Here is a 69,453-nt window from a genome sequence, read left to right as displayed (position 1 = left end):
AAACTGTCTTACAGAATACAGTGAAACTTGCACAGTCTTTACAATATAGGTTGTTCTGCAAACTGATAGAAGCTTTTAATGATATCTTTCTTTATTTAATTTTTATGGTTGTTTAAAGTTCATGTCTCTCCACAAAGACTCTTTTTTTCTAAGTGACTTTGAAAAAAATTCATATTTTAAAAAGTTTGTGTTTAATCTAAACATCCTTCTATCAGTTTGTTCTGTAACCATTTCTAAATGTGGCTTTTACTTTATGTATTATTATGTCTTATACGTACTGAGATTTTTAGCATACAAAATTGCATATAAAAATACATATAAACTCAACTTTTTGGGGTTCAACATTTGTTCTCAACATGTTTGAGATATGTTATCTTTAAAACATATCAATATCTTTGTTTTAGCTATGTAGACAATGTTCAATTGCTGATCTTTAATAAAATAAAAATTAAGTACCGGTCCCCCCTTAAACAAACTGTCGGAAAGGTTTATTGTGAATACAGAAGTTTAAACCAGTGAAACCTGATGTCATGTCTGTGTGGATTCTGGAAGACACGGGAGCTACCTATGAGCCGAGTCTTTCTCTACCGCAAGTTATCAGCAACAGAAGACTGAGTGATCGTTGCGATTGGTCTGGTCCTCCTCTACGTCTACCCGTTAGTAGTATATTAGGTCACTTTTGGGTATTATGGCGCAGGGGCAGGGTGAGGGTGAGGCGCAGCCTGGAACAACGAGATATAGTAAAATACTACGCCAACTAGTGGTGGGGGAGCAGGTGGCGCAGGCGCAGGGGCAGTAGGTCAGTAGGTCAGGTGAGGGGGTGACCTTGTGACGTAATTACCATCGGTGACCTAGTTACGTAATCACTATCGGTGACCTAGTTACGTAATTTGTTTTTAATGAGTTTTTAATTTGTTTGTTGTTTTTAATTAGTTTTTTTTATTATAATTTTATTTTGTTCTTAATGATTTTTTAATAAGTTTTAATGAGTTTGTTTTTTAATTTGGTTTAAATTTTTTAAATTTTAATTAGTTTAATTTTTAATTAGTTTGAATTTTTTTTTTTTTTATTTTAATTTTGTAATTTTTATTAACTAGTTACGTAATTTGATTATTTGTTTGATTTTAATTAATTTGATTTTAATTTTTAATTTTAATTTAATTACTTTGTTCATATTTTGTTTGTTTATTTTTAATTAGTTTAATTATTATTTTTTAATTTAAATTTGATTTTTTAATTAGTTTGATTATTTAAACTTTAATTAATTTGATTTTAATTTTTCTAAATTTTTTAATTTTATTTAAAATTTTTAATTTAAATTTTTTATTAACTAGTTACGTAATTTGATTATTTGTTTGGTTTAATTCATTTTGTTTGATTGTATATTGTTTAGAATAAGCGAGTAAAGCTAACGTGTACAAAAATAGAAAGTTTTTGTCTCGACTTCCAACAACGATTAACGACACCTGTTTCAAATTATCCAACGCATCAATACGCCAGCGAAGCTTTCCTTTTGACAGGTGCATCCCGGAGATTTATGGCTTTTCTCTCTAGAGTCTCAAGCCGAGCGTGCTGAGGAGTAGAGGGGGAGTGGTGGTGGTGGTGGTGGCCGCAGGTACAGGGTCACCTGGTGCGTTGGTACGAGAGGTATGCGGGGTAGATGTGTTTTTACAAGTCTGGAAAAGTCATTAAGTTTTTATGACCGTAGATTCTCTTTGTCGGGTAAACTAAGGGCTTTACCATTCCCACAGGGGTTGTCTCCCCAGCAGCGCTAGGGTTATTTATAAACCAACTTCCTTTGTTCTTTTGAGATACACGTACACACATTCACACGCACACTATCAAGCCGAGCGTGCTTTTTATGGGCGACAGGTGAGTTCACTGAGTGCGTTGGTACGTACGCACCATCAGTGGAATGCGGATTAATGGGAATGTAACCATTACCACCCCTCGTGCAGCGTAGTGCTTTTTTTATGACAAGGCGAGCAGGAGACACGCTGGCGCCACACTTAACGGATGCTCTCGGGCTTTTTTCATTACCTTGTTTTTAGTTTTTCCGGTACTACTAGTCTACACCTTTTTGAGATACACACACACACTAAAATTAGAACAAAACTCTTCTTCTATTTTATTTATTTATTAACGTTTTTCCAAGTCATCAAAGGCTTTTAAAATATCATGCTGTAAACTTAACAAGCTTTCAAGACATACTCGCTTATAGTAACATGGGTAAGGTAGGTGAGCAGGTGGGTGAAGGGTGAACATGTGGGTGAAGGGGGATCAGGTGGTTGAAGGGGGAGCACGAGTAGGAGTAAAGGATATATAGTAAAAGACACCACCACCTGGGTGAGGAGGTGGATGTCAATTTTTTTTTTTCATCATCTGTTAACTTTAAGGTACTATAACTCTATATATTTAAATACTTTTTTTTATTTAACCGAGTTTACTTTCCCTAACGTAATTGACTCCCAAGCGGTGAGTCATTCGCTAAATATGCCCGCTCCCCCCAACTCTAATATGCCCTAAACATCACCACCGGCAGTAGATTGAGCCATCTTTGTGGCGTGTTATACTACATATAGCATTGATCCCCCAAAACTGAGCCTCCCTACCATCCCTAACAGTTGGTTATGGTTCATGCTTACTTTCTACCTATGCCTATGCCCATAACCCATGATATACCGTTAGATATGTTTTATTAAAATTAATAACTTTGCTAAATAACAAACATTTGAATGATTATGTGCAAGATTGCATTATCATCATCATCAGCCCTTAAACCTTATGTGGTCGTTGGCGCACCACAATAGACCTTATTCGCAAACCATCTGTGTCCTCTTCCATTCAGATTAGTTTTTTAAACAAAAACAACCCCGTCCATTCCTGATATCATCCAGTGACGTATTTCCCTTCTTTTCCCACCTGAAAGAGTACCTTGCAATATTTTTTAGATAGTTATAAGCAACGGGTTTTTTTTCAATATGGGGAAAAATTATTACTTTTCTTGTGTTTTAACGTTCGTTTATTATTACTTTATTGTTTTATTAATTTGTTAAAATAGATATTTTTTTTAAATTGCTCGCGGTAAGAATTAAGTATAAAATGCCAACTCGTAGTAAAAAGTTAGTACCTGCACCTATTTTTAGCGCAATTTCCATTCTGGAGAATTGCGTTTAACAACCCGTCATTTGTGGATGTATAAATGTATGAATGTATGAACGAATGGATGTGTGTCCGCAGCTTTAAGTCGTATCTCCTCCTCAACGAAGCAATATCGAGGACTAGTTCCAAAAGCAATTATATTAAGCAAGTTACGAGGATGAACATAGGCCAAATAATTCCGGGTTTTTTTCATGGATTTTCCGGAAAAGCCAAAAAACCTCGGAAAAATGCAGTTTTTAGCCTATTTCTCGGCAACCAGACCACTTAGCGACTTGAAACATGTACCAATCGATTCCTGCTATAATTTAAAACAATATTGCCGAAGAAAGTTTTCAAAAATATTCTTTCGTTCGGTCAGAATTTTTTTTGAATTAATTAAAATTTGGACCGAATTAGTAGGCATGTTTATCCAACCACACCACACGCGTCATCACGTTCAATAGCTGCGCCATCACGTTCAATGGCTGCGTCATCACGTTCAGTAGCTAGGCGCGCAATGGTTTTTAGTCATGTAACTCTATTGTAAATAAAACATGTAAAATACTGAAAAAAAAATAATAAAAAACGTTTTAATAACTAACCAATGGTTTTACTAACCCTGCTCTTGATGTACGCTACGACAGAGCTATTTTTAGATAACATAAGGAAAGTGCGCTAAAATTGTCACTAGACTTTTTAATTACCTTGTTTTTTCTTTACAAATAAAGCACTGGTTATAATCTTGCGACATGCCCATACTTACTCAAACTTTCACTTTTAAACTATGCATAGAAGACTCTCAAAAGGACCAATCAAATGACGCGTCCTTTCCCAGAGTTTGTTATTTATGTGATCTCTCAAAGAGTTCCCCTGGAATTTGCGTAGACATCTCATTTCAGGACCTGGATTCCTCTCTAAAGGTCTGCTCGTACGGTCCGTGCTTCGCATCCATACAGAAGAACAGACACCAGTAGTGACAGCATGAGTTTCATTTGTGTGCCAAAATAGAAGTGTTGTAGTCATGCCAAATATTTCTTAGGTTACTGAGTGCTATTGTTGTTTGGGCACAACTAGCAAGTATTTCTTGTTTCTTACTATCATCGTATTGCGTGGTGCCAAGATATATAATTTGAATGAGTATTCTCCAATTCTTGTCAATTTACACGTATGACTGCCAATATACCATTTGAGTTGTTGGTCATGATCATTGACGGCATTTATTGCCATGTCGTTTGTTGTTGATGCTCTGTTCTTTCAATTTACTAAGTATATAAACTCGCTTTCATTGCCCCCACCCCCTTATAGCATATATATCCTCAGCAAATGTTTCAGAATGAGAAATGTCTTTAAGATTTTGTTTTCTAAATCCAACAGTGCATCAAGCTTTATCGTAATCGCAAAAGTGTCAAAATGAAAATGTTTAGATTACAACATTTCTCATTAAAGCCGTAAGCAACACAAACAATCTGAAAAATCATGAGTTAACTACAGCGTGTTGTTTAACATTTTCCTCCCTAGTTATTAGTCCTACACCATAGAAATATTCATATGATATTCCGAAACCATAATTGGAAATTAATACACCCGTGTATATACACACGAAACGATTTATCCCAAATTGAAACGAAAGCCAAAATCTAACCACTAAACATAGGCCTACTTTCCTATAAAAGCTAAAACTTTAATTAAAGCATTATATTTTTGAAACTATTCTAAAGCCTTAGTATTCTTCTTTGTATTCTGACAACAAATAGGCCTACAACAATAGTGGAAATAATAATCATTATAAAAGTTTAAAAAAACCCACGTTTTCTGATTGAACTAAAACGTAGAAAATAAATGCTATATATCACAATAATGCAAGCGATCACTCTACTATAAGCGATGAAAAACGTGGGGCGCCGAAGTAAAAGTTATATTACTATTGATTAGATAATACTATTGACTTTTATTAGGGAGCTTGTAGAGAGTCAACAGTATTAGAAACTGTAAGAAAATCACGGCACCCCACGTTTTTGATCGCTTATAGTAGAGTAATCGCTTGCATTATTGTGATGTATAGCATTTGTTTTCTACTTTTTAGTTCAATCAGAAAACGTGGGTTTTTTAAAACTTTTTTAATGATTATTATTTTCTACTTTTTAGTCTTTGTCTGTTTGTTTGCATTAAAATCTTGCTATCGATTTTATCTTTTCACTTTTTTTTTGGGTAAACGAAGACAACTCGTAAAAAGACAACTCGTAAAAAGACAACTCGTCAAAAAACACGTTGTGTGAATACGTTACTGACTAGAACACATAGACTTCAACCCGTGTCGAGTGGGATAGCAATCGTGTGCCCAACCACTCGACCATATCGTCTCCCCCATACTGGCCACCAGTTGTTACGGTTGTTTGTACACAAATTACAGTTACTGGGTTATGTCCCTTTTTCCCCACGTTTTTACTACAACGAGCCGACCAGCGGCGTATCATACGCCGCTATTTAGTTGATTTATTTTCTACTTTTCAGTAATTCATAATTTGTGAATTCGACAGTACCAATGCTGCCACTGAAAATATTTGCTTTATAACACTAACCCCCCTCCTTTCCCCTAACCCAGACCCTACACCCCCCCCCCCCCCGTGAAAGCAGTCTCCTCTTAGTTACCTCCTGTAAGTTTAAAGTCGGTTCAAACTAAATTATCTGCCCCTAATAGCCGTCACTAAACATGGCTGTACGGTTTGTAAACATTAACGTGACCACAGCTCAGCAGACCATGTGGGGGTGGGGTAGGGTTTTAGTGATAGTGATAGAGAGAAAGAGAGGGGACTGTAAGGAGGCGCTTGCAGCTTGTTTTCTAATGGTTCGCAGAGGAGAATTATATATATAGAAGATTATATAGCGGACTAAAATGCTCAATAAAATGTTTCCATGAATTAATTTAGTAATAATAACAATTGAATATTCTAATGTCATCCAAAACAAAGCTTCCCTGAAAATTTCAGCGCGCTAGCTAACTGGGAAGTGCCCGAAATTTCGATCCCAAGATTTGATTGCAGAACCAAACAAACAGACGCGAAAGCAAGTTAAAGAAAACGTGGGAAAAAATACAATTGTGGAAGAAAATACATCAGTCTTTAGAATTCGTTCTTTGATATTACGACGTTTACTTAATTACTCATACACGTTTATATATATATATATATATATATATATATATATATATATATATATATATATATATATATATATATAAAATAACATTGTTAATTAAAATCTTGAAAAATAAAAATGACTTAAAGATGATGTTGTTTTTGGCGTTTTAATAAAAATTAATGATTTGTGTTTTGAAATTGATACCATGTGTAGGCTACATTATTATTTCGTTCTTATTTTCAGATCTACCGGTGGTACGTATCTTTTATTTTACAAATTTATATAATAAAAACATAACATTTTAAAATAAACCGTCTATTTTGTCTTCACACATTATTTATCCATTTATTGCATTAAAACCTAAATTACTTGAACAAAAGTATGCTTCAATGACATTTATTTGTATCATTTAGTAGTATATGCACTAAAAGATAATTTAAGTTTTTAAAATTGATGCCAATTAATAAAATACATATTAAAAGTTTTCTTTCACAAATGTATAGTAAGATTTATGTTCTTTTTTATAGCATAAACACGGAAACTCATTTCTGCTATAATATCTACACATAATTGTATATGTTTAAAGTTTTTCTTTAAAATTATATGTCCTTACAACAGTAAGCTGTTAGTTTTTTTTTATTGTCACCGCGTTAAAAAAATCACCTACAAAGTTTAGGTAATCAACCTAAATAGTTAACAAAGAAGAGTTAGCAGCTTTAATATGACGTTTTCTGAATTAATAATCCCTTGTTTCTGGCGTTATTTTTTTTTAATTAACAATATTTCTAAACCAAAAGTTTGAATAACTGGAGACTATTGGTTAGCCTACTTATTAAAAGACTTTTTAGATTTTCGGGGGGGGGGGGGGGGGTGGTGGGGAGGAAACCTACTATTTTTATAAGATTTAAAATAATATTTCTAACGTGTATAAATACTTATCTCGACTATTGTTCAAATGTACAAAACATGTGTATTTTATAAAAATTGATCATCCTAAATTCTGTGTTATGTTGTATAAAAATAAAATTATATTTCTTTCTTGAAACTTATCCTTCTTTGCTTTATGTTTCTTAGCCATTCGCATGGATGCAGCTGACAGAGACAGAACGGTCATAAGGGACTGCTAAGAAAATTGACGGTGACCGACAAAAGTGGAGTGAGATTTCTGTGGCGGCCCCATGTGTCTTGGGCACAAAAAGTAAAAGATGTTGATGACTTCTGTATTATATGCTACTTACAATAGACGAAACTCTTATCTGTAGATCAGTCTTCTGAGATTCAAGTGATTTTTAAAAGTTGTGTTTCCTGTGTTAAATCACAGCCATCGATTTGACTAATAACATTGGAACAATTAGCTTTATGAATAAGTGTAATTGTAAAAACAAATTGTCACCGGTAAAATTGTAGTTAATTATATCTCTAAATTATTTACCGAACATGCCGATAACTAGGTTGGACTTTCCTCTTTCAAAATACATTAACCAAGGCGATTTTATAGATATTGTCGTTTGTTCTAATTATTAACAATTATTAATTAAGTGTGAGTAATCAAAATATCAATTTAAGTTAGTATATTCCTCTATAATAAATACGTATTTCTTATCTGTCAAATATTTCTGTTAAAGTATCAGCTTTATTAATTCTGGTTGTTGCGTTTTCTTTAAAACATAAGTTTGTTAAATTATATACACGAGTTCAGATATGTAACCCACCACTAATTTTAATAAAGCGGAAGTGATCTCCCTTAAACTTTATCGAATATTTTATATAACACTACTGGGATGACAACTCGGTATATATAGATTTCCTCTGCGCGGTCAAGCCTCGTAGCGGTTATTGTCTGCTTATTGCTTCGTACAATAATTGTTTGGATGTTTTATACGAAAATACCGGTATCTGCTTACGCATGTCCCTTTCTAAATATATCCAGGTCAAATTCTTTTGTTTTCTCCTTCTGGAAGACAAGTTTTTAAATTTTTAAGTTTAGGTATGACGTCAGCCGCAGATCCCAGTTCCCCCGGGTGAAAACACTAGGTCCGGGATGAGACGACTAAAACCAGCCAATCAAAGCTGTTTATAATTAGGTTAACTACATATGTGCGGGACACTGTAAATACTATAGCTAAAGCTACTAAAGCACGGGTTCCCAACCTGGGGGTCGCGACCCCCTTGGGGGTCGCGAAGGGCTTTCTGGGGGGTCGCCAACTGGTATACTAAACCTAAGCAATGAGAAACAAAACTTAAATATTTAGAAGAATATCTTAAATTTTGCTTTACTAACATCACTAGAAATGGAATAGAGAAGAAACAATGCATACTGTGCAAAATTGTTCTCAGTCAGGAAATCTTCAAAACTAAAATCTCATTTTGCGACGAGTCATTCGGAACATACCAAAAACGATATGAAGTACTTTAGTCGGCGTGAAGCTAGTCGCAAACTTTAGAGACTTAATCGAACAGGATGTTTTCACCAAGGAAACACAACATCATATAAAGTCGCGATAGAAATTGCCAAGCAAAAAAAAAACATTTAAAAAATCACCAAACCATTCATGTTGAAGATGGTGAAAATAATTCTTAGGGATTCCAGTGCAGTAAAGATGCAACAAATATCTCTGTTTTATAATACTATTCAGCGGCGTATAGCAGATATGTCCGTAAATGTAAAAGAACACATTTTGAATTAAATCAAGCTTTCACTATTGTTTGCTTTTCAAGTTGATGAATCAACAGACGTGAGTTCGTGTTCGCACTGCTTTGTCTCTGTGAAATATATTCATTCAGATCATAGCAAAGAAGAGTTACTATTTGGTAAAATAGCATGGAGAAAATAAATACGTTTTTTGAAACTGGATGATTAAAATGGGTTTAAACGGCTGTGGGGTATGTACGGATGGTGCGCCATCGATGTTTAGGTCAAAATCGGGCTTTCAGAAAACAATAAAAGATTTAGCTTCCTAACCAAGGGTTATTTTCTGCATTCTTCACCGGGACGTCCTCGCCAGCAAAACTCTTCCGACTCTTCCGGAGCCCATAAAGAACTGCGCAAAGACATTAATAAAGATCACGAGGTTTTTCTTTTCTACACTGGCAGTCAAACGAAATGTATTAAATCGTGTTTTTGAATTGAAAGACAAAATCAAGTTGTTCTTGTAAGTGCAAAAGTTATAAGACCTTTTGATATACTTTAACGACAAAGAATGGTTGGAGGAAGCAGAGTTTCTGCCATGCTTCACTCCAACCCCCCTCCCAGAAGAAAGTCTACCGCCCCCCCCCCCCACACACCCCCCACCCCCCGAAAAAAATGGAATTTATGTAGGAAATATATATACTTTTAAAAGAAAATTTTTGTCCGCCCCTTCACCAAAAATTTCAGGTGCCCCCCCCCCCCCCCCCGGAGAAAAAAAATCTAGAAGAAACACTGGGAGAGAGTATCATACATAAGCTTAACCTGAAGCTTCTGGGAAAATGAACCAATAGAAAATAATATTTTAGTGCTTATTAATTTCCTTCCAAATTCGACTTTTTAATTCTATGGGGGTCGCGGGTCACTTTCTTTTTATAAAAGGGGGTCGCCACTCGAAAAAGGTTGGGAACCACTGTACTAAAGCAACCTGAGAGGTCTAATCGATGTGACCGCAGCTTGGCTTACGATTCGGGTAGTTTATCCTCGCGCGAAACCAATGACTTGAGCTAGACTAGCCTAGATCTAGATGCTCTATATTTCAAGCCAAGTTTCTGTTGTTTTAAATTATTTCGATCATCTACTTCTTCTAGAACTAGTTTGTGTCTCCGCATACAAGCATGTCTAAGCAAATGTTAGGTTTTGTCTTGTTAGTAATTGTTACGTCCCTTTGTTATGATTATTAAAGTAGCGTCCCTTGAGTTATCACTGGGTCATCCGTGATGTGTAGTTAATAAATTTAATCAAAGTGTTTTTTATTTGGTTTTGCAGTCTATTAATTAATAATACAATCAACAACACGTTTAAAGGTGTAAATTATTTATTTTAGCTATTAAAATTGGATTAAGACGTATAAAATACGATCGTTACGCTAGCAGGAACAGGTGACCGCGGGCAAAAAAAGGGGGAAAAAATATCGCAAGAAGTCTCGTCACTAAAACATGTATATCTCAAATACTATGCGTAGGAATACAATATGACTCATACATATTAGAGTGGATTGCCAGCGAAATAATCAGATACTTTCAGTTTGTTTCTGTGTGAAACGGTTACAAAATAGCGTCCGATGAAAATCGGGAGTTTCGGAATTTTTCGCTATGTGTGACCGCGTTAGGAAATCTACTCTTCTAGACATGATTTCTAATCTTACTTAAACTTTTCAACATATAATAGAATCTCGTAGAAAAAGAATTGCGCACCAAGTGAACGGCAAACAATATGTGTATAATAGTGCGGAATGCTAGTACTTTGTAAATTCCTAAGCGAAATTTTGAGAAATTGAAAATATCGTAAATTACTACTTCCAGTAAGCAGAAATTACTCAAAATTTGATAGAAGGCAAAGAATTAGATGTTTTATTTATACGAAAACGTTTCTTTTTTTTTATCTGAGACAGTACTCAAGGTGTGGGCTTTTGAAAAACCAAAAGTAGAATAAGTTCCACTTTCGGTTACTAAAAATCGCTGAAAAGTTTAAACAGAAATAAAGATTTGATTTAATACTTACACATGAAATTTTATCAACCTAGCTGTAGCGGTACTCAAATGATCGTGTTCACAGACATACACACACACTCATACATATACACATACGTACTTACATACGTACATACATACACACACACACAAACTGTATGTGCAAAGTTTTGTAAACAAAAAAGATCATGATGTTGAGCTGTCAGAAATTATCACCGAGTTCCTATAGAGTCAATCAATGTTTATCTTACGAAAGTGAAACATCAGATTATAACTTAGGTTTGATGAATATAAATATAAATGTAGCCTTGAACTCAACAAATTGTTTTCAAGTTTTCTGTATGTGCAACGTTTTTAACATTGGTTCTAAAAATATTAAATTTCTGAATTATTGTTTGGCTTAAGTTTTATTTGTTATTATTATGTCTATCGTCGCTTTTATGACAAAATTAAAAAAGCATGTCTTTAACCCATGTCAACAATATGATGGAATGAGAATTCGTCAACTCGATTGCCTCCTATACTTTTTCTATAATTCGCATACGAGAAAGTAAAAATTTAGCAAATTCAAAGAAATAAAGGAATTAAAGCTAACTAGAAAAAAACACGCTTGGGAAATTCGCATACAACGTAGGCTCATAAAGTCTATTGTGTGCTGTTGTTTTTTTTTTTACAGCTCAGAGTATCGCTCTATCTATATTTTGTTTCAAACCCTCTATCGTACTTAATCTAAATTAAAAAAAAATCTCTCCACCTGTGTGAGTCGAGTAATCAATGAAGTGTTGACGTCAGTGAAAGAGAGAAAAAAATATGTGAAATCCGATTTGCAGCAATCACGTTACTCTACTTTCTGAACTGAATACAGAAATTTTTAAAAAAAAATAACCGTAACTACACGTAAATATGACATGCTGCCAAATATCTCATCTAGCGCGAATGACAATTGAGGTATTGGGTTCTTCCTTCCCTAGAAATATATAAAATATCTTATTTAAACTCAATCAATCGTAGACATTCACCCACACACACACCAATTAAACACACGCATATATATATATATATATATATATATATATATATATATATATATATATATATATATATATATATATATATATATATATATATATATATATATAAGCTTATGTATATATTGATCTACATAATATATTTTGTATTTTCATTGGAGAAAAAAAAGTTAAATAACTAGAAATTTTATTAAAGTCGTTGTGTTTTGTGAATGTAGAAATATCACAAGAAGACCACACGAGCTAAACCACAGATGACCACCTTTTGAATTTTTTAGTTAGCGTCCTGTTGTTTTAGTGCTAATGCATATCTATCTTGTATAAAGATGTGAAAGCGAAAACACAGCTCAATACCACAGTATTTAGGTGTTTAAAACATGCCACAATGGTATAAAAACGGATGTCCAAAAAAAAAAATCCGCGAAATTCACAGAAGTCCAAGTTATTTTTGTACCAGAGAATCAAAAAAAAATCAACACATGACATCAGAATATACACGAAATTTATGAAAGTGATTTGACATAATTTCCAGTTTGAGGATATTTGTATATATAATGTAATTAACACATGGCCAGTGTTAATCAAAAGCTTCAAGATGAATAGCTAGCATTCTGCAAACCACAATTACTACACCAGAGACACAAAACACACACACACATATATATATATATATATATATATATATATATATATATATATATATATATATATATATATATATATATTGTGCATCAATTATTAACAGCATATTTTACTTAGCAGGAAAGTAGTCATGAAATTTTACAAAAAATCAATTTAAACTTTTAAAACGATTAACAGAATCTTTTTTTTTTTTAAATACGATCGATACATTAAAATCAATCTAAAAACTTATATATATAGGCCTATATCCATATATATATATATATATATATATATATATATTATATATATATATATATATATATATATATATATATATATATATATATATATATATATATATATATATATTATATATATATATATATATATATATATATATATATATTTATTTATTTATATATTGGCAAATTTCATTTAAAGTCATAAAGTTAAAGGGTCCTAGTTTCTTTGACCATAGGGGGTTTGATCATAGGGGGTTTGACCACATCGGGGCTTTGACCACAGATGGGCTTTGACCATAGGGGGTTTGACCACATCGGGGCTTTGACCACAGATGGGCTTTGACCATAGGGGGTTTGATCATAGGGGGTTTGACCACATCGGGGCTTTGACCACAGATGGGCTTTGACCATAGGGGGTTTGACCACATCGGGGCTTTGACCACAGATGGGCTTTGACCATAGGGGGTTTGATCATAGGGGGTTCGACCACAGCGGGGCTTTGACCACAACGGGGCTTTGACCACAGAGGGGGGTTAACCATTATATATAGATTTTAAAATATAAATTATAAACTGTTATTTGATTTAAATTTATGATACAATTAATACGATTTTATACATGTTTCCTGAGAGTACGTTAATAGAAATTAACGTGTATTTAAAAATGTCTGTGCTTTCTCAATGCTCTTGATAAAGTAGTTTTCTTTGGTAAAATGTGCAAAACATAATCTACGAGAGTTGAAGCGACTGTCGTTTGTGTTGCTGCTGGCGTAACTAGAGTATCCTCCAATCTTCATTTCTCCAACAGCTCGTTTTGCCAAACCATAGCTAATGTTTCCTTAGTGTGAATGTTGAGGAATCTTCTCGCCTATAATCACGAGATCTTGTGCAACTATTGAAGTTTTGCACTTACAATTGCGATTTTTCGTACACCTCCAAACGCGTGACGCATCCTGGCGTTCTCTATGAAACTAAAATTCATGGCCACGATACAACAAAGTTCTTTTACTTTTTTTTGACGTGCTATACTCTCCAGGATTCTCCGTGGTTTTGACATAGAGTGGTTTGGATGTCTTGAATTTATACTTGATGATCTAACATATTATTACATCATGTCGCAATTTAAAATATAATTTAGCAACTTTTAAAATAAATCCTTACCATATATGGACAGCATTGGACAAACCGCCTGTGATCATAGACCCTATATGGACAAAACACATGTGATCAAAGTCGGACAAACCGCCTGTGATCAAAGACCCTCAGCTGAGAAAACACCTGTGGTCAAACCCCTTATAGTCAAACCCCCTATGATCAAACCCCCTATGGTTAAAGCCCCTATGGTCAAAGCCCCGCTGTGGTGAAACCACCTATGGTAAAACCCTCTATGGTCAAAACTCCAGTGGTGAAAGGTCCGCGCACTAGTTAAAGATAAAACTCAACAGATAGATCATCACGCTCTATTAAAAGACTTGTGAACTGCATATTGAAAACAATGCAATAAGTAATTCACTATCTGATAACACATCAACTAATGAAATAGGCCTTCTAACCAAATATGATGTGGATTGCTCGATATTTTCCTGGAAACAATTTGGTCTGAGCAACGTACCCAGTCTAATATTATTTGATTTTATTCTATCTTTTATTTGGGAGGTCTATTATTTTTAGGTTTTAAGATCAGTCTAGAGACTTAAAACAATAGAAACAATACTGCAGTTAAGTGTAAAAAGCCCCCAAAAGATGGATAACCAGAGATAAGTAATTGAAAAAAAAACTATTGCTGTTTATTTACGATCATAATTATAGCTTTTGAAACAGGTACAAGGGGGAAGGGGGGGTGCGGGCCACTCCAACGACGACCATCTTAAATTTTAAGGATAGTGGCGCCTTTTTGGGAGAATACTCATATAAAATTCTTTTTAAAAAAACAAAAACAAACAGACCCATGTAACAGAAACTACGAATATTAAAACTATCATTTAATAAGGCCTTAATAACACATTTTTAGTACTCAACGCAAGTATGATTCTTGGCTTACTTCTCGACGCCTAGCACATCGTCGTGCATGTGCGAGGCGCCTTTTCCTCACAATGTCTATCCAGTTAAACGTCTGTCCATCTACCGTTTGTGTTAATTTTATTGGATATGGACCGTCATCCAGATACGGATCGATCATAATTCACGGGTAGCTTTTGTCAGACTCAATTCAATATACATCTTCTATATGGCAGGACTATTATCTTTGGGTTTGAAGATCAGCCTACAAACGTAGGTAAATTGATTACGTAAATTATACCCCGTAGAACAGGATTTCGCTTATCCATGTCAATACTAGAAGGATGTGAAATTGCAGGGTCCTTGCATATCAGCTGATCTAGCACATCTTCCAAAGACTTCTTGTACAGATGCACATATTTTTAGGGAGATTGTTTTAAAAATTATATGCTAATATATAGGCGAGATAAAAGAGAGCTGAATAAATGTGCTGAAAAATAAATACGTGCTCACACAAATGCATGAACGTAAGTTATAATTAAGCTGGTCAGAACGTACAGATGTACTTTAAGAAATATACTCAAATACTTCGGGTTAATTTGGTAAAATACTCAAATACTTAGAATAAATTTAGTAAAAACCATTAAAATTAATGTGGATAAAAGTAAAACTGCCTTCAAAAAAAGTAATAACGATTCTTAAAAAAAAAATATCTCTATAATTGTTTTTTTACTGTCAGAATTATATCTTTTAAAACAGGTATAATTCTGTAAAAACCAATAAAATTAATGTCGATAAAAGTAAAACTGCCTTCAAAAAAGTAATAACGATTCTTTAAAAAAAAATCTCTATAATTGATTTTTTACTGTCAGAATTATATCTTTTAAAACAGGTAAAGTTCTGTGAATATTGTTTTTGCAATAACCAGTAAAGAGGTGTGAGAGCAATACAGTGATCTAACGCATACCTTATTACTATGGTGAACAATATTTTATAAAGAAAATAAAAATAATTTGCTAATTGAAAAATGAAATTATCTGGAGCGCAAGAACAACAATTAAATTGTAAAAAAATGTAACTGCTGTAGCTTTTAAAATGTTCTGTTTAGTAAGTTTTAACTACTTCTACAAAGCATCTTTAGTTACATATTTGCATTTTCAAGTTTAAAATAAAATTCTATTTTCATGTTTTGGTTCATATAAATGTAAACAGTCTTAGATAAACGAAAGCAAATTTCAGAAAAAATTTTTACTTTTGTAAATGTGTATAAGTCCTCACAAGCCGACGATGAAAACTATAATACTAAAGCGTAATGAAAAAGTAAACTAACCTTTTAATTAGATGTAGGAGGCAGAATGAATATAAACCGGGAGGGATCTCCCCCTAAACTTTCTCGAATATTCTAATATAAAATTACGAGGGATGGCAACTTAGGACATAGACAATATTTGTTATCCATTTTTAATTACTTAAACTTTTTATAATAGAATAGAATCTCGTAAGAATTGCACACTAAGTGAACGCCTAATAAAATGTGCATAAAAGTGCGGGATATTATTAGTACTTTATAAATTTACATACGTTTTTTGAGAAATCGGATATAGCGTAAATTAGAACTTCCGGTCAACGGAAATTACTCAAAATTTGACATAAGGTAGAGAATTAGATTTTTTACTTACTTGTGAAATTTCATGCATCTATCTAAAATAGTACGCAAGTTATAGGCTTTTGAAAAATTCGAAGTAGAAAAAGTACCATTTTCGGTTATCGGAAATCGCTCAAAAGTCGATTTTGATAAAATAGTTATATATGAAATTTCATCAACCTAGCTGTAACGGTACTCAAGTTATCGTATTTACACACAGACAGACAGACAAACACACAGACAGACACACAGACATGCGGACAAGACTGCAAAAGTATGTTTTTCCGTATCAGTATCAGCACGATTACAATACTTTCTCTATACTTCGTATATACGAGAAAGTAAAAAAGAAAGAAAAATGTTCAAGATAGATAATCGTGTCTGACCTGGAAATGAATTTTATTTACTGAATTATTTACCCGTGAAATGTGTTGTTTCTTTAGTTTTGTTCCTTAAAGAGAGACAACTGTTCCTATTCTTCTGGAATAACGCTAGTTATGTATTTTTTTTAAATTCCTTATTCTGCAAGAAACTGCAATGCTAGCCTTTAAGGCCAGCGTGCCGGGGTATGTAAGAAATTTCAAAATGCTGAGAGAATGATGTTACTCTTAATCATACGCAGAAGGTTGCTTACAACAATGTTATCAGCAGAGTTTAAAACACAAATTTGTAAGCTCAGCGAAGAGCAACCGATTGACATGGAAAGAGTTTCAACTACCGAGAAACTAACGTCAAAACAAAGAAGAGCCAGCGAACACAACGGCTTCAAAAAATTACAATTAGCCTTCTCAACAAAAAGACATATGTTAAGGGTACAATCAGATTCACACCTACATACACTGACTTGGCACATGTGGAAGAAGGATTAGAAGATTTAATGTGAGGGATGACTTTACCGTAAATGGGTCATCGTACACAAAGCCACACGTGCTAGTCAAATAAAGTCAATTTATCTTCTGCATAAGACGTGGCTTTATCAGTAGACCTTATTGCAGCGTTTGGCATCTTAATTCAGGTTGTCGTTTTAGAAATAAGTCAATTACTCCCCATTGTCGTTTAGTTTAGATAATAATGTATTTGCAAAGAAGTTATCATACATTAAATAGACAGAATTTGTAATTCTTTGATTTTTATCTATGGACAACTTCCATATTAATTTCCAAATGGTCAATGTTTTTTTTTCTTACAAATAGAATAAACAGTATTGAATTGTATAACGTGGATTAATTTCAATGAATGGTGGTATTTTTTTTCACACGTTTTTATTCTTGGTAGCGACGTGGGACAAACTCTCCAATTTTTTAAACATGCGCTATTACTCCTTTAACCCATTGCAGGGGACTGTGATTAATATTGCTTGCACCTCTTTCCTTATGATCATTAACATCACTTATACACATAGAAGATAAAATAATATTTTCAACTGTTTACGCCAGTTACTATTTAATTATAATTATGTGTGTGTGTGTGTGTGTGTGTGTGTGTGTGTGTGTGTGTGTGTGTGTGTGCGTTATCTGATATGGTGACACTTGTGTGTAGGTTGTCTGATAAACATGTATGGGTTGTCTTACACAGGTGTGTGGGTTGTTTAACACATGTTCGTGGTTTGTCTGATACATACATATGTGGGTTGTCTGATATACATATGTGTGGAATGTCTGATACACAGGTGTGTGGTTTGTCTTTTACACAGGAGTGTGGGTTGTCTGTTACACAGGTGTGTGGTTTGTCTGATAAGACGGCTTGTGGGTTGTCTGATACACATTTGTGTGGTTTTCTGATACAAAAGTGTCTGGTTTGTGTGATACACAGGTGTGTGGTTTGTCTAATACATGTGTGTTGTATAATTAAAGTAAAGCCGTAGTTCGCAATCATAATACCCGCTATATTTAAGCTTGCTTCGAAAAGTTATGACTAAAACTTTTTGCGTCTATTTGGCTTATACCATATTCACGAATGGATGCCTATTATCTACTTAATAAAGGTATCTGGTAAATGTAAAGTTTATGTCTGTGATTGTTCATTACATGTTCCGCTGCAGGGGCGTAGAGGGGGGGGGGCGGGAAGTACATATGTCCCCGGGCGCCGACCCTAGGGGGGGGGCAAAATGAATTGAAAAAAAAATAATAGCTCATTTTAGCTGCAGTTTTGGATTATGAATACAAAAAAATATATGGGGGAGGGCGCAAAATTGAAAGTTTGTCCCCGGGCGTCGGGAAGGGTCACTACGCCTCTGTTGTGCTGTCAATATTTACGATGTGTTCAAATGATTTTAAAATGTTGTTAAAAAACTACATGAATCTTTGAATATAAAAATAAGCAGCATATAAAAACATGTTTTTAATTTGACTCACTATTTAAAAGTAAATAGGATTTTAAAACTCAATATTATCCATTTGTTAAAATACTTATCTAAAGAGTTTTAAAAGTCTCAACAAAGAAGGTTGAAATTTAAACACACATCAAACACAGGAAGACAGACGGACAAACGTATAGACAAGCATGCAGACAGTCTACTGTTAGCGGTTAAGCTAATATTTCGTGTATTTAAATCTTCATTAAAGTAAGTAGACCTTTTCTCTTTCCTTTTGTCACGAATCATATGTATAAAATTAAGATGAAGATATTACTTTAAAAAGGCAAACTACGAGTAAAAAAAGATTGACTTGTGGGTGATTACTCCTTTGAAATCTAAGCGCAAAGCTTAGGCAGCAATTTGATAAGAGCCAGATATCACCCACCCCCCCCCCCTATCTCTTCATAAAGCTGATGAGACTAAACTACCTATAAAATTGGCATCAAGTGTGTCGAAGGCCTGTTTAAAGAAAACAAGAGTTGGCAATCCTATCATGTGACGGGCTCAGGTTTTGTTTTCTATCAGCGTTTCTCTCTAAGATATGCCTGTCTCAAGCTAATGAGCCTCATACAGCCCTTCCGACGCGGGATTTTATGGGATAGGTGAAATACTCATTCGGGCCGTTTTTGCGATCCCCAGGAAGTAAATAATAATACATTTATAGATTATTTCTTTAGTCAAACATTTAAAGTTAGTATTTAAATACAAATAAACGATAACAAAAAACGAATACTTAAATAGGAGTTTTAACGCAAAATAATTCAATAAAGGAAAACTAAATCAGAAACAAGTATAAATAAACGAAAGATCCTTGGTAAAGATTAAGGTAACAAAAAAAAAAGAATAGGATAAGAATTAGGTGATGTGTAATGGTAATGGTACGGAGGTTAACGTTTTGTTAAAACATCAGCATACGATTAAGATAAAGGAAACGGTAATTTTTTTTAAGAAAATGAAAAGATAGTGGAGAAGTAAGATGAAAGGTAAAGGTAAAGGTAAAGGTAAAGGTAAAGGTAAAGGTAAAGGTAAAGGTAAAGGTAAAGGTAAAGGTAAAGGTAAAGGTAAAGGTAAAGGTAAAGGTAAAGGTAAAGGTAAAGGTAAAGGTAAAGGTAAAGGTAAAGGTAAAGGTAAAGGTAAAGGTAAAGGTAAAGGTAAAGGTAAAGGTAAAGGTAAAGGTAAAGGTAAAGGTAAAGGTAAAGGTAAAGGTAAAGGTAAAGGTAAAGGTAAAGGTAAAGGTAAAGGTAAAGGTAAAGGTAAAGGTAAAGGTAAAGGTAAAGGTAAAGGTAAAGGTAAAGGTAAAGGTAAAGGTAAAGGTAAAGGTAAAGGTAAAGGTAAAGGTAAAGGTAAAGGTAAAGGTAAAGGTAAAGGTAAAGGTAAAGGTAAAGGTAAAGGTAAAGGTAAAGGTAAAGGTAAAGGTAAAGGTAAAGGTAAAGGTAAAGGTAAAGGTAAAGGTAAAGGTAAAGGTAAAGGTAAAGGTAAAGGTAAAGGTAAAGGTAAAGGTAAAGGTAAAGGTAAAGGTAAAGGTAAAGGTAAAGGTAAAGGTAAAGGTAAAGGTAAAGGTAAAGGTAAAGGTAAAGGTAAAGGTAAAGGTAAAGGTAAAGGTAAAGGTAAAGGTAAAGGTAAAGGTAAAGGTAAAGGTAAAGGTAAAGGTAAAGGTAAAGGTAAAGGTAAAGGTAAAGGTAAAGGTAAAGGTAAAGGTAAAGGTAAAGGTAAAGGTAAAGGTAAAGGTAAAGGTAAAGGTAAAGGTAAAGGTAAAGGTAAAGGTAAAGGTAAAGGTAAAGGTAAAGGTAAAGGTAAAGGTAAAGGTAAAGGTAAAGGTAAAGGTAAAGGTAAAGGTAAAGGTAAAGGTAAAGGTAAAGGTAAAGGTAAAGGTAAAGGTAAAGGTAAAGGTAAAGGTAAAGGTAAAGGTAAAGGTAAAGGTAAAGGTAAAGGTAAAGGTAAAGGTAAAGGTAAAGGTAAAGGTAAAGGTAAAGGTAAAGGTAAAGGTAAAGGTAAAGGTAAAGGTAAAGGTAAAGGTAAAGGTAAAGGTAAAGGTAAAGGTAAAGGTAAAGGTAAAGGTAAAGGTAAAGGTAAAGGTAAAGGTAAAGGTAAAGGTAAAGGTAAAGGTAAAGGTAAAGGTAAAGGTAAAGGTAAAGGTAAAGGTAAAGGTAAAGGTAAAGGTAAAGGTAAAGGTAAAGGTAAAGGTAAAGGTAAAGGTAAAGGTAAAGGTAAAGGTAAAGGTAAAGGTAAAGGTAAAGGTAAAGGTAAAGGTAAAGAGCTAGAGCTAGAGCTAGAGCTAGAGCTAGAGCTAGAGCTAGAGCTAGAGCTACAGCTACAGCTACAGCTACAGCTACAGCTACAGCTACAGCTACAGCTACAGCTACAGCTACAGCTAAAGCTAAAGCTAAAGCTAAAGCTAAAGCTAAATGGTGTGTTTGAAGTTGTGTTTATGATTAATGTTGAGAATAATGTTCAGTTTTAAGGTTGATGTTAGATAATATAGATAAGTAAATGCGCTGCGTTTCAATATTCTACTAATTTGTTTGTTGTAAGTGCAATACTGTTAAAGCATATGTTCTAAATACAGTTATAACTATATTATTTAGGATCGGCTATCTTAAGTATACGTGCGCAAAAGGAAAATCGCAACACTATCAGTTAATATACAATTTTTTGCGCTGCGTTTCAATATTCTACTAATTTGTTTGTTGTAAGTGCAATACTGTTAAAGCATATGTTCTAAATACAGTTATAACTATATTATTTAGGATCGGCTATCTTAAGTATACGTGCGCAAAAGGAAAATCGCAACACTATCAGTTAATATACAATTTTTCTAGTTTATAATACTAAATGTGTAGCAATGTGTGTTATGAAGAACACTTTATCAATGTGATTTGAAAGCCTTTTAAGATAACCTATCTTCGACACACGGTTGCGCTCAATGTTACAGTCACACATCGCAAATTATTTATTCGAGTAGCCTCAGGTAAGAGCTCTAGAAATAAATTAGACTAGTTGAAATGCCTGTTATTTCTTTATGATAGATTTTTTGATTATACAAATTGTTGACTCAGTGAGTCCATATATATTAAGTAAATATTTAGAACGAGCCGACCCGCGGCGTAATATACTCCGCTATTTAGTTGTTTTATTTTCTACTTTTCAGTAATTCACAATTTGTGAATTCGACAGTACCAATGCTGCCTCTTAAAATATTTTATTTAAAACACTATCAGTAGCTCGTTAAGGACGATAACCCCCCTCCTTTCCCCAACACCTACCCCCCCCCCCATGCGTGAAAGCAGCCTCCTCTTAGTTACCTCCCCTAAGTTTAAAATCGTTTCAAACTAAATGATTTGCCCCTAATAGCCGTCACTAAACCCGGCTCTACGTTTGTAAACATTTAGCGTGAACCACAGCTCACCAGACCAGGTAGGGGTGGGGGTGGTAGGGAGAGCGCTTACAGCCTAGGGTCTCCAAGAAGAGATTTATAATATAGATTCTTGGAAGCTAGCGTCGACACCGAACTGGCAACAGTGAGATCTAATCGTTTGGTTAATCAACTCTAAATTTTGAAGACTACATTCTGAATCTAGGTCTACCCCGGACGTTGAAATATTACTCTTGGTCAATATTTATATTTCGTTAACGACTACTGCTTCCAACCCTCATATTGTTTTCAATAAGATACGTTTAAATCCAAACATTTTCAACAAGAGCCTAATAATAAATTAAGCAAAAAATGCAGATTTTTTAATAACTCTGTAACTTATTCATAATACATAGGCCCTTTAGCATTTTAAAGTTATAAAATAGCTAGCAACAAAGCATTTTAAAATTTAAGACTTGAATTTTAAATGTAGGCAGACGAAATTAGCCAATTACAGAGAGAGACTGAGAGAGAGAGATTAAGTGGTAATGGCATGCATAAATTCTTCCAGGCATCTCTTCGGGGGGGGGGGGGGGGGGGGGGGGGGGGGACTCCAACCCCCCCCCCCCCCCCCCCCACCATCGAAAGATGTCTACCACCCCAGGAACGAAATAGGATTTATGTAGGAATATATACTTTTAGCATTGTCCACCCCCCCTACCCCCCCCCCCCCCCCCCACCGGAAAAAACATTGCGTTAGCCTTTGATCTGAATCCGAGGGACGAGTACGCTAGTTTACAATAAACGGCTTTTACAACATTGCATTTACTAATTTAGTATGTGCACTTAAAATATATTAATTTAAATTGTTCATTTTCCAGTGTTATAGAGCAAATTATGGGTCTACTATGGATAGCTTAGCCTATTTGGTGGCAATAAGGTATACAGTTGACCACGTCACAAAATGGATGAGCCGACTTTAGATCCAGAATATTTTGAACGGCTCAAGCCTCATTTTCTAAAGCTGTTTAGAAAATTTGTAAAACCATCAAATGTTATTCATCTACTTCAAGAAAGTGAAATGTTGACTGAAACTGATCTGGTAAATAGAATTATTAGGCCAAAATGATAGTTTAAATCTTTACACAATTAATTAATTAATTAAATTGTGTATAATTATGTATAATCAAATTGTGTATTTCCCCTATAATATATATATATATATATATATATATATATATATATATATATATATATATATATATATATATATATATTATAGGGGATTCTAAGTGATTCGTACTTCCTAAGCATAAGAATACATTTTAAAAAAACTACAAGACATCAATCAAAGTTTTTACACCTTTGGAATCATTTATGTAAACAATATAAACAAGACCAGAAGAAAGTGATTTAAATGAGTAATTTTTTTTTGTTAAAATAGGACATTAATTAAGACAAAAAAAAATTATAAACGGTACTAATTTCCCGTAAACGGGACCTAATAGTACAACTTCTGAAGCATTACAATACCAATGGACATAAAGGTACTATTTTTAGCACTAACCTGAGTATATATATAGATATATATATATATATATATATATATATATATATATATATATATATATATATATATATATATATATATATATCCTATCATTTAGGTTAAATAATATACTTTGATGTAAAGTTCCGTTCACATTAGGGATAAATTGTAGCGTTAAAAGTAGAACGCGTAAGTAAATGTTAGTGCATGTGCATGTGTTGATTTAGTCTGTTGTGGCCTGCTCTAAGTCGAAAGATTATGTATTGTTGTTTTCGTGTTAAATTGTAATAGCCGTCGTCTTTAATGTAGTGAGGGTGTGTGACAGACCACATTTGTGTTTGTTTTTTATTATTCTTTTTATTTCTTTTGGGTGTAGCGAAATTTCCGGTTGTGGTTTCTTTCCCCCAAATTCTTTACGTTTAAATTACTCCGTTTTAGAAATCATGATCCCGCGTCTAAATGTCACGGGCAGGAAAAACTTTAAAATATTGTTAAAATAATGTTATATACTCTACTTTCACGCGAAACTATCTTACGGGCAGCAAAATTGTGCATTGTTTAAAAGTTTCCCTTTCAAACCTGACAGTCTATGTGGCAAGTGAAGTAGAGTTCACTTGTTTCTGTGACCTCGGCATATGAAGAGATAGTGTGGTCAGCACTATGCCCAGCCGCCTTTACTTACCCTAACGTGAGTTAGGTACCCATCAGAGTAGGGTGGTCTCAGGGACGGTCTATTTACTTGAACCCGGATTCGAACTCGAGACTTACGGGTCCAGCTCTCTACCGCTAGACCACCCCGTCCCCAAATTTAATTAATGTAGAATAATTTCTTCTACTGCCAAGAGAACTAATGCACGAACTGGATTACTATATGTATAATACTGTCACAGCAAGAATTGTCATGTAGTAGTAGTAATAAGAAGTCTATTTTGTAATATAAAGAGGGACCGATGATAACGAGACAAATGGATGTGTGCAGCTTACAGATTTCAAAATAGCAATAGATACCAGGTACAATGATATCTAGTGTTGACTCTGATAAGCTTCGGGGCCGCCAAATGTATGTAATAACCAGGTCTTATAACTTCGTGTCAAGTTTATGTAAACAATAGTAAAATTTGTTACTAATTAAAAACAAAATTAATTATAATTTAAAAAGCGTAAGAACACTGTTCATTTAAAATAAATGTTTACACTGTAGAACATATTACAAAAATATGTGCCAATCGGGAATCGACGGTATCCTGTTGAAGATTAAGGGAGATGGGAGCTACACTGCATGTAGTACGACTAAAGACAGATATACATATCTATTATCTTCCTCTTATGGTTTCAGCGATGGATCTGTCACATGCCCCTTTAAGACCCTTGGATATCAAATACTAGATCTAGCAGGATTAGATATTCCAACTGCCGGGTCAGGGGTCGGTGGGTGAGCCGTAGTATGCAGTTGACTGGGGAATTGTTTGTAAAAAAAATAGAAGTAAATGGTTTTACAATTGCCAACTTCTCTCGCTTTTTTTTTGGAAGTTGGACCTCGGGTGTATGTCAGTTCAAAACAAATTTTAACTAATATTTTACAATATTTTACAACGGTAGTCTTTAATTCACGTACACATCCTCATCCTAAAACTGTTTACTCTCTCTCTCTCTCTCTATAGTCAGAGATCAAGGCAACAACTAACACTAAAGGTGAGATAGAAGGCAGTGTGCTAGTGTTTGAGAGACTGACACTGTACGAGGGATGGTACCCACGTTTGTTGGGAGTTTTCCGCGACAGAGATGTCAAACTGTCTCATGTGGCCAGGGAAATGGAAGAGATCAAAGGTAGGTGGACTCGTTCTTCAGCAAAAAAAAGATGTTTAAAATGTAACGTTTACTTTTAATACCCTCTGTAATTAATCGTTATTGTGAATATTTATAACTCTACATCAAATTTTGTACAGCATTGTATTAATATTATAATTTACGTGTATTACAGGCTCACTAGACACGGCTATTCAAGAAGAACAACAGGTAAACAGATTGATTTACAATAGTTAACCTATATGCTTTAGGGCTGGTAAGTAGGTTACCAAACAGTTCTACGGCTCAATAAAACCTACATGAGCCCTATTGCGTCATGTCGCATTTGTTCTAAATAACCAATAAGTTATTCGAACGTAATATGTTTTATTTTGCGTTGATCATGGAGAAATAAATAAAATTTATGAGGTTAATTCAAATCTCTTTTATTCATGTTGGTTAGGCGGCTAAAAAAGTGTAAGGGAGTAGGCGTACAAAATCTAAATGTAGCCTACTTCAATATTGGCATTTTGACAATAATAATCACAATAAAAAATACAGTCTACTTCAGTAAAGAGAACGATAGTATAGACCATGTCTATAACTAACATGAAAATAAATAGCACACTTGAGTAGTGTGGAAAAGCCCGCGCCCCTACAACTAAGATCCAAACCTATTTTTCCGGATGTACATTTAAATTAAATACTTTTAAATACTTTTAAATACGTTATTTAGGCTTGTGACAATTTGGCCCCCGTCAATATGGTTCCTGACAAAAAGGCTCGTCATTTTTGCTCCCGACATAATGATAATGGCTCATGTCAACATCACCCATTCCTCGATGGACTACAGAAATAACCCTAAGATAATAAAGCGTCCTTAGCTTTAGGTCGCAATGTCTTAATTTAAAAAAAAAAAAGTATTTCTTGTACTGTATTTATTTTTACTTTAGTGGTCAACTGTTACATTTCTAATTAGGGGTGTAGGATGCTGCAGCCCATTATACACAAGCCGGGTTTCGATACAATTACAGTCAATATGCTTCCAGGTTATTTAAAAAAATATGACTTTTTTGACTCGTTGCCCCCCTTTGATAGCCAAATAGAGGACACGTAACTGTTTGACCGATCCTCCAAAGCGTACTGTGGCGGATGGGGCAGGGGTTGGGCACCTAAAAGGGGGCTCAAAAAATGTCGTCAAATGTATTTATATATTTTAAAAAAGTTATTTATAACTGTATTTTTTAACCATCGTCAAGGCCGAGTTCTATTTCCCTACAATCAAAAACACGCTGTCGCCGGCAAAATTCTTTAAAAAAAAAACAACAAAGTCCATAGCACAAGAAGCCGCTACATATGAAGTGGGCTTTCGTGATGCGCGGTTCTTCTTTGCGAGATTGGTTAGTGGCCCGAAATTCATTATACATTTTTCAATGTTAATAGGTGCTTGCGATAGTGGTTAAATTTGTATCCTGTACTATCTTGTATCCTACAAATAATAATAAATAATATAATACTAAAAACTTCAGTTTTATATACGTTTACTTTTTTTGTTTTTACAAGTGATATAATAGGAAACTTTTAGGGCCTATACATGGAATTAGCTCCCCAGAGTAAGTTTTACAATGGGCGATGCTGACGTACATAAGTTTTTTTCCCGAGCCGACCCCCATCCCACCCCTCTTTTTAGCCTCGTAAGTATCGAGTAGATAAATGTATCGTTTATGAACTACTTCCTAGCAACATGCACCACTTCAGCGCATTTTTTCAGACACTACACAGTACTAATTATATTAATTTACTTGCATAGTTTTAAGTTTTAAGTGCATCTAATTCACACACCCCTCCCCCCCCCCCACGCCTTGTAATACTAACTAGTATGATTGTTAACATCCTTGTTTGTTGTTTTTGTAGTCCAGGGATCAATTTGTCAAAAGCATGATTGCTAGCTGTCATCATTTTATGACGTCAACATGTTGGGTGGAGTGTCGATTAACATCGACTGTCATGGACTTGGAAGGAGGGAAGGGAGTCCATGTGGACATCCATAGATTGAAATTAACATGTGAAAATCTTAGACAACAAACGCAAAATGTGTAACATGCATGCTAAATTTAAACAGAAACAGCTGAGCTTGGGTCGTGTGGCGTAAACAACAGCTCAGCATGCACCTAAATCAGGTTAATATAAAATTACAATATTCGTAACTTTGTAGAAAGCAAACTTTTTAAAGATAAAAATGCGATAACTCCTCAGAAAACGGTTTCTTAGTCGAGAAGTGTTTTAAGTCTGGAGTTATTTAACCGGTGCTATTTTATAGTGAGCCAGTAAGTCGGGAGTCATTTAGTCGGGAGCCAATATGTCTGGATTTCTTTTGTCTAGAGTCCAATTGTCGAGAGCCATTTTATCTGGAGCCATTATGGCGGGAGTCCTTTTGTCGGGAGCCCCAACTGTCGGGAGCCCATTTGTCGGGAGCCAATATGTCGGGAGCCCATTATGTCGGGAGCCAATATGTCGGGAGCTGCTTTGTCAGGAGCCAATATGTTCTGAGCCTATCTGTCGGGAGCCAAGTGTCGGAAGTCCATTTGTCGGGAGCTTAAATGTCGGGAGCCCATTTGTCGGGAGCCTATATGCCGCAAGTCAATATGACGGGAGCCCATTTGACGGGAGCCAATAAGTCGGGGGCCTTTTGACGGGGCTATTTTGACGGGGTCGGTTTGTCGGGGGTCGATTTGACTGGGTCATATTAACGGGGCCGTTTCGCGAGGCCGATTCTTCCCGGGCCGTTTTGACAGAGCACCTTTAGGAGCATATTTTTATGTCAGTAAATTGTGTGTGGATATTGTTTAACTTAATAAGTGTTAAGGGGATTTTTTTAAAATAAGCATGTCGCGTCGAATTCTATTATTAAATTAGGTTCTAACTTTGAAAATGTGTAAATAATGAATCATTCGTTTGATTATCTGTATTTTCTATTTTAGATTTAATGTCACAATGTATAGTTTAAGAGCAGTGTTAGATTTTTAATCACGTTCAATTGAATCTCTTCATAATAAAAGGGAAATAAATAATGAATACAGAAAACTATATTTGAATTCGAATATTTTACAGTCGATTTTCTACACAGCCATTTATATACAATTTCTAATGAAGCTGGATGCAATGTATCTATTATAATATAATTAGTATACCATTTGTCTTGTCTATAAAGTTAACATTAAAAAAAAAGTTAAAAAACCATGACTGCAATTATACAATAGTTAACACACAAAAAACCCCACTGCATTTTAAAATACAGCACTGTGTCTAATTAAGTATTGTGATGTTTTTTTCCATTTATAGATCTCATGGCATCTTGGTATACCATTATTTACCAGAGGGATGACATCCATTCAGCATCCTTATGACCATTCATCTATGCTATTGAAATTATCCGGTAAGTCATCACATTAAAAATAGCTGATATAAATAGGGTGCATTCAGAAACACATGTTTTTTAAGCTAAAAAAGAATATTTAAATACTAAATAAAAAATGCATTCTTTTAGAGCTAGGTTTTGTCATTTAAATTTGACTATTTAAAAGCACAAAAGTTTTCTGTATATATGAGTATTTTAATTTTTTTTTATGCTAGAACATTTTTGAATGACCTATTTTTTAAACATATATATATATATATATATATATATATATATATATATATATATATATATATATATATATATATATATATATATATATATATATATATATACATATATATATATATATATTTATATATAATATATATATATATTTATATGTATGCACCGATTCATTTATATTGATGCAGTAGGCGTTTCCATTGTACCAGTGTTGATATTAAATTGCTATCAAGCCATTCTAAAATATTTAGTAACTGGTTAGGCCTATATGTAGCTTATAAAACTTACGTTTTTGCTTATTTTGTTCACAGATGATCACTTTGTACAGAGAAAAAAATCGATGAAACTGAAAGTACAGCTTGGTAAACTATATCTAATAAGCTGAGAAGTTATTACATTCGGTTTCTGTTTTAAAGATAGATGACTAACATATCTCTTTCTCTCTCTCTCTCTCTCTTTCTCTCTCTCTCTCTCAAACACGTGTCGTTTTATAACAGAACAAGTTCAAAACGAACTAAACGAGATTAAACGAAGGCTTAGAGAAGAAGAGAATGAATCGCAACTTGCAAGTGATTCTGGTAACTAACCGCTTTTGTTTATCCTTGAATTTTTATCTTTTCAAATGTTCAATAGTTAATGAGAGTTGATGAAATTAGTGCCAAACTTTCAGGATGCTACGGCTAAGATCGGAATTATCGCAAGCCTAATGTATTTATAAGTGCGCACTCAATCTAAATTACAAAGAAATTAATGAAACAGTCTTAACCAATTAACAAGAGTATTTGAATTGAAACTGAGACTGTTTGTTCCTTAAAGACTCAATATATTCTGACTAGCAGAGCTCTCGCAGAATGTAATTTCTACAACATAATCAATTCCTTTCGACACGACAGTTTAACGATAAAGTGGATAACAAAATATCGATTTTATTTTTTTAATAGCTTTACACCTGGAAATATGCAAACACACAGTAATCTAAAGGATCGTTGTTTTTTATGCTGTTATATATATGAAGATTAAACATCATACACCTATTCTTTATATATATATATATATATATATATATATATATATATATATATATATATATATATATATATATACACACGCAAAAGTATATGTACACTAAACAATATTAACAGCTGCGACAACACCAGTACATTTTGTTCATCTCAGTGATTACGCAGAGCTGTTAAAAAAGCAAGGTGGGCTATTAATGTTGTTGTCATGTTTTTTAAAATGTTAAAAATGTTGGAAGATGAAAGACTATTTAGTGTTTAAACATATATCGTATTTTAAAACCCACAAGTTATTCTTAATGGTTAAAAGCAACGTAGAATTTTTTTTTTCTAAAATGTATTCTACTTTGATGTTTTGCAAATTTTAACTACACTGCTTGGTAAATTAAATAAGACTCTACGACATATAAAGATTGTCTATTTATATTGCTGATATATTTATTATTTTGTAATACTTTAATACTTTAGTTTCTGCTGATGTTTTACATTTAATACATGGCTAATAGCAGAAAACTGCTGAATTATGTAATAGTAAGACTTCATTTTAAACAATTCAACTTTTTTTTTGCGCTGTTATGGAAATGCAACTTGCTAAATGATTGATATAAGGACAAAGCCGTTTTTAATCAAATCATCCATTATTTTTTTTACTTGCATGCAGATGTTCGTCAATACCAAAATTATTTTGCTGATACACAAGAGCTGACCCATAAAACATAATATTAGGTCATACTGATTTGTATAGTGTGTTATGATATAAGAATGTGGTCATTGGGAGCAAGGGGGTCATGTTGCATGAGGCAATAATTAGTTTGTTAGTGTAACACATATCATTGTTACCAGCCAGGGGGGGGGGGGAATAATAAGTTGTAATTTATTGGGTTGCGGCCCCTGTGGGACCGCAATTGTTGATGTATTTTTTTTCACGCTCTTCGGTGCGCGAATTTTACCTGTGTTCCATGTCATGTGACATGGGATTATGGGTAGTTCGTGCCTGTGGCCGTGTCAGTCAGACCCAAGGCTGCTGTGGACACGGAGGGTGAAGTTGGCTATAGGTAGACCATGAAGGGCTACAGTTTTTCTGTTTTATACATTATTTTCAACACTGTTTTTCTGTGTTCTACTGTTCTACTGTCCTACATCGCGGTTTTCGGCTTGACGTGCATGTCTATAAAGCCAGTACTTGACAACAACAGCGTCGTTCCAGTGTGTGCTATATCTCAGGGTCAGCCATTTTAAACACAACACCTCCGTGGGTAATAAGCTTCCCCATTGAGTGAGTGTTATATTAGCATCTGTATTATTATGAACCAATAAACACTGATTTAAATACAGTAATGCTGGACACAGCGAATATAAAAGTAATTAAATAATATTAATACTAGTTTTAATATTCGATTATCAATAAATACCAATGCATGTTGAATAAAGTATGAAAATTATTTAAAAAAACCGTTAGGCCAGTAGGCCTACATTTTTCAAGGAATTTTAATTTTTGAAATTGCAAAACATGGAATTATAGTTATATCTTCGAATAATTTAGAAATGATAAAAATTAAATATTATTGATAGAAATTACCATATTTAATTTATTTAATTTTCATTCGATATTCATTCAAAAATTAATTTCTTCTTCTTCTTTGTTCTTAATTTTTAGTGTTTTAGGGATCGAGCCTTATCTGCCAGAGGGTTTGAACTCGAGACTTTTTTCGAATTTATCAAACATGAGCTTTGCCGACTCGACCATGCTTTCATCACAATTAAGGATTACGTGTCAACTTGTTATGCGCCATTGAGGCAATTAACTCCGAAAAAAAATTAATTTGAATTGATTCGATATAAGAAATGTAATAACCCGCCATTTCACGCATATATTTTGTACTTTGTATAATTTCATATCCTAATAGAGGAGGTGCAAACCAAACTAGCGCGACTCGAGGAAGAATGTTCTGACTATAAGTTGTCTTTTGAAAAACTCGAGGAGGAAAAAGGTATGCCCATTTAATTTAGATCACATGTTGTAATCGAAATTTCTTCACAAAAAATATTTATAAACGTACACTCTGCAGCTGATCTGTTAGGGTGATCGAGCTAATCTTAAACTCAAGTCTGGCGATTATCACATTGTTTGCTTGATTTTGTTTTTATGTTTACATTAGGTAACTAATGCTGATGACGGGTCGATATCTTCCGACATCCAGTCACGTAGAATAGACAACACAAATAAAATACTTAAAAAAAACTTTAAAAAAAAAACACGTTTTTCTTGTGGACTAAAAAGTAGAAAATAAATTTTTCTTCCGACCCTAGGGGATCTACCAATGACTGCTCGTAGATATTGTGCTTCCTCGAGCTGTGCAGGTTTTTGTGATGACTGTTCATACATTTGATGACAAAAAACGTGGGTACGTTCACCATCAAATTTCCCGACCCATCTGCCCGACCCACGTTTTTTGTCATCAAATGTATGAACAGTCATCACAAGAACCTGCACAGCTCGAGGAAGCACAATATCTACGAGCAGTCATTGGGAGATCCCCTAGGGTCGGAAGAAAAATTTATTTTCTACTTTTTAGTCCACAAGAAAAACGTGTTTTTTTTTAAAGTTTGTTTTTAAGTATTTTATTTTCTCCTTTTTAGTCCGTTGCTACACATGAAAAACTTGGATTTTAAAAAAAAAATGTATATAGTTTATTTTCTACTTTATCTAATGACTTCATTAAGTATGACTTGACTAAGTGTTTTTAAATACACGGACTAAAAATCTTGGACGACCGATACGCTTTAAACAGAGAAGGGGCGTAATTAAATTAAGCTAATTTATGTCTCTAATTGCTAGTTTTTTATGATTGCATCTGAAATTGTTATGTGAGCTTGGCAGTGCGAGACCCACAGCAGCCTACATGCCGTGACAAGGATTCGAACCTGGGTTGTCAAATTGCTAGATTTTATGATTGCATCTGAAATTGTTAGGCGAAAATAGCCAGCATTCCGAATTTCAGATGTCTAGGGCAATCAGAAGTGGGCTAATTTTCGTTGTCAATTTTAACAACAAACCCACAAACAAACGCGAAGCTGAGTTAAGAAAAGCGTGGTAAAAATCAAAGAGCGGCTGTCCTATATTTAAAAAAAATACTGATACATTCGGGCTTTTAATATATATATATTTATATATATATAATATATATATATATATATATATATATATATATATATATATATATATATATATATATATATATATATATATATATATATGTAAAATAAAGTTTCCCTTTCAAACCTGACGGTCTATGGGGCAAATGAAGTATATATATATATATATATATATATATATATATATATATATATATATATATATATATATATATATATATATATATATATATATATACATATATATTAGTGCAGATGTAATGTTGTTAAGGGAAAGTAACGGGAAAAAACTTTTTAATTTTAATTAATAAGCCTTTCTTATTTATTTGTGTATGTACAAGTTAGGGTACTTAAGAGAAAATATTTGAAAATATGGTTGCCATGGCAACGGCGGCCAACTTGGAGTTTTTTCTCATTTGCTTCACAAGGCATCCAAATTTAGAGTATGAAGAAATGAACTATTTTATTGATATTTGACTTATATTTATGGATCTACGTAACAAGTCGAAATTTTCTCTGAAATTTTCTCGTCCAAATATAATACAAGTAAAAAAGCAGCATAAATAGCTTTGAATCATTTAAGTCATTAAATTAATGTATGCACCAAATATTTTGTTGTAATTAATGTTATTTTTATATCATTTGGTTTTAATTTTTCTTATAGGTATTGGTAAATTAAACTATATTAAATACTAGCGTACCCACCCCTCGCGCGTTGCCGCGGGGATAGAAGACATAAATCACTCACCGAAATAATGTGGTAGAGCACACTTCGGTGACCGCCCATGTGTCAGAGACGTAGAGGCCCGCTCTCAGGACTCCCCCCCCCCCCGATTACACTACCGCATAGTACGACCCCTGGCTCCTTAAAATAGCATCCTGTTAACAATGATGCGATATTCGTTAAAGTGACACAAATGAACAGGATTTGTTATTTAACACGTAAAAAATTATTTGACGCGTTTCAAACATCAGTGTGACTGATGCAATATGTTAGCGTTACTAATGGTCTATTCTTAGATGCTCGATCTCAATTTCTGTTTGGATTATCTAAAAATAGATGCTAATTGCATAATTCTCAAAGTGTCGAAACTGTTTGGATTTTTTTAAAGACAAAAAGAAACATCGCAGTTAATAATCTAAGCTTGGTTAAGATTTCTGATTATTAAAATAAAACGTATTAAATGGCCCTCAGCGGCCCATGTGAGCCTTTGTGGGCCGAAACAGACATTTTTATTTGCAGCCTAATCGCACCCTACGGGGGCGCCACCCCTACGAATTCGAAAATGTTTTTTGCTTTCAAACCTCCCCAGGAATATTCTCAACATCTTCCCAAAGTTTCATGGCGATCGCGAGGAACGGTGTCACTGCAATTCACTTTTTTTTTTATATATACCGTATATGGAGAAAAATCGCACCCTCCCGTGGCGCCGTCTTTGCGAATTTGAAATTGATTTTTCGCAGAAACCTCCCCAGGATTATTCACAACTTCCCAAAGTTTCACGGCGATGTGATGAGAGGTGTAGTAAAGGACAAACAGAAAGACATACATCAGAGTTTCTTCTACCGCCCCCCCCCCCCCCCGAACGAAATGAAATTTATATAATTTATATAGAAAATATATACTTTTAACAGTGTCCGCCCCCCCCCCCCCCGAAGAAAGTCTACCGCCCCCCCCCCGAAAAGTTCAAGTTCCCCCCCCCCCCCCCGGAGAAAAAAGTCTGGAAGAAACACTGGACAGACATACATTGCTTTATATAGTTTTATAGAGTTTTAGCTATTCAATTATTTTTTTTAGATATGTCTCTAATATCGTGTTTTAAAGCACATATTATAGATATTACACATTTAATGTCATTTGTTTTTAATGATCTATATTAGCTGGATGCACATCTTTTTTTAAAAAAATAATTAAAATAGCAAAGTAACGACGGGGCTGTATTAAGGGGGCTAAATGTTGCAAAATGATACCAATTTTATGTTTATAGAATAAACGGTTCTCTAGATATGACGATTTTAGTGTAAAAATAGCGGGGACAACTAAGCCTATGGAAAATGAAAACAAAAAGTGGTCACGTCGAGAGCGTAGAATAAAAGGCGAAAGGGAAATAACTCTGCGTAGTTGCAAAATTATAAAATTTTCAAATAAGTATGTTTTAATGCATTTTAAAAAAAATGAGTGTCTAAACAAAGATGTTAATAAATTATTAAATTTAAAAGCGGTCTATTAAAAATTATTTAAATAAAAATATACCACTGGATAGATTCAATCATTTAACTCAAACGTCATAGTAATAGTAAAAATAAAAGAAAGTGGCTGAGTAAAAAACATAAACATTCCTAATTCCCAGGTAAAGGGTATCATAGAGACAGCTCAGTACAGTGCAACATATATGAGTGTTTTTGACTTATTGGAAGCATGTCAGTTAAGAGATAATCTTTGGGTGTCGTAAGATAACTGAACATAGTCTGCGCGAAACAAACAGCATCGTTATCAAGAATTGGAGCATTTCACACAGCTACGTAGACAGACGCTAGACACGAGGATTTCTGTACGACTTGGCCTTCAGTGTTAAATACGACATCTTGCCACCTGGTTTTAAACGTGAGGGACAGTTTGGTCGTGGGATGACCTACTGTCACAGCCTTTTCTCCTACCTATTTCATGGCACACACTCAAAACAAAAATCAACCCTTGTTCCTGTAATTTCCATAATTTTATTGGTTCATAAGTACATCGCATTCACTCCCAAAATATCTCCATGTTCTCCCGCCCTATCTACCTCTCTGCTTCCTTTCCTTAGCGCATGCGCACACCCACACTATATCCTTGATCCATATCGCCTTTTTAAAACACAGACTCATTCCACTTACATTTCACTGTTACACATGCCCTTTCTCCCTTTTAAAAAATTAATTCATTAATTTTTTTTTCTTATATACATCACATTCACTATAAAATCTTCATTAGACATGTAACAGTTAAATGAAAATCATATTGAAAAAGAAACTTGCTAATGAACATCCTAAATTAATGTATATGTACACTTACCAAATTAAAACAATGATATTCATAAAATACATGGCGAATTGCAAAGCTTCACTTATCTTATAAGTATCGCCCTTAAGGAAAATTGTAACTAAGGCAAACCTTCTTACTGTAATAATAACAAATGAATCTAAATAAGGAACATCTCTTCTTAGTGTAACAAAAAAAATTCATTAAACCTCACTAAGGAATATTACCTCTTAGTGTATCCCAAAATAAATCTAACTAAGGAAAACTCTCTCTTAGTAGAGTAAAATCATAGCTATGCAATAGCTCCCATGGGCAAATCATATCCTTGATTTCCCTACTTCAATGTTTGAGGTCAACTCCTCATCATAACATATGTAAATCACCACATCTAATTTTCATACTGCCATAGTCATGTTCATTACTTGAAGTTAAACCAAGATATACAGTATACATACAGACCAAGGAAATACAACAAAATGTATGTTTATTTTCATTATTAAATTAAAATAGTAGTAAAACATATTTATACAAGTCATGTTATGACTACTTTCTATCTTGCTCACACTTTTAAAATATTAGTGTTCTCTGGAAGTACACATTACATACTACATTATTCAAAATTTCCTTATAAGGATTGGCTGATATATCTCAGGTCATTATTTTCTTTAGTAAGTTCCATGTTTGTTTTTTCATCTTCAATCTGTCTTAATAAGAAATCAGCTAGTGTATTGTGCTGTCCCTTTACTGTTTTTATCTCAAACTTTAAATCTGATAAAATCAGTGCCCATCTATTTATTTTGCTATTCATGATCATTTTCTTATTGATTGTGATTAATGGCTTATGATCTATTCTAAGAGTAAAGTGTCTTCCTAATAAATACTTCTGTAATTTATTCAATGCTCACACAATTGCTAGGCACTCTCTCTCAATCACTGCATATCTTTGTTCTGTTGGTGATATGCCCTGCTGAGGTATTGTACTGGGTATAGTTTATTATCCTTTTCTTGCATTAGGCAAGCTCCTAATGCTAGGTTTGAGGCATCAGTGAAAAGAGTGAAATGCTTACTAAAATCTGGTGACATCAGTACCTTGTCACTCATGAATTCAGCCTTTATTTTATTTAAAGTACTGTAACATTTCTGTGTCCATACTAGTTTAACTTTGTCTTTGGATAGCAATTCTCTTAAAGGAGTAGTAAGTTCAGCATATTTATCCACAAAAATATTATAAAAATTGCATAGTCCTAACAATGATTTCACCTCTTTCTTTGTACTAGGAGTTTTGATATTTAATATTTTGTCCCTATTTCCTTCAGTAGGTCTAATTTCTTTATTTCCAACCTTAAATCCTAGGAATTCTACTGTATCCACTCCCACATGCAGTTTCTCTGGTGCTATGGTAACCCCATGTTTTCTAAGTCTTTCTAGTAGTTCTTTTAGTGTTTGTATGTGTTCTGCCCATGTGTTATTATGTATGCATATATCATCAACAAAGAAGACCAGGTTTTTCATTCCCTCTGTCATTTTATTCATGAATTTTTGGAACGTTGCTGTACTGTTCACAAGTCCGAACGGCAACACCTTCCATTGACGTAGACCTTTGCTCTATGTAAAGGCGGTGTATTGTCTTGACTCATTTTCCAGTCCTATTTGCCAGAAGCCTCTGTTCAAATCACAAGTGGTGAAAATTGAGGATTTACTAATAGTTTCCAAAATGTCTTTAGGATCATTCATGGGTTCAGCATATATCTTAGTCCTTTTATTCAACTCTCGATAGTCACAACATATCCTTACTTTGTTGTTCTTTTTTCTTACTATCACCATGGTTGATGAGTATGCTGATTCTGTTCTTTCTATTTGCCCAGACTCAAGTAGCAAATCCAAGTCTGCTTCAACAGCTTCTCTATAAGCAACTGGTACTTGGTAATGCTTCCCTTTCATAGCACTATAATCAGTCAATTCTATTTTGTGTTGAATTGTTTCAGTAAAACCCATTTCTGTTGTAATCACATCCTTGTACTCATTTATTATTTTGTCTTTTATGTTTTTTTTCTCATTCACTGGGATATAATTAGTCTTAATTTCTTGTGTATTACAGCTTTCACTTATTATAGTACAGGCCATATGTTCCTCTTCTATCTGTTTCTCTGGCTCTACATATAATTTCTTTATTCTGTCTATGTGTATAGGAGTGTTATTTCCCTTTATGTTTATTTCATAATTTACATCAGATAGTTTCTTTATTACTTCAAAAGGTCCTTGAAATACTTCTATTTTTTTTCTGTCTGGCAGTTTGACAAAAACTAAATCTCCTCTTTCAAAAGTTCTTAAATATCTATGTTTGTTTTTTATATTTCTGTGCCTTTCACTGGCTAACTGTGCATTCTCTTGGGCTGTCTGGACACCATAAACTATTCTCTCTCTAGTCTGGTTTACTAGTTTATGAGGATCAAATTCCTCTTCATGTTTATTTAATAATTAGTGTTTCAATAAAGTTAATCGGCCTCTTGGCTTTACCCCATATATCAATTCAAAAGGAGAAAAACCTGTTGACTCATGTTTAGTCTCTCTGTATGCGAATAGCACTTGAGATAAATACTTGTGCCATTCACCTGGGTGATCCTCTGTTACCTTTTTTAACATAATCTTCAGTGTTTTATTCCATCTCTCATTAATCCCATTTGCTTGTGGATGGTATATGGTACTATGTACTTGTGCAATATTCAAGAAGCTTATGAATGCCTTTGTTAATTTGGCTTTAAACTGTGTTCCACTGTCTGATAAAATCGTATCAGGAAAACCGAATCTTGTGCATACACCCATCAGAGCATCACATATAGCTACATCTGTAATCTCTCTAAGTGGTATTGCTTCTGGCCATCTGGTTGCCCAATCCACTATAGTTAATATGAACTTGTCGCCCTGGGAAGTAGGGTGTTCCATAGCTCCAACTATGTCCACTGCTATTTTTTGGAATGGTCTTGTAACTCTATCTGTCTGTTGTAGAGGTGCATTATGTTTCCCATCAACAGGATTGAGTCTTATACATTTGGTGCATTTTTGTATGTGTTTCTTTATGTCTTCCTTCATTAAAAGCCAGTAGTAATCTTTAGCTATTCTCTCAAATGTATTTTTTTCTGCCATGTGTACCCCCAATGGACTGTCATGTGCTTGTTGTAATATCTTTGTTCTCATAGTTTGTGGCACTACTATCTGAGTCTTTTCATTATTCTTGTTATCAATATATTTCCTGACTAAAACATTATTTTCGTAAGTGTACTTAGATCCCCTGACATTCATGTTACTTGTATTGATGTTTTTTCAGTATATTTTTGAGAGTATTGTCTTCTTCCTGAAGTTTTATCCATTCATTTATATCTTCTATTAATTCTGTGTTGCTTTCCTCATTGCCCCCACTTCCCTGATTTGCTTGTTTCTGTTCTCTTGTCTCAACCGCTGCTCCAATTTGACTTTCCCATCTATCTATATCTTCCTCATTACTTTCTTTCACCCCCTTTCCATTCCCAATAATCATATCTGCTATTGGTTCTTCCATGACCGCCACTTTATATTTACCTTTCAGCCAAGCAGAATCTATATCAACTATTGCTATCTCACACTCATCCTTAAATTTCTTGTTGGCATATGTCATCTTCATTATTCCAGGAATGTACTGTTCTGGTCTTACAAGACTTTTCTTAACAATAATGCATGTGCAACCTGAATCTCTCAGGCACATTACTCTGACGTTGTTTACTATAGCTGGGAACATCTTCAGTGTTGTATTGCTTTGTCTAACAGATGCCACCGTCTCCTACCCTTCTACCCCTGCTGATATCTCTTGATTGTTATTTCTACTATTTCTATTTTCTCCCCTGTAGTCTGGTCCCATTCTTGGCTGTCTACTTTGAGTGTGGAATTCACTTCTACTTTGTCCACTATACTGTCCTTGTCTGTAAGAATTACTTTGATTTCTATATTTATTATTAGGTTCATAACCTCCTCTGTCATTATTGCTGAGATATGTATCTCTATTTTGTAAGCTGAAACACTCAGACTTTACATGGCCTGTTTTCCCACAGTGGTAACACTCTGTGCTTCTGCTATATTTATATCTGTCTGGTTTCCATCTGGTAGGTGCACTATTACTTCTATCTCTATTGTTGTTGCCATACCTTCTTTGATCCCTGCCAGAGTTTCTACTGTAGATTGCTGCTGAAATCTCTCCCTGCTCTCTTTTGTCCAAAATAGCCCCTGGATGTGCATCCTTATAAATATTAAGCTGCTCTATTAATTATTTTTGTGTCCTAACTTTTCTTTCACTCAAAAAAGTGAATAGACTATCTGTTGCATTATTTAAAACATGATCTATCAGGTTAAGTTCAATAATTGCTTCAGGCTTCTTTAAATCTATTTCTGCCAATTCTAGCCCTTTCTTGATGCATTTGCAAATATCAAAAATGATCTGGTTTATGTCACCAGTGTTGTTAATTCTAGCGTCTCTTATAGTCTTTCTGTAATAGTCTTCTGTCTTTCCAAAATGTGTCATCAGTCTTTATTTTACTAGATCATAGTCTTCTTTTTCAGTCTCAGACATACTTGCTATTATGGCAATAGTCTCTCCTGTCAAATTAGTCAATAAGGCCTGTGCCTTCCCTGCGGATGAATAATTAAATCTCTTACATGATTGCTCAAAGAGTATTAAGTAAGTTTCCACACTTTCTTCCTGTGGTTTAAAAACTCTGAATTTAGGCTTACAATTGTCCGTTGTGTTAACATTGCTGTCTTGAAATTGGTTACTTTTAATTTTGGCCAATTCTAATTCATTTTGCCTCTGTTTTTCTCTATCTTCTAATTGTCTCTGTTTTTTTTTGTCTTTGGCCTCTATTTTAACTTTTTCCTTCTCAGCCTCCATTTTCACTTTTTCCTTCTCAGCCTCCATTTTAACTTTTTCCTTCTCAGCCTCCATTTTAACTTTTCCCTTCTCAGCCTCTATTTTAGCTAGATCCATATATATATATATACGCTATCTAAATTCAAAAAGAAAGGAAAAAGTCATGGTACATTCATATATTTAGTATAGTTGAAAAAAAGCTTTGTACGGAGTGTTGAGAGTTGGAAGAATACATGCTTGACAGCCCCAAAGTCAAATGTGCTGCACCAAACTTCACGTCATTTACAAACCAAGTGGTTTGTTGTTTGTAACATGGTTTCTATGTCCTGCATACTAAATAAGCATTACTTGAGCCAATAATGAACGGCCCTTGCCTTTCTTTTATAGAGCAGTTACGGAGTGTATTTTTGGCCATTATTGTTTAACCATGTTAGCTTTCTGTGATCTACTAACATTTTTAGTGTAAGTAGATAATAACAATTCATTCAAAAGTAATTCTTCAAGGTTTTACTTTTTCTAAAGCAACTAATTAAATAATTAATTAATATGTAGTATAAAATGTTATTCTAATTTATATAAGGCCATTTGTATGACTGATATAGTGATAACATTTTATAACAGTAAATGAGGAGAATAAAAATAAACAGCTAGGAAATATTGTGCGAGAAAAAGAATGCAAGCTTCAACAATGTAAGTGTGTAGCCTACTATTTGCAATTTTGTTAAATTTGTTAAAGAAATTATACATTTAAATCAAGATTAAACCACAGTTCATCTCATCTTTGTAAATACCTTCGTTCGTGTCTGATTTGTATAGAAAGTAAATAATTTTTATAGTCCTATGTTTTCGTAACTATTAGGTGTTTTTTTTTGTTTAAGATGCACTGGAAAAAACAGAGTTAGAAGAGAAATTGAAGGCATATTGTCACGGTATTAAATATGTGTATATTTAGTTTAGCAGTATATACAATTTCATAACGTATGGTATTATTATTTACAAGGTCATAAAGTTAAGTAAATGTCTTATTATTTAACTATAAAAATATATGTATACTATTTTATATTTCCATGAGCTTTGGTATTGTCCATTTGAATCAATTTTCTATTTTATATTCTCATAATAATTAGACAATAAACATGCAACTATTTTTTTTTTAAATGTATGATTTCAATAATTTTAAATCAATCTAGAAAACACAGATTTGAAAAACAAATTAGAAGCAAGTCATCAAGGTATGTGCATTCTATTTTTGATTTTTGACCTAATGTAATTTATTCCCGCTTAGGCTCCAAATAGTAACACTGGTAAATACAGATTGCAATCGATAGAAATGTTATCTTTTCGCACTAATCTTATTAAATTATAAAAATCTATTGGTCACTGCACAAATCTTAATAGTTTTAGTTCTACAGACATACTTGTCAAATTTAATATGACCTCTGCTTGTTTGAATGTTAGAGGTAATAACATGATAAAATCTACTTCTAAGGTAGTCTAAACATAAAACACATGATTATATCTTTGGATAATATAATTTCTGACTGGTCGGATCATTAGTACAGGGCGTACTTTGTACCGATTCGAATGATGCGCTTAGCCAACTTTGACAAGATACCAATTTTTGCTTCAGGTTGAAATTACTTACTTAATCCTCATTACTCCCTGTGGAGTATAGGGCAGCAACAAATCAGGTTGTAATTGACAAAGTTTAATAAGTAAAACGCATTTATTAATAAAGAAAAGTGATTTTGTCAGATTACTTTGCAAACTATTAGTAACATGGTTGTTTCCGTTTCTTCATTCAGATTTCTAGTATAAAAAAGAAAATCAATATATGATGCGAAGGATTTATTTCAAATATTTTTCAAAAATGGGGGAGGTTGGAGGAGAGACGGGAAACGCTGGTAAAAGTATATGTTCTATAATTATTTAAAATTTGGGTGGGATAAATGTGAGAGGAGTACAACCCCAGCCCAACAATATACCCGCTAGAATCTCTGCTTGGAGTTAGTACGCTGTTTGGCCAGTTTCACCAGGTGCCAGTTAATTTGGCGTTCTGTGCAATCATGTATCTAGGAGTACTCAAGGCGTCTTAGCATATAAATTTGAATTTAAAGAGCGCAATACAGGTAGAATAGCAATTTTTTTTTCTAAACCTTAACAGGGTATTACTAACGGTCACTTGATAGTTCAATCGGAGGCTCACATGAGCGTTTCGCGACACTACTGTAACCCGGGCGGTTGAAGAGTGGTGATTTACTTCACCTTTGCAGAGATTGATTAACATGATCCAAATTTCTACGGTTTTTTGTTTTTTGGTTTTGTTTTCTGGTGCAATATGCATGTGTAATTACAACAACGATAGCGATAGGCGTAGATAGAAACTTAGGTCACGCATCTAGATATGTGTCATTGGTAATAGCTATATTTTATAATAATGAGTATACATGAATTCCTTTTCTTCTAAGATCAAAGTGACGTTAATAAAATAATACACTCTATATGTGAGGCATGGCTTGTGTGGGAAAATATATTTTAAAAGTAAGGTACAGTTATTCATTTTATGACTATTTTCTTCTTACAGAAGCTTACACCCATAAAACAATGGCGTTAAACCTTAATGAAAGTCTAGGTTAGTAGTTTTCTCTTTATTTTGTCCTTGATATCTTTTTGTATAGGAAAGTTCAATTAACCAAGAAAGTGTGCGCAAATCTTCCCAATGTTATAATCCATACTGAAAAGGATTATAACTAAGCTTTCTATATTATTTTTTTCATTTATTGTTTATTCGTTTTTTTGTTCGTTTTTTTTGTTTGTTTGTTGGTTATTTTGGTTAATTGGTCGGTTGGTTGATTGGTTGGTTGTTGGTTTATTCTTTTGATTATTTCTTTGATTGTTTATGTGTACGTTTGTTTTCTTGCATGTTTTTTGCTTGTGTTTTATTTGTTTATTTACTTGTTCTTTCGGTCGTTTTATTTTTATTTTTTTGTTTTCTAATACATGTAGGCCTATTTATGAATTTAGACAGTGTCACGAACTTTTTTTTTAAATAATTTCCTTTTTTATAGTTTTTACCTATTTTGTGGCAGGTATTTTCCATACGAGAGAAAAAAATGCTAGAAAATGTGTACATTTAATTCATTTATTGGCTGAAATAGTTGAGCTTTTAAAATGTTACTATAATTTAACATCTGGAATTCTTTATTTTCTGTAGACGTCTCTTATATATTTTTCTTTACTTAATAATATGATACCGATAGGTAGCGATTACATTTGAGCCAACTATTCAGTTTAAAAAAGAAGCAGACCTCATAGGTCATGATACAAAAAACTGTTTCAATAAAATATAATAAATGGCTTAATACCTTCCCATCGACTATTTAAATTAGCTTTATTATCCTCCATGTAACTATTTAAACGTATTTAAATGTGTTTTGGACCCATATACAACCTTCTGAATAAGCGTTATGTCCCCTAATTGACTAGCGTGTTTTAATTATTGCATACCAACCACCGATTCATTAGATCATTTTTTTGTACAAAACCATTATCAAGGCGTACTCAAATATAGTGTGTTCGAGGTTCGGGATCTTAAAAATGTGAACATGCAGAAAAATTTCGAAACGTGATAAACGATTACCAAAGCCCATATCTCACATTATTAAAAAAAAATCAGGAATCTCTATCATTCGCCAAATCTAGTCATCACCACCTCATTTCATGCTATTCACATTCAGAGCTAAACTACTTACACCTCAAATATATTAATAGACAGTCCTCTAAGGCCACGCTGAAGCGCTAACCACTGACCACAAATATACAATAACTCATACAAGAAAAAGAATCATTTTGTTACTCTAAGCCTTAATACCCCAAGTATAGGAAAGGACAAAAGTAAGCAAGAAAGAAAATTTAGTTCATATTGTAAGTTTCATATTTCATAGTATGGTAACTTTTGGGCAGAAGCTTTAGTAAGATTGGGAAAGCGTGACGTTTTTCATGTTTGGTAGGTATAGTTAACGTTGAATCTAGTTATTTTTCACAAAATGTGAGGGTGGGGCAGAAGATACACCACCAGATATGAGGGTGCAAGTTTAAGCGAACGCTGTTCTATCAAATAAGATAATTTCAGTTCTACCACCAACTGTAATGCAGGCTTGTAGAAAGTTTGGTTCTATATAAGTGTAAAGCTTCGTAATGAAAATACAGTATATATTCTTGCTAAGTGGATCGCCTCTTCTTATTTGTGTAGCCTTACACAGTTTAGTGATGGAATCAACACAAATGGTCCAATTCAATATAATACAGTTCTTTATTTACCGATCAAATTGACTCCTACCATAACTACTTACTGACACATGACTGTCTTCTAATACATTCTTATACAAGTAACACTACTCTCTACACGCTCTCATTGCCAACTCTAACACCACATTTCAACTCCTTCCACATCCCGACTGTTCTCTAACGCTACCGATCCCCAACTGTTCCCTAACTCGACATATCTCCGACTGTTCTCTATCGCTACCTATCACCGACAGTGGTCATCTGACCACCCACGTGACCGGTCATCTCCTCCAATTGTATGGTCTACCTGACTACGTTATGCTTTGTTTCTACTACCTTCTGCTTGACCTCTATGACTTATAACTTGCGTCACCACACCATATCAGTTTTGTTATTGGTTAATTTCATTCAAAAGACGATGTATATTATTAACTCATATTGATTTATTGTAAAGAAATGAAATGTTTTTCCAATATATTAATGTACATGTTTTTATTATATATATATATATATATATATATATATATATATATATATATATATATATATATATATATATATATATATATAATACATATGCAAGTATAACACATTTCTTATTCAAAATATTTACAGAAAGCGAGGAAACCAAAAATAAACAGCTGTTTCAACAAAATCAGACCCTTGAAAATAGTGTAAAAGAATGTACGTTTTTAACATTTTTAATGCTAAATTTGTTTTGATTAAGGTGAAAAAAGAAAAAATAAAGCACAATTTTCCTATAGTTTCTATAGTTTATGCTTCTTCTTAAGTTTTCACAATTGCTTAAAATAACAATGTGTAAATACAACTGGAACACGCGAAAAACACACACGGCATACATTTATTTCATCTGGTAATACATTTTAAGTTAAAAATAGGAGAAAAGTATTCCTTGATGTCGAAGTTTAATTTATTTTATAGTCAATGTACATTATCATCTTTTACCATCAGTTGAAAGGGCACACGTGGCAGAATCACAAAGCTATTTCCACTTTTTCCGTTCTTGTTTTACGTTCTCGTTGTTTTGGCTCTTGTCATGCAACTTTCTGCTGTGCACCCCACAATTTCATTGACTTTCACTGTCTTTTTCTTACGGCGTTCTATCCTGAGCCTTTAATATAATTGTTAAGAGGTCTCAAACTTAACACATAGAAAAGCGAACCTCACGACTTCTTTTTTTAAATATTTTTATAAAAATGGCTTAACTTGCACCGACCCCTCAAACTTTCGATTTTCACCCCTCCCCCCTCAAACTTTAGATTTGCACCCCCTCTTAAACTTTCGATTACTTTTTGCAACCCATTTTGGCGCCCCCTAAGGTCGGCGCCCGGGGACGTATGTCCCCCCTGTCCCCCCCTCCCTCCCATCGCTACGCCTCTGATCATAACTATCAAAGAAAACACTCATTAAAAAAATTGGCGTTACTTCTCATACCACGATACAACACAGAGGCGTAGCGACCCTTCCCCCCTCAAATTTTCGATTTGCACCCCCCTCAAGCTTTCAATTTATTTTTCCAACCCATTTTGTCGCCCCCTAAGGACGGTGCCTGGGGACATATCGTCCCCCGCCCCCCCCCCCCCCTCCCCTCGATTTGCCTCTGTCTTTAACCGATTTCGATAGTTCTTTGTTACAACTATGTCAAAACTATGTATTGATTTTAAAAAAACGATTAATTTAAACAACACTTTTTTCGTAAAATTATAAATAAAATATTAACACGCTTATAGCATTATGTATAGTTTTCATCAGTTCAGCTTTATGCATTATTAATTTTATTTTTATATTATAGAAATTTAATTTTTTTTTTCTTTTTTTTATGTTAAAATGGTTTTGATTCTTATTTGAAGTTATACTGGAAAAATCAAATTTGGAAGAGAAATTGAAAGGCAGTCATCAAGGTAAGAAACTAATGCGTTTTATACTGTTGTTTATAAATGAATACTTGTTATTTTCGAAGGAATTAATAATGTGCACACATTTTAAATAGCCTCACGAAAGAAGGACATTAAATTCAATAATACATACGTTTGTCTCTTATTAAAACAATTTTTTTTAAACACACAGCTCGTTGTGCAGCAGAAAAAATTGTATCAGACCTCAAAAATGAATTAGGTAAAGTATGCAGTCATATTAGAGTAGTATTTTTTGTTTCAATGTTTTAAACATATTTGTTTGCAATTTTAATCTATTTTTATTCTTACGTTTTTCATAAAACATTTTTAAAAATAGTTTTGTTTTATTTCTAAAGGAAAACAAGATAGAAAATAAAAATATTAACCGCCTAAATTTCGTTTTCGTTTTACCTAAAAGTTTGAAGCATTTAGTTACGCTATGTATATTTTTAATATAATATAATATATATAAAATTATTTTTATGTAAAAAAAAACAGATCTACTACAGTAGTGTTATACAACAGCTAACACACGCTGTTTCGTTAAGGAAAAAAATATATACATGAGTTGTAGTGTGAAAGATAGGCAAACGTTGAAACCACTTCCATGGCTTATTTCCCTTTGTTAAAAAGTCAAATATGCGTGCTCTTAAGAAACTTTTTATTGATTTGCACTAAACAAATTAAAAAGAAATTACTTCTCTTAATTATTATATTTTAAAAAATACATTATTAAGAATTACAAAGTATAAAAAGGAAATGTATTAAAAACTAATAATATAAATGCAAAAAAAAACATAAAATAAACATAAGCCGAGAAACCATTACACATACAAAGCTTTCATGCTTCATACTCTTTTGACCAATTTGTAAGTAAGAAAGCATTATGTCAGACATTTCAAAACATACTAATAGCACTCGTACTAATGTTATTATTCGTTTTAATCTAGAACAGGGGTCGGCAACCTGCGGCTCACGAGCCGCATGCTGCTCTTTTGATGTCTAAATGCGGCTCTCCAACTCTTTGTACAAATAATAAGAGTTAGGCTATATTATTTTATTTTCAAAACACATAACATTATACTGTAAAGAAACACAAGTTTAATTAAACAGAGTAAAAAAAAATCATCAGAGAACAGAAAGAATATGTACAGTAGAAAGTATACGGACAGCCGTTTAGGCACCACAGCCGTGCTGTGGACAGCCACGTGACAACAATTTCATGCTTGCCGCTGCCCAAGTGCCGATTTTATCGAATATCGTTAAATGGGGAATGTTATTTTATACGGAATTCGTCTCTCTATCTGTCAGTTATCATTAATTTGACGTGTGTGACGTAGATTTTTAGTTATTAGCTTCCTACGGTTAAGTCGGGTACTGGAGGGTGGGGTACGAGTTTAGTGGGGTGAAAGATACGTCTGGTGAGAACCAAAGGACAGAAGCGACCGATACACGGTAATCAAACCTACACCCAAGCCAGTTAGTCGGAGTTTGCCGTGTTAAGGCCTGCCTCGCTAATGGCAGACACCTCCTGAGCCGGTGATGTCCGTCATAAAGGCTGGTGCTACGCCTCATAGAATTTATTTTAAATGGAACACAAATAATGCGACATATAACAAGTTTCACAAATAAATAATGTAGATGTACTTGAAAATACATAAATAGAAATGATAACAAAGGATAAAAAAACATGCCAACAGAGTAGTCAAAGAAGTAATAATTGTATGGTTTAGATTACTTGTATTTATATATGATGAGTTAACATATTATTATATCCTGCCGCAATTTAAAAAATAATTACACAACATTTAAAATAAATCATTACAATATTTGGAAAAAGCGCTTATTATCAAACGCCAGCATTGGACAAACCACCTGTGATCAAAGACCCTATATGGACAAAAAAACATGTGATCAAAGACCCTATATGGAAAAAAACACCTGTATTTAAAGCCGGACACAGCGCTTGTGGTCAAACACCCGTTGATAAACCATCTATGATCAAAGACCCCACACTGAGAAAACACCTGTGGTCAAACTCCCTAAGATCAAACCCCCTATGGTCAAACTCCCTAAGATCAAACCCCCTATGTTAAAAGCCCCGCTGTGATCAAACCCCCTATGGTCAAACCCCCTATGGTCAAAGCACCTGTGGTCAAAGGTCCGCGCACTACAAATCAAATTTATTTACATAATCCTAATCAAATAATAAAATATTGAAATTTAAAAAAAATGATAGTGGCTCTTTAGACACTTTAAATACAGGTCGAACCAGCCCGTATTGAGTATTTTATGCTCGTATTTTGTTTATATATATATATATATATATATATATATATATATATATATATATATATATATATATATATATATATATATATATATATATATATATATATATATATATATATGGGGGCCCAAAAAATTTTTGTGCGGTGGCCCTTTATTTCTAGTTCCGCCACTGGTGATCAGTTAGCTAAATTATGTGATTTAAGGTAACAAAATATTTTTCGTATTTTTAAAGACTATCAAAACCTTGGCATAAAATATTTTCCGTTGAATGGTCTTATTTTTGTTCATTCATTCAGCAACAATTGATATTCCCTATGGACAAAAATGTCAGCTAGAGCGCATACTAGATCCTAATCAATATCGTAAGTATCGTCTGTTGTTAGGAGTGTATGGGTAAATTTCAGTCTCGGTGTGATTAAATTACAGTTTAATTATTTTTTGTGAATTGTGACCGATTACTAGACAATAAGTGATCGCTGAAAATTTCACGAGCATTTTCCCTTTTAAAATGAAAATTACTGCCAAAAAAGTACTTATTCCTCATTTCATTTGAAATTTTAGACAAAAACATTTTCACACATGCATAATTTTTAATATTGTTTTATAATTTAACAGTATTTAGCTTGTACAATACACTTTTGAATAATAAACAAATGCTACACTGGGCTGGCATTTTATGGGTTGGAACGGACTAATGGCATTTTACTCGCTTTCAATCGAAAAAATCGATTTCAGATACGAACATCTGACATACGTGTAATAGTAGGAATGCATTAAAATCGTTTTAAGCATTTTATAATTGTAATATTTTCACTATTTTGTTAATGATAAAGATTAAGATTATTTAATTGTTTTTATGTTTATTTGAAACATACAAAATACATAATATTTAGTGGCTGAAAATCTACTCCTGCAATTTGTAGTTTTGTTTTTGTAAAGCTTTTATAGATTACTATCTCGGCATTAATATTTCAACAGCTATCTTTGGTAAAACTAGACTTAGAGATTCATAAGTTTATGTTACTTATCCTTCGCGGCTCCTTATATTTAGATATTAATATGAGCCATTTTCGTCAGCTCTATTAAATAGAAACCACTAGGTGGTTTTACTGCTTTAAAATATTCATTTATTATGCGAAGTTTTGTTTTAGCAAACTATTTACAGATTACAAAGAGAACCGTACAACTGAAGCATTAATCAGTGTAAAGCTATTCTGGCATAGATACTAATATTTCAACTCTAATGTTTCAAATTTTGTTTGTCAAAAGCACGAGTACGGGTTCCATATATAGCTTTGAAAATTGTATAGTCCTTAAGAAATATCTGATGCTAATAAATGTCCCTATCATAATTTATTTGATTCAACTTGCGGAATATGTTACCCCCAGGAAGCTACATTGGTTTTTAATAAATAAACAATTTAAAACAGTTTAGCAATTTTATTGAATAATTTAGAATCTTAGCACGTCAATTTTTATTATATTTACTAATATTTAAAATAGTAAAACTAAAATCAATTATTTTATATTTTTCAGCTTTGTGTGACCGTAAGTAATAGTTACCATTATAATATTTTCTTTTATTTGTCGTAGTTTCGTCTTCGAAAAGCTTTTGCAGGTTGCAGAGTTAAATACAGGCATTAATCATAGCTAAAACTATATTGGAATTTGTTTAAGTTGGTTTTGCATTGTCGATTTTTATTATGTTTACTCATATCTTAAACAGGAATACTAAAGTTGTTTATTTTATATTTTTAATATTTGAAATCCAGTAATTAATAGTTACCATTTTATTATCTTCTTTAATTATTAGTAATTTTGTTTTCGAAAAGTTTTTGCAGATTACTAGAAGGACAGTTTAATAGTAGAATTAATCGTGGCTAAAACTATATTAAGATTTGTTTTAGCTGGTCCTACTTTTCCTTTAAGACTCTATACGACCATAGAATAATGAGAACCATTTTAATGAGATATATTTGTGGAAGCCAAGAGATATATGTAACCATACGAACTAGGACATGCTAGTAATTTCAATACAGCTTTTTGCAGTTAAATGTTTCCACGTCAACTTTCACACATTGCATCTAGTTTGTTCTTATTTCTGGCTTTCCCTCTTGTTTCTACAGCAGCGATAATACCAAGGTCTTCGTTAGATGGAGGCTTGGCTCCCCCTACATTGCCGACTATGAGATCTGCAGGAGGGTCATCAAAAAGAACGGCTAGAAACTTTCCAGTAAGGTAAAGAGTTTCAATGCTCACCAACGCTGTAGGCACTCTCTTGCTGTCACCGTCTTAATCGTCATCCTACCACGATTCCATCTGCTCCTATTCACTAATTGTTTCCTACACGCTATGACTACAGAACATGTGTCGCAAAAAACAGTAACTGTCTGGTTGTCTAATTTCCCTGAGACGATAGGTAGTTTTACCTTACAACGTTTTTCCCACTGATCGCTAAATATGTTGCCTATTGGCAAGGTAAACTTCGTTTGGTTGAGACACTGTTCGCAATCTTCGCACTCTCCACTAAACTCCGGGACTAGACATCTTTTGTTGTTTCTAAAACTGACCTTCTTCTGTTTGTTTTGGTGCGTATCCACCTTAGGTGATTTTTTTACGCCCCTGTCGTTGTGAACGCTCGGAATCGACATTACAATCAGCTGCTATATGGCCCTTTAAGCCACATGAAAAACATTTAGTTTGTGGTCGAGGCGAGTTGTTATAAGTCCGTGTACTTTGTCGAGATGGACCCACTGACTGGACATAACTATCACTGTCTGAGTCAGAATTCTGTCTATATCTTTTGAATTGTAATCGGCGAGGTCCAGAGTTATCCCTAGGATGGCGTCTGTATTGCGGTGATTTCGAGCTACGAGTGTTGTGTCTATAGCTGTGTCTGAGGTGCTGTGAATTTGATCTACTAAGACGTCGGTCATCTTTTGAGACTGATTGCATTGGTTCTGCTATTGCAGCTATAAGTTCTGTCCGTGCATCTGGAGAGTCGCCTAGCTGTTTTGTCGGGAATATAGCGAAATAGTTGTCACACTGTTTCTCCACCTCGTCAACAGTCCTAGGGTTATGTATTAGTATATATTGTCTGATGTCTTTACTTACTGACCTTAAGATTTTGTCTTTAAGAATCAGATCAAACAGACCGTCATAAGTTTTCTCTATCCCGCTTAGTTCGACCCATCTCTTCAAATAATGTCTAGTTCTCCTAATGTAGCTTCCTGGTTTGTCCTCAGAGTTGGGTTTGGATGAGTTAAACCTATTGCTGTAGCCTGACTCTGTCAGCCCAAAATGTTTCAGAACTTCTCGTTTTAATTTGGTGTAGTCTTCTTCTGCTCCTAGCTCAGTTAACCAGGCATCACAGTCTCTGTCTAACAGAACTTTCCTGAACTCATGGCACCAATATCTATGATCTAACCCTACCTCTCTAGCTTCTCTCTCAAAAATATATATCACTACTTCCATGTCCATTGGACCACCGTTACTGTTTAAGCCAATCATCTTAAGACGTGGGACATATGATTTTGTTTGTTCAACTACCCGTTATTTACCCAAACTTTGTTGCTCCAGTTCGAGGATTTTTAATTTAACCATTTCTTCTGATTCTATTCTCAGTTTTTCTAATGCTCTCTTAGCCTCTCGTTCGGCTAACTCTATCTTTATTTTTGTTTCCTCTCTGTTTTTCTTCTGCTTCTGCTTGTTTATTTTCAGCCCACTCTAATAGTTTACTCCCTTGGCAAATTTTATACTTCTTGCCCAATGTCAAGTAATAACCAAGTTACAGCTTATCTTCACCGCTCATTGTGTTTCCCTACTTCACAGTCCCGGTTGGCGTGTCGGGTAGTTTCTATTGGTCGAAATCAAAGACGAGCAATGTCAAGTAGTGGTCAGTGAAAGTCCAGGCACGCAACTAAGCGGGAGGGTTAATTGCGGTCCGTGTAGCGTGACCAGGGGGGTGTACGTCTTACACGTCTTATTCAAATGTACGACCTATTGTAACTACAGCGTTTAGGGTTACGCCCACTACAACGCTAGCAGGTAACAACTGCTTGTTACGCTTACGCCGAGACTGCCGTGTATGCTTTATGTTAACGAAAAATTCCCAACTAGCCTACCTAGAAACCCCAGTAATGGCACTCAGGAAGTTTACTTAATCTCTACGACTATAGAGGATTTCACGCGGTTATATCTAAGCCCAATGGTAGAAGGAAACCAGAGTAAGTTGCTTGCCGAGAGCACCGCGCGAGGGCTGATACAAAAGGCACTTACCCCAGAGTGTGATTGTAGGTCAGGAGTGCTGGTCCAATATATCAGCAGGCTGCTGCACCTTCACACGCTCACACACAAAATACACTTTCTGGGTTGGTAGACTAAAGGACATCAACGATGAGTTCGGTGGACATCAGCGTAGTCTTCACACGGCTCACTTCGTGACTCACTAGACTGGCCAAGGAACACTTCGTATGGGAACGTTGTTTACGGACGTCTGTTGCAGGAACAGCTTCTAACATGGATAGCGTCTTGCGGTAACGGTTGTTACGGGAGATCGTTGTACAGCACTGTTTAGTTTACAGGAACATGCAATACAGGTACCAGAACAGCTTCATACAGGATAGCTTGACACAAGGGCAGGAACAGTTCTTACAGGAACAGCTTCGTAGTGGAACAGCATCTTACAGAAACAGCGTCTACAGAAACAGCGCCTTACAGGAACAGCTTCTTGCAAAAACAGCTTCTTACTGGAGCAGCTTCTTAGAGAAACAGCTTCTTACTGGAGCAGCTTCTTACAGGTACAGCTTCTTACAGAAACAGCGTCTTACGGGAACAGTTGCAACAGCGACAAGTGCAGGAAAAATAGCATGCGGGAAGCTTCGATCTTGTGAGAGGCTTTTGTGTCCAATAGGACGAGTCCCCAGATGTTGCAGACCGAACTACGATGTTGCCGTCCGGTTGCTTAGTCGCCGGCCGAATACGTTGCTGACACTGGCACTAGCCAATAAGGCCGTCGTTGTCTTTAATGATTCTACCCGAGTCAGCCACAGTAAAATAATCAACGGGACAGGAGACCTTCTTAGTTTATGCTGTTTATTAATTAGCTGAATGCTTGTTCTGCTGAGCGAGGCTTCCCCTAACCGCTAAATTCGGGAGCGCTTGTGCGAGAGAGAGAGAGCGAGACTAACTAACCTGCCTGTATTTACACCCCTGTTCTAACCCCCTAGCTATTCCCACGGGACAATGGGCTCAAAACTTGTGACCTAACAAATTACCCCTCTGGCGCTAACAACCCTAGCTACTGGTCAGTATAAAGATTACCATTGTCCTGTCAGAGCGGTCAGTCTCTTTGAACGTGTCATCTACTGTCCATCCCTACTGTGTACCCTGTAATTATCTAGTGAATGGATGTTTGTGGAATTCTGACCTAACAGTTGGATATAAATATATATATATATATATATATATATATATATATATATATATATATATATATATATATATATATATATATATATATACATATAGTTAGAGCAGAACTAACGAAGATGAATTAAGTCGTTGTTAAGTTGTATTTTAACAAATATTAATTATTGTTCTTGTTGTTTTACTTTTTTCACCTAGGTTTCATAAAATGACGGATTCAAAAGTTCTCTTGTTTGTAGGGAGATATGGTAATGGGATAACCTCGACCATAAACTCTATGTTTAAAGGCCTGAAGGATGCGGAAGATATAGGAAAAGATGTTATAAATGTTCAAGAAAAACAGGTTGCGGAAGGTCTAGGAGAAGGTGCGAAAGGTCAAGTAGACGAAAGTGCCATTGTAAGAAAACTTTGCGCTTCTGAAAAGTCAGGCTTCCTAATACGTACAAATGGCTCTGTTACTGCTGTTGATGGCTATTGTCTTGCAGAGCACAAAGCAGACCAGGTAGTGTCAAATTCATTGTTAAAAGCACACATCAAGCAAATGGTGGAAGACACTTCAGGGTTCGTGGCTCTAATCTTTGTGCTGAAGTATGGGGTACGCTTCACAAAACAGGAACAGGACTCCGTGGCAAAAGTTAAAAAACGTTTCGGTAAAACTATTTTTAAACAAAGGGGAATAATTGTGCTGACTTACGGGGATATCTTTGAAGAAGATAATTATAAAAATAATTCTGATGCTTTTAAAAATTGGTGCGAATCTCAAAGCGGTGCGTTCTGGGATTTGTTGCAAGATTGCGAGAAGCGTATCGTATTGTTCAACAACAAAACATCTAACCTAGCTCAACAACAACAACAGAGCAATGAACTGCTACGTCATGTTGAGACAGTTCAACAAAAAAATAAATCAAAACTGCAGACTTCAGTGGATATCAGTGATGAGGAAGACACTGATGACAAAAACTCCCCATATTGGTGAAAGAACCCATCGTACACATGAGAAAGTGTACTAACTGCGATTGACGTTTTCTGTTTATGTATTCTCAATTTTGTACTTACTAGTTTACGTGATGGTAGAATTGCTTGTTCTACGTTACTACAATATCATACAAATACGTTTTATTTTGTCTATGTAACTTTTTGTCAATGTAACTTCGATGGCTACATTCTGTAACCACCTTGATCAAACATGGTCATTTATCTTTGGAAAATTTAAAGATTAAAAAAATTATTGGGATGAAATGATAAGCACATATTTAGCTATTAGTGAAGATTTGTATTAGGAAAAAAGGGCCACCCGCAAACAATGTTTTTGCCCCCCCCCCCCCCATCCGCTCTCTCTCTCTCTCTCTCTCTCTCTCTCTCTCTCTCTATATATATATATATATATATATATATATATATATATATATATATATATATATATATATATATATATATATATATATATATAATTTTCTACAAACCAGCCGACTCATACTCTTATCTGCTGAACACTTCTTTACACCCGCCGACCTGCATCTCACAATTATTAAGACTACGACGTATTTGTCAACATGATGATGACTCTTGGAACAAGGCTCATGAGCTATTACAGTTCTTCCGACTCCGGTCATACCCGGAGCATATATTCCAGTCAGCACTACACCGCGTAACAACTGATGACAACCAGGCCTCCCTTCAACAATTTCCAAAACAAAAGTCAGATAGAACTAAACTCATCTTACCCTGCCATCCTCATTCGGTTTTGGCTAAAAATATAATTATAAAAAAATATTCTACCTTTAAGTCAGCCCCCATTTAGGCCATTTATTTCAATAGAATCCTTTGGTGGTGTTTAGAAGGGAACGTAATCTTAGAGACCTTTTAGTTCGGGGCCGCCTGCCACCCACTACCACCACAAAGTGTGGCGATACTTCCTGTTCCCACAAATGTAATACCCGTCATTTCACCCTTCAGGTTGAATCACTCCAGTTTCCCAGGGGAATTCTCAGAATAAAAAAAAAATATAATTAACTGTGAGTCACGTAACGTAGTTTATGTCATCCAGTGTAGGCGATGCAACATATTTTATATTCAACAAACGGGGAAAACGATTGTCTGACAGGGTTAGCCAACACCTGCGTTCAATAAAAAAAAGAAGACAGTTTTCCTGTGGCCAAACACTTTAACAAGACTAGACATGACATAACAAGTGACTTTTATGTAACCGCTGTTCGGTTTTGCCATAACTTTAAAGACGGCATAAAGACTGAAACTCGACTTATACTTAAATTTGGCACACGGGCACCAGATGGCTTGAACGAACAGGTATGTTTTACCTAACCAAACCCCCCGCCCCTTCCACCCCCATACACCACGCTCCCCAACCCCACCCGTATACGGTGTCCAAGCGTCCTTTGTCACGCGTCATTTCTTTTGGAAATCGTGTCTTGTAGACAAGATGTGTTTTCACTTTCGAGCTAAGTCAAAAATTCTGTTACTGTTTGTCTTTTCTGTCTAATCTGTAACCACACTGTTGTGTGCTAACGAAGACCTTGGGTCGAAAAATCCATAGTATTTGTAACTGTCTTTAACTTGTGAGGTAACTAAAACCATCTTTTTTATTACTATTTCTGCAGTAAAACAACCATGGCAGTAGTTAAATTCATGTTTTGATAACTTGATGTTGAAAATAAAAGTATAAATTGTAATATATCCTAGAGTTGTCTTCTATCTTTAATTATGCATCTTTTCACTGTTTGATCTCGTAAGTTGGTATACTATCGATACTAACAAAGACATGTTGTGGAATTACATTACTTTTGATACTAGAAGGAAATGCACTCAGCTGATCACAAGAAGCTTGTTATATCTCGTTATCTTTGGTAAACAGATACAATGTTTTAGGTTGTTAAAAAATATACCTCTTTTATCTTTAGTAAACACAAAATAAGCTTCACGTATTTACATAAAACAGAAAATGAGTTTCACGTTTGTGGGATTAATGCACATATTGTGTGTATGGGGATTCTTACTTTTAACCACGTTAGATGACACAGCAACTCTGTATGTAGAGAGGACCTCTCTTTGTATTACATAACATCTATTAACCCTCTCCAATGGACTTATAAATAGAAAAAAAAAGAAAATCATATTGTTTTAGAAAAACATGCATTTAGTATCTACGCCTCAATTTTAAACAGTTGTAATGTACATTCCTATATCTTATTCTTTTATTCAAGTCAATAACAACCTAATTACCAACCATTCGAAATTAAAAATTAATATTTAAAGAAACCAAAATCAAAGACAGTGTTAACATGGTCTTTATACCCCCCAGTAACAATATAACAGAACGATATAACGTTCCTACCCTTTTACACTCTAGACTATCCACAAGTAATTGTGTACGTAGTATATAAAGCCTATTGGTGCAAACATACCCACACATTTACACAAGTTCGTGATATTCCTTTTAGCAAATATGTAGGTATGTTTTAATGTTTTGTATAACATACACAATTACTTCTGGATCGTCTCTACTATATCGTTAGAACTAAGACAATCTTCATACATTTTTCATCCACATTAGTAGCGCGAAATATTCCTCAACATCACATACATAGTCACATGGAGAACTATTCGTCACCATTCAGATGATGTTTTAGAGTGAAAGTATAATTTAAAGCCTAAAATACTTTCTAAATGCTACACTTATCGTAGATCTGGCCTTCATTTGCAGATGAAGCAGTGTTCATCTGTTTCTGTGACCTCGACAATTAAGCAGTTAGTTTTGTTAGAGCTGGACTGCTAACCCGAAAGTCTCGAGTTCGAATCCGGGTTCAAGTCAATAGACCGTCCCTGAGTTCACCCAACTCTGATAGGTACCTAACTGACGTTAGGGAAAGTAAAGGCGGCTGGGCATAGAGCTGACCACACTATTTCTCCATATGCCGAGGTCACAGAAACAAGTGAACTCTACTTCACTTGCCCCATAGACCGTCAGGCTTGAAAGGGAAACTTTACTTCGTTACTTTACTTGATAGCTCTATCTCTATATTCCATGATTATCTTAACTTACGTCATGGAACTAATGAGGCCTGGGTGGTCACAGTGATGCTCCTACCGCCCGACCACGCCATTCATATCTAACTCGTACAGGTTAAATAAAATATGGTTTTTGTTGTACTGCATTGCATATTATTCCCTTTGGGGGTCTTCCATAAATGACATCAAATATTTTTCGACGATTTTTACCGCCCCCCCCCCCCAATCACATCCGTCACATATCGTCACAAAAGCCAGATACCACCTCTAAAACGACGACACACCTCAAACTACAACCCCCCCCCCTCCTCCCCCCCCCCCTCCCAGAAAATTGCAGTTGAATTTTTCTTAAAACATCGATTTTTTTTTCATAAACTTGTCTGAACCTGTCAACATAGAGTACTTTAATCAATTTCTATTACAATTTATTAAAACAGTTTTCTAAAAAGCGAGATAACGGTCTAAAATTATTTTTCTAACATTGATTTTTTATAATGCACCCTTCCACTCCTTATCCCACACCGTCACAAAATTACAACCCACTCACCTCCCTTTTACAAGTGTGACGTCAATTTAAGGGCATGGGCGGGTGATGAGTACCAACTTCCTTATTTCCGAGTCTAAAGATGTAATACTTGGCTAATAGTTATAACTCAAAAAGATAAGCATAAAAATATTTTTTTTAATTTTTTAAATCCTCCGTTGCCATGGTGACGGCGGCCATATTGGATTTTATTGACGATTTTTAAATGGAAATAACTCAAAAATGGTTTGTACAAATTTCATAAAAACTTAATGCATTCTGGAGACACATGTGTTTAACACTTCCTATTGATTACATTTTCAAAAAAGAAGATAGTTTATTTTTTACTTTTTTTCCCCATACATCACTGTAAAAATTTCATTATTTCGTCCAATTTTTTCACTATTTCAACAATAAAATTTTTTTTTTTTTTAAATTTCCAAAAGTGTTCAATACGTTTTATTTGAACATATATACAGAGTAACTGGAAAAAATTTAGTTCAGTTCTGATAATTATTAACAAAGTTATTTCAATAATTGTTCACAAAAGTATCAAACTGAGAAAAACGCAAAAAACCAACAAAAAGTTGCAAAAAAAGAAAATTTACAGCTGTATGTCACTAAATTTGACCACATTTATTGCCTGAAGTATGGTGCTGCTGAATATATTCCTTCTGAGCTTGTTCAGCTGTAAGTTTCCTTTTTTTCTGGCTTTCTTTGTTTTACCTAGAGCTGTAGTAAAGCTGTTGCGAAGGCGTCTTTTTTGGCGTCCTTCACTGAGTCTTTGACTATGGTTTCCTTCTTTTGACAGCAATGCCATAGCATGCATGGGCCCAATACTGAATTACGCTATCGCAGAAACAGCAGTATATTTTGCATGGTCTCGTGTCTAAAGCCAATTATGATAAGACGATGTCTTTGTTTATTGTGAATGGCCTTGTTGTGGATTCTTTTGCAGTTGTAATCTTACGGTTTACAACATTTTTATTACTGCCACACCATGCTTGAAGCAAACCCTTTACACTTTTTTCACCAATAGTAGCCACTACATCACAGTTACACTCTTGGCAAGGAAATGTATTGATAACATCAAGAAGCAAATCACAGTCGACAATAATTCTGCATGGCTGTTGTTTACTACCATACTAGATGTAACAGTGCTTTCTTCTGTCTGTAAAAACTGTCTTACATTGCCGCAGTTTCTTAGTAAATGTGCATATTACATCTGCACCAGTGCTTGTCTGAATAGTGCTAGATTGAGTAGAGGTAGACTCTAGATGCAATCAGTTGCATTCGGACGTGCCCTTGCTTTAGTAAATTCGTTAGATGTGTGTATCTATTTTTAGCGAGTGTTTTGTTCTACCCATTATCGAAAGAGAAACAAACTAAATCGTCTCACTGCGTATGATAATTCACACAAACTAATCTAAACTGTTAATAGTATATTTAGTTTAAATAATTATATGTTAAAATAATGTAAGTATTTCACAGAAGCTTAGAGAAACAAAACTAGATCAAACTTAGCAACGCGCTGAAACTAAGGGAATGTTTACTCCCGAAGCGAAACGACCAATCGCTAACTAGCTTCCGCCGTTGAATGCCAATGAAAAAATTGGTCAAAAAATTGCATACCGGAAAAACCCGAATGAGTAAAATAAACAACTTTATGACGTATAAAAATAATCACATTAAAATAGGTATTTTGATTGGTCCTTTAATTTTAGAACAAATAAAGAAAGCAGGTCACGGCCTTTCCATTGATATGAAACACATTAGGCTTCCGCAAAATCTAATAGTACTTTTCTAGGTCGAAAAATGGCTATTTTTACCGAAAAAGTGATCAAATTACCCTGAACACACCACTTTGAACCCGGTTTTTCATAAATAAATAATGTTTTCAGGGTCATAACAATGTCATTTTTAGATTCAACGATGGTTATTCTGTATAGATCAAGTAAAAGTGGGAAATCGATGATTTAGTGGATTTATGACGAAAAGTACACCCGCCCATGCCCTTAAAAAATATACATTGATTCTTCATATACAGGCAAAAATATCAAATCTGTACCCCCCCACACCTCCCACTTTATAAAAAAATGCAACCTGTTGCGAAGTTATTTATTGATTTGCTTCAGCAAGTTTTATAAGAAAAGAGACGCAAGGTGTAGTTCATGCATGTTAAAAAGCTTTCTTATTAGTTAGACCATGCACTGAAGTCATCCGTTTAAATTGTTAATAATTAAGTTTTAAATAATAAGTAAATTTAATGAGCTGCACATAGATATATTCAATAAAAATACTATTAGCTTTTATTATTTATAAATATCATTTTATAATTGAACTTTTGATTTTAGAAAACAAATGTCTTCTAAAATTTTAAAGCTTTAATCCTTTAATTTAGTATGGCGTAGGGAAATAAATAAATTATTACGAATGACTCAATACTTTTTATTTAATTATACTTAAAAATTTTAGCATTGGAGATGAGTATTGTTTTACTAACATATTTACGAGTACGAGTAAAATTGATTATTTAATTTATTTTCAGCTGGGATAGGCACCACGGATAGAATTGTTTTTTATTTAACACATTTCTGGGTGTTTAATAAGTTCATATGTTTATTGTTGTTAAACTATAGACAAAAATAATATATAGCCGTCAATAGCAGTATTGCCATGTAAACCGCGAAAAGGTGTGAAAAATAACACCTTTTCAAAGCGCTATAACTTTGTTCCCATAAGATGAAAGATTTAGATTTCTCAAACCAAACTATACATTTCTACGTTTACACATTGCGATAGCTCGTACTCAATTTTTAATACAAATTTTTACGTAAATTTATGTGCAAAAAGTTGGTGGTAGTGCTACATAAATATCAATATTTACTAAAGTATTGTAGTAAACTTAATGTACAAACGTAGTTTTGTAGATGGTATAATGCTGAATGCACGTTTTAGTCTTGTATGACAAAGGGTTCCAAAGCCTTAGCGATTTGAATGTTGAATTTTGAGTAAAAATGCAAAGTTGAGAAAACGAGAAAAGAAGAGCGTTTTCTCTTATAGAAAACAGAAAAAAACGTCTTGTTATATGTGGAAGAACCATATGTCTAATAAAATACGCTTTGATTTATGTTGTAAGGTTTAGACAGATTTTTCTATGTCAACAGAAAATATGTATACAACAGGTAATGAATTTCTGACTATTAAGTATTACACATACTATCAATCCAGCGGTCTTCTCACTTCAAAATAATGTCTTTCTCTACTTAAGTTGTAGCTTACACAAGTTTATTGCCTTATGATAATAGCCTACTAAACAACACTAGGTACAACGCTTGAGGCTAGACACGCCCCTCCACCCCACCCCACCGCTGGATAGTGCATGAAGAACCGATGAGCCATAGATTACCAATGTTCATTCAACCGCGAATAACACATCTGTGTAGATAAGGTCAAGTACAGGGCCTAAGTGAATGCTTCTCAGCTATCCTATCTAGTATTTTCATTCGTTGCTAGCACACCCTATACGGAGAGATGGACATACACATTAACACATGTGTCGTATACAGTCCGGTGTAAAGCCTGATGAACGCGTTCAAGCCTATCACAGCATACCTTAACAAGATTATAAACCGGCCGTTGGTTTAATGGCGAGAAGGGAATGAGGGGGGTAAAGGGGATGGCCAGTACATTCTTCAAACTGATAGTCATGTCCATGACGCATTGTTTCAGCTTAGTATAAAGCGTACGAAACAGTGTTTAATATTGTTCCAGTGATAATCAGCAGTACATTTCTAGGCAAAGTTTCAATTATTAAGCTTAATGTTGTTGTATAACTTTAAAACAACAAATAGAAGAGTATATGCAAATAAAGTAAACAAACTAGGACAGGCGATTGTTTTGTTTATCTAGAAACAAGATGGCTGCCTAGCACACGTGATTAGTTGAACCTATCTTGAATTTTTTTTATTTTAAGTACTATAATAGGATTGGTCAAGCGTATCAATGAATCACTTCCCATTCATAATTTTTACGCGCATGCCCTTATATGGAGTTTGATATAAAATTTTACTCTCTAGAAAACAAGTTCTATCCCACTTATTTTTAGAACAAAAGAAAAATCACTACACCAGCGGGTACACGAGTGCTTGGCCCTTAGATTGATGTAAAGTTTATGGTGCCTCACGGGCAATAAATGATGTAATACCCGCTCAAAGATAGCCGCTGTCCGCGTAGTAGTGTGGTAACTTGCCGGGGGTAACCATGTTTACATCGCAATGTTCTGGTAAGATAGAAAAAAAGGTATTAGTACCGAATTAAGAAATAAAAATTTTGGGGAGCAAAATTAAATTTTTATCGAAAACATGGGTATTTTGTTCCCTTAACTGTAAGTACATTTTTAATCTTTAACCCTCTACATATACTGGCTCGATTTTATATTTGAGCAAATTCCAAATGTCGTGGTATTGTTACAAGAAAAGATTTTGATCACTTTAATGTAGGGTTTTGTAAGAAACAAAGCCAGACAAATATCTTGCCAAGAGTACTGAGCGCTACAAAACCATGCCTTAACGTGTATCGACTCGCATATTACCTTATATAAAACTAACTCACAATTCCGAAATGGATCCAGTACAGTTTGCAATAACAAGGTTTCGTCACGAGAAAATAAAATAACTCCCATGTCTAGATTAACTTATTTTGTTATTCACATTAGATACCAAGAGTCAAACCGGTCATTATACGTTCTCTCACCACGACGATCAAGATAAGACTAACTCACTCACAAGGCCCAGCAACCAAATTTGTACCCAAAACGTCACTATCTCTCCCTCCGCATCATCTTTTCAACAAAAAACCCTTCGCACCAACATTTACTCGCAACCATCTTTAATTGAAACATGCATCAAAACATTACCCCCTTCTCCCTTCAAGTTAATAACATTAGCTTCTACTCATGTAGCTGCGTCCAACATACTATTTCTAGTAACGTAGAATAGCCAACATAGTTTCAATCTAACAATATCTATTAGGTACTATATACATGAAATATCATTCTATTGTCAAATCCTAATTAATTCATACATTGATTCTTGTAGCTTTACTCCCACACATCTTTATTTCAATCACTGACATTCAACTCAGTCATGTTAAAAATTTATTCTTGAATATCTGTCCATCAGATACGTTATTTTTGGTTCTATGTTTATTTCGCATCCACTTTGACTTAGCTTGCTTCGATAAGTTAGGGCTTTGAAACATGGTGAAGTGTTTTTTGCTGACAAACATTTCAATAAATGATTGCCTCTTATCTGCTTAACAAACGTTCTTGGCAACGTAATGTAAAGTTCATGCCTGGTATTCTTCTTCTTCTTCTTCGTTCTTAATTATTTCAGCCGATTTCAGCCTGCTTTTCGTTTTGGAAAAAAGCCTTTGTCTAACCAAGAACAAACTACAAGGCAGCAGTTGTTTAATTTTGGAGTTGTCTCTCCTAGAAGAGTGGCTGTCCCCAGCTAACGAGCCTCATCTGCCCGAGGATTCGAACTCGAGACTTTTCGGTTTAGCAACCATGAGCTTTACCGACTCGACCACGCCGAACCCTGATGCCTGGTATGATTCATTACATGTTCTGCAGTCAATATTTACTATGTGTTCAAACAGTTAATATGGGTGAAAACGGATGACAATTTGTTTTTGAAAATTGGTTCTGTTCTCTATCTATATGTGTTTGTGGTAAATTCAAAAGATTTTGTTTGTGACATATACTTTTACAGATATAACCTTTCAAACATGGCATCTTTTAAGGTGTTGAAAAAAAAAAAAAAAAATAAACTTTTTAAAACCTCATAGCATTTAGTACCTACAATCTAAGAATCTTGAGTTCTTGGCATATTAACTTTCAAAAAAGCTATATGACCGTTTTAAAAAATGAGTTTGTCGCCCCAAATATAAGACGAACAACCAGAAACGTGTTACAAAACAAGAATAAATAAAACAACGGCTCGTTAACATTAAAATAGTTAAATACTATATACACTATCTGCACCAGTCTATTCTAAATATAAATACGTAAAATAGTACACAAACTAAGGTACATTGGTTTTCCATAAGTACAGAACTACCCTACACTAACCCTTTGGGAGGCTGAGGCAAACACATCCCGTTCACACACCCCTTATATGCCGTAGAAGAAAACAGAAAACAGGTACACAACAAGTTCAAACCAGACGGATTGAACAAGGACGAACGGATAGGTTACAAATTATAAACAACATTTACCCAAATTCATTGATTACACCCCCACCGCTAACTCAAATTTTATATAAAGAAATTTTTGCCAGCTTTCCCAGACTTTCCTGATGGAGAACGCTGAATGTAACATGCACTATTTGAAGTTCTTAGTTGACTTGCTTTAACAGTTTGCTGTAAAATTGTAGCCTTGATCGGTGTGTAATCGACGTGGCAAACAAACCAAACGTAAAGAAGTAGTGAACTAGAGTATTCAAAACGTTCTTGGTGGTGATGCTTCGTAAGAGGATGGCTTCAGGGAATACATGATTGTGAGCAGGTACTGGTGTTTACGCGTCGTTGTAGGAAGTGGACCCACTATGTCTTGCATGACCGTGTCGAATGGTTCTGAGACAGGTGATATGGGTTGTAAAGGGGCGACTGGAGGAGAGTGCTTTTTTTTTTCAACCATCTGGCACACATGACACGACCGACAGTTCTGTTTTACGTCACATGACCAGTAGAAATGTTGGGTCAGATTATGCAATGTCTTAGCGACAACTAGATGACCAGCCATTGCTGTATCATGGGCAAGATTTAAAACATTTTGTCGATAATACAGCAGAACTACGATCAACAAACCAAATCATCCTGGTACCATACGGAAAGTATTTGCTAGAAGTCGTAAATTATTATCTCGACATACAAGCCGATTTCACTTTACGACATTTAGAGAAATTTTCTTTTTCCAAAGTTGATTGTGTGTTGTTTTTTTAATCATCTCATTTGAATGTAAAATTTACTCTATGTGTGATGTGTAACGTGTGATAACATACAATTTCTTGATTCAGTTTTGCGTTAACTACTTAATCAACGAGCTTAGGAATGATAAGTGTAAGTTCATGCGAACAGTTTTAGGTAGGTAGGCCTATAAATTTAAATTAAACACGCGAAGGACTATTGTATTCGTAAAGTAAATAAGCGTAAATGCCAGCTAGCTGTCATCAACAAAGGATGTAGTTGGATATTCTAAATTGCTATTGATCTTTTAATATACCATGAAACCATATATTGATAATTTAAAATAGTTTTACATTGTTTAGTGTAGTATATATTTTAAACAACATAGTCAACAATATTTTTTGAAGCAATAAACACATTTTCTTGTAATTTACGATTTCTTTAAACTTATTTAAATGTATTTTATAAAATACTAGCGTACACGTCCCCGCGCGTTGCCGCAGGAATAGAAGAAAATCAAACAAAATATATAAGAAGGGTTTCATCCATGCGTTACCAATCCTATATTCTTAGACGCGTGTTTTCTAAAAGTGAATTATTTAAAATGTAAACAATGCCTGCCAGAGGCGTAGCGACCCTTCCCGGAGCCCGGGGACAAATTTTTCGATTTGCACCCCCCGCGCTCAAACTTTCAAATTGGACCCCCCCCCCCGTCAAGATTTCGATTTGCACCCCCCCCCCCTCAAACTTTTTGGCGGCCGGGGACATATGTCCCCCCCCCCCCCCCGCTACGCTACTGATGCCTGCGCTTGGATCATAATTATCGGGACACGGGTTTACCTACACTACCGCATGAAAACCTAGAGTGTATATAATCACTCACCGAAATAATATGGCAGAACACACTTCGGTGACCGCCCATGTGTCAGGGAGGTAGATGGGCGCTATCAAGAGCCCCCCTTCCCGATTACACTATCACATAGGTGCAGCATACAGCATTTGGCTCCTTAAAACTAACAGAGTGCCAAATAGCATCCTGTTAATAATGATGCATATTTCGACATTCGCTAAAGTGATACAAATGAAAAGGATTTTTTCTTTAACACTAAAAAAATTATGTGTCGTGTTTTAAACATCAGTGTGACTGATGCAATATGTTAGCGTTACAAAATGTCTATTATTAGATTATTATTAAATTTCTGATTGGATTGTCTAAAACTAGTTGCTAATTGCATCATTCGCAAAGTGACGAAACTGTTTGGATTTTTTTACGGACAAAAAGAAACATCCCAGTTAGTAATCTAAACTTGGTTAATTTATTTGATTATTAAAATAAAACGTATTACATAGCCCTCAGCGGCCCAGGCGAGCCTTTAGGAGCAGAAACAGAAATTTTTATTTGCAGTAAAATCGCACCCTACCAGGGCGCCGGAGGACACGCCTGATTCAACTCTATCCTATCCATTGTCTATCACACTGTTTAGACCGAACGTAGTCACTATAGCGCTCACGGGAAAAACCAAGGCGCCAAATGGCATCCTGCCGGGGGACCGCAAATCTGAGTCAAACCGCAATCGTCTTTCATTTTTATATACCGTATATAGAGAAAAATCACACCATCCCGTGGCGCCGCCCTTGCGAAATTATTTTTTTTTACAGAACCGTTCCTTTATTTGTTATAATCAACTTTCCGAAGTTTGATGGCGATCGGATGAACGTTGTGAAACCGCTATTGACTTTTATTTTTATATACCAAATGTAGAGAGAAAACAAATCGCGCCCTGCCGGGGCGCCACTCCTGCGAATTTGAAAATGAATTTTGAGTAGAAACCTCCCCAAACATATTCTCATCATATTCCCAAAGTTTCAGGGAGATCGTGAACGGTGTCTCTGCAACTCACTTTTATTATTTTTCTATACCATATATAGAGAAAAATCGCATCCTCCCGTGGCGCCGCTCTTGCGAAATTAAAAATGTTTTTTTTTTTACAGAACCCGTCCCCAGAGTGTCCTAATTAAATTCCTAAATTCTCATGGCTATCGAATGAACAGTGTTAAACCAAAATCGACTTTTTTTTAAAAATATACTGTATAGAGAGAAAAATCGCATCCTCCTGTGGCACGGCCCTTGTGAAATTAAAAACGATTTTTTACAGAACCTTTCCACATAGTGTTCTTATAACTCACCAACGTTTGATGGCGATCGGATGAAAGGTGTGAAAATGCAATCGACTTTTAATTTTATATAACGTATATAGAGAAAAAACAAATCGCGCCCTCCCGGGGCGCCACCCCTGGGAATTTGAAAATAAAAATTCCGCAGAAACCTCCCCACGAATATTCTTATCATATTCCCAAACTTTCATAGTGATCAGCTGAAAGGTATAGTACTGCTTAAAAGACAAACAGACAGACAGACAGATACACAGACTGACACATATACATGCTTTTTATGTATATGCTTTATATATATATATATATATATATATATATATATATATATATATATATATATATATATATATATATATATATATATATATATATGTTACGGTCAAAGCCCGAAGTCGGCCAATGCTAGGATTGGCCGGCCAATCCGCGCATTGGCCAATATCGCCTCCCATAGGTCGGTCAAAGTCCGAAACTTTGCTTGATTTCGGCCTTTGGCCGGCCAATCCGCAGACTGGCTATTGTGGACCGGCCAAAGTCTGAAATAGCTCTTCATTTCGGCCTCTGGCCGGCCAGTCCGCGGACTGGCCATGGTGG

General features: G+C 34.6%; 1 protein-coding gene across 1 annotated transcript; it reads left to right on the top strand.

The window, feature by feature from the left end:
* Positions 1 to 21,741: 21,741 nt before the first annotated feature.
* Positions 21,742 to 56,145, top strand: LOC131935538 (uncharacterized). Its single transcript, XM_059292013.1, has 19 exons — positions 21,742 to 21,798; positions 23,064 to 23,284; positions 25,393 to 25,558; positions 25,713 to 25,747; positions 28,859 to 28,952; positions 29,471 to 29,521; positions 29,657 to 29,737; positions 30,302 to 30,364; positions 32,086 to 32,169; positions 41,869 to 41,937; positions 42,126 to 42,176; positions 42,438 to 42,479; positions 43,832 to 43,879; positions 46,150 to 46,218; positions 47,406 to 47,456; positions 50,039 to 50,104; positions 51,279 to 51,290; positions 51,869 to 51,980; positions 55,368 to 56,145. The coding sequence occupies exons 2-19, from the start codon at positions 23,147 to 23,149 to the stop codon at positions 56,143 to 56,145; spliced, it is 2,010 nt and encodes a 669-aa protein (XP_059147996.1). The 5' UTR covers positions 21,742 to 21,798; positions 23,064 to 23,146.
* The last annotated feature ends 13,308 nt before the right edge of the window (positions 56,146 to 69,453 follow it).

The sequence above is a fragment of the Physella acuta genome, unplaced genomic scaffold (assembly GCF_028476545.2).
Source record: "Physella acuta isolate Inbredline_101_S28 unplaced genomic scaffold, ASM2847654v3 ptg000004l, whole genome shotgun sequence".
Classification (NCBI taxonomy): domain Eukaryota; kingdom Metazoa; phylum Mollusca; class Gastropoda; family Physidae; genus Physella; species Physella acuta.
Note: the sequence above shows the minus strand (reverse complement) of the source record. Positions and strands in the feature narration are given on the sequence as shown.

What these genes read in the sequence shown, in the direction of transcription:
- LOC131935538 (XM_059292013.1), top strand. Translation starts at nt 23,147, where the DNA reads ATGGATGAGCCGACTTTAGATCCAGAATATTTTGAACGGCTCAAGCCT. An exon ending in TATGCTATTGAAATTATCCG is followed by an intron (nt 28,953 to 29,470) that starts GTAAGTCATCAC and finishes TTTTGTTCACAG; the next exon opens with ATGATCACTTTGTACAGAGA. An exon ending in GAAACTGAAAGTACAGCTTG is followed by an intron (nt 29,522 to 29,656) that starts GTAAACTATATC and finishes GTTTTATAACAG; the next exon opens with AACAAGTTCAAAACGAACTA.